The sequence below is a fragment of the Dasypus novemcinctus genome, chromosome 3, assembly GCF_030445035.2.
Source record: "Dasypus novemcinctus isolate mDasNov1 chromosome 3, mDasNov1.1.hap2, whole genome shotgun sequence".
Taxonomy (NCBI): Eukaryota; Metazoa; Chordata; class Mammalia; order Cingulata; family Dasypodidae; genus Dasypus; species Dasypus novemcinctus.
Window position 1 is genome coordinate 164,221,992 of NC_080675.1, and position 72,089 is coordinate 164,294,080.

General features: G+C 43.6%; 1 long non-coding RNA gene across 3 annotated transcripts; it reads right to left on the bottom strand.

Annotated features, from left to right (window-relative positions):
* Nucleotides 1-5,973: 5,973 nt before the first annotated feature.
* Nucleotides 5,974-38,603, bottom strand: LOC101426636 (uncharacterized). Of its 3 annotated transcripts, XR_011648477.1 has the most exons (7): nt 38,511-38,603; nt 27,968-28,238; nt 13,594-13,768; nt 10,851-12,991; nt 10,172-10,234; nt 7,570-7,727; nt 5,974-6,984 (listed from the first exon to the last, which is right to left on the bottom strand). It is a non-coding gene; the product is annotated as an uncharacterized lncRNA (long non-coding RNA). The 3 variants fall into 3 exon arrangements; XR_009185177.2 differs by lacking the exons at nt 5,974-6,984; nt 7,570-7,727; nt 27,968-28,238; nt 38,511-38,603 and adding exons at nt 14,395-14,910; nt 18,949-19,334 and having other exon boundaries at nt 8,405-12,991; XR_009185176.2 differs by lacking the exons at nt 5,974-6,984; nt 7,570-7,727; nt 27,968-28,238; nt 38,511-38,603 and adding an exon at nt 14,395-18,059 and having other exon boundaries at nt 8,405-12,991.
* Between the last annotated feature and the right edge of the window lie 33,486 nt (nt 38,604-72,089).

Sequence of the window (72,089 nt, forward strand, 5' to 3'; positions counted from 1 at the left end):
GGTTTGAACCACTGACCTCCCATGTGGTAGGCTGACACGCTATCCATTGGGCCAAGTCCACTTCTGGAAATGTTAAATTTAAATTGTTGGTTGCTGGAATTTCTTTTCTTTAAAGAGTGTGGGATTTTACTGTGGCTCACAGGTTACTTGGAATCAGTTAGATCTTTTCAAGTGTTGCTTAAAGACTGTTAGGCAAGGTTCAGAACAACCTTCATTCTAGAGCTAATTTAGCCCCATTATTAAGGTGATAGCCTTTTTAGGATTCTATCTGATGTCTCATGTATTATGCAGTCTCTTACTTCTCTGATTGGGGGAATCAAATTTTTCCTATCTCTGTTGAGACCTGGGAATTTTTCTGCAGTCTCCTTTCCAGTGGTTCTTTCTCCAGTCTGGATAATTTCTTCTTCAGCATGTATAGCCAAAATCCTCTAGGGGGATACCTCTGCAGATGTTTAGAGTTCTTTCTATAGGTTCTTTCTCTCTTGTGCTCTGCCCTATAGATGCTAACCATATTGGCCTCCTCAAAGTCTGATCTCTGTCTCCTCAACTCATTAAAACCACTAAGGATCTAAGACCCTTCTCAATCGGAAGCACACTTGGGTATCACCATCCCAAAATCCTCAAGATAGAGGAATGAACAAACATAAGGGGGGAATGCAGCTATGGACTAAAGTAGACTTATGATTATTCGAACAGTGGAAGAACTTGTAATATTGATATACAGAAAGTGGTCACAAGAAGTTCTGAGGCAAAGGAGAGGGAACAAGAGGTATAACATGAAGCGTTTTGGAGACATTGGAATCATTCTGCATGGTATTACAATGATGGATACTAGCCATTATATATTTTGTCAAAACCTATAAAATTGTGTGGTACAAAGTGTAAAACACTATGTAAACTATAGACCATGTTTAGTAGCAATGCTTCAATACGTGTTCATCAGTTGTAACACATGTACCACACTAATGAAGGATGTTGTTAATGTGGGAGAGTGTGTGTGTGGGAGGGTGGTATATGGGAATCCCCTATATTTTCAATGTAACATTTATGTAATCTAAAGCTCCTTTAAAAATAAAAAATAAATAAAATAAAAAACCACTAGGGTAGTATGAGTTCTTCCTCCTTGAGGCAAAGCCTGGAAATTTCCTCCAAGATGGAAGCTGGTACAATCATTGGCCTCACCTTGTTTTTTACCTTTGTCTCAAGGATTACTGTCTTTAGCTGCCTATTGTTGAATGTCTAAAAACTGTCATTTCATATGTTTGTCCTGGTTTTCTAATTCTAGGCAAAAGTGTAAAAATCTGGTGTCTGTTGCTCAATCTTGAGTGGAAGCAGAAATATCTAGAAACTGAGTTTTAAATTTTTATTATTTTTAATTTATAAGATATCTCTTTGGGTTTTACTTATTTTTTAAATACAGATGTGTTTGTTCGTCACTCAGATTCAGGTCGTACTCTTTATATTTTGAAACTTATTTAGCAGAAATTTTCTGTATCTGATCTCAACACCTGAAGTCTTTAAGAATCCGAGTTTTCCCTGTGTCTGTTGGTTTCCAATCAAGGTAGCTTATTTCCTTGTGTGTTTTGTAAATTTGTTTTGACTCTGAAGTGCTCATTTTTATCTGGAACTTTAATTCTTTGTAAAGTAGGATAAAGTTTTCCAGTTGGAAGTTGTGTGTGCTTCTTCCCAATATCTGGGAACCTACTTGTCCACAAGGACTGTTTAAAGAATTCTCAGACTGATATATTTTTTTTAATTCATTTTTTAAAAAATATTACATTCAAAAAATATGAAGTCCCATTCAACCCCACCACCCCCACCCCGCACTCCCCCCACAGCAACACTCTCTCCCATCATCATGACACATCCATTGCATTTGGTAAGTACATCTCTGGGCATCGCTGCACCTCATGGTCAATGGTCCACATCATAGCCCATACTCTCCCACGTTCCATCCAGTGGGCCCTGGGGGGATCTACAATGTCCCGTAATTGTCCGTGAAGCACCACCCAGGACAACTCCAAGTCCCGAAAACGCCTCCACATCTCATCTCTTCCTCCCATTCCCCGCATCCAGCAGCCACCATGGCCACTTTTCCCACACCAATGCCACATTTTCTCTGTGGACATTGGATTGGTTATGTCCACTGCACTTCTATGCCAGACTGATATTTTTGTAGACATCCATGTGTCAGGTTTGGTGGCTACAAACCAATAACAGAAAATAATTCATTACAATTTTTCAAGAGATATTCCCAACTTCTCAATTCAACCCCAAATTTTAAGCCCAGACGTTATCTTTCAAGCCCCCTGCTGGAGTGGGAATGGGTTTTATTCCTAGTTCACCCTTAAAATAATGTGGTTAAAACTTTAGAGTCCCAGATTTATGGGGTTTGTCTCCTAGGCACCTTTTCCGTATGCATAGACTTTGGGCTTTGAATATTATCCCAAGACATTGAGACCATGCTTGCAAACAAAAGTCAAAAGCCAGACAATGTATTCTACTTACTTCTCAGCGATCCCACCTTCACTTTATTTTTGCCTTAATCTTAACTTCTTGCCACATCATTATGTATTTAGGAATACTATTAAAATACATTTTATCACCTCTGGCTATTCTCATCAGGACAGTCAGCCCAGGTGTCTAGCTCATCATACTGGCAGAAACCAAAATAGCACCATGTTCTTCTTAGTTTTGACTGTAGTATGTTTGGCAAAGATAGTAATTTTTATAAAGTCAATTCTAGCACCCTTTCCCTCGCTGTCGTCTATCATTGTTTCCCATTGAGTGATCTGAAAACAACAGGAAAAAACATTCATTGATTTTTTTTCTTCTGGTATTTTACAGCTACATTATTTACACTTAACTAATCTTTTTGGAATTTATTTTGTTATATGAAAGATTCACATTTATAAGGTTTGGCAGTATATATTGAATAATCTCTTTCTGGCTTTTGTTCTTATGTTTGTATAGTTAATTCTCATACAGACTGTTATCTGTTTCTGTACTATCTACATTGCTTCACTCATCCATCTTTGGATCTTGCAGTAGTATGACATTGCACTGTTTTGGTTACTGTAAATATTTAGACTGGTTCTCTTTGGAAGGGTAAGCTACAACCTATTTATTCTTTTCAGTAATTTTTCTTTCTTAGATGAACTTTGCGATATTTTTTTTATAAGTTCACAAACCACTACTAGGATTTTGAGATGTCACTAAAATGCATACATTAATTTGGGAAGAATTGATATTGGACTCAATCACAAAGTAACTGTATTTTGTTCTCTCTCTGTCATTTAATGAGGGTGTCAAATTTTACTGTTTCAAGAATAAAAGTCAGCAGTCCCATGACTTTCCTAGTCATTTTGTCAAAAAATTATCTCTTTTGAGAAATTAAAATGTTGGCTCATGTAATAATTTAAATTTCTGTCTTCATTCATATCAACACCTGTTCCCTATCGCCTCTATCCAGGGCTTGCTATGAAGGAGAAGCAGCAGTCTAAAACCTGCTGTGTGTTCTGCTACTTCCCCCTTTTTTGTTCCTCTCTCCATCTGCATATGGAAGCAGTTCTGCTCATACTAGGGTTCTTTGGCTGGAGAGGGAGAAGTAAGGAAAGAAGGGGCGTTCTTACTTATCTGGTGCTGTCAAAAGTTGGCCTCATGTTGTGAGATGACAGAAGTTTACATCTAATGCTATATCTAATGGGGCATTTTCATGGTCCTTTTGAAAGCATCTCTGAGTCATCACTAGGGGCCTCTCATTTTCTTTGATGTATTCTGATGCATCTCTTTTCCAGATGCCCACATACTCCTCCTGCAGCCCCCAGGAGTCCAGCAATGCCTTCATCTCCTCTCCATTGTGTTCCATTTGCCTTCACAGTGGGACCTTTGGAGCAAATCCTCAGATAACCTCACATTTGGTTATACATGTAGCCCGCCTCTGACCCAGGAAAACCCTTTCTTTGCCCCAACACTCGGGGAGTGCTGTTCATGCAAAGCGGCCACTCACTTTCAGCTCGCCCATCCCCAGCTGGCCAGCTCACTTCTTACCCTTTAGATCACTCGAGTAGGAGTCAGGCACTAGCCCATTATGCCCTTACTGACAGAGACATACACAAAGCTTTCTAGGTGGTTTTGTTGACTTCAAGTGAAGGGAGAATACCCACATAGTCCTTACTCCACGTGAGGAAGTAAAGGGTTTAGGACAAAATTCCTTTCAAAGAAAATCCTCTCAAAAAAAAAAAGTTCCGCCAAAAATCTCCTCTGGTGGCCCATTTATACCCTTGCTGTAGACAAGAGGCTTAAGAGCCATCTAACCAGTCACAGATCATCCACGTCAAGCTTTTTCATGGTGTTGTCTTTGCTGTGTAGTGCTTATTGTCTTCATGCCTCAACTGGAAAAGAGGCATTCCCTTTTAAAACTGTTAGGCCAAGTCAGAAAGTCAGAGGAAGGGAAGACCCTATTCATAGTCCACTTGAGAGCAAAGTGTTTGATGCTCAGACTGAGAGAAACAGGCCACTTTTAAAAGCATAACTAGCACTACTTCCCTAGCAATGGGAGAAATTATATTACTGATGTGGAGACAGTGGCCACTGGAGTTGCTGAAGGCAGGGAGAGGGAAGAAGAGGTGTGATGTGAGGGCTTTTGGGGACTAGGAGTTGTTCTGAATGATGTTGCAGGGACAGATGCAGGACATTATATATCCTGCCATAACCCACTGAATGGACTGGGAGAGAGTGTAAATTACAATATAAACTATAATCCGTGCTGTATAGCAATGCTCTAAAATGTATTCATCAAATGCAATGAATGTACCACACTAATAAAAGAAGTTGTTGATGTGGGAAAAGTGGGGGGTGTGGGAAGTGGGGCATAAGGGAACCCCATGTATATATATATATATTTTTTTTAACTTTAAAAAACAACAACCATATATATATATGGTTGTTGTTCTTTTAGTTTTAAAAATTTCTCTCCCCTTCCTCCCCATTGTCTGCTGTGTCCATTTGCTGCGTGTTCTTCTATGCCCGCTTGCATTACCAGACGAGACCAGGAAACTGCATCTCTTTTTTGTTGCGTCATCTTGCTCTATCATTTCTCCACGTGTGTGGTGCCACTCCTGGGTGGGCGGCTCTCCTTGCGGGGTACACTCCTTGCACATGGGGCACCCCTGCATATGACACCACTTGTGCATGGCAGCACTGCGTGTGGGCCAGCTCACCACATAGGTCAGGAGGCCCTGGGGATCAAACCCTGGACCTCCATATGGTAGGTGGATGCTCTACCAGTTGAGCCACATCCACTTCCCTCCTTATATTTTTTAAAGTAACATTTTGTGTGATCTATGTGTCTATTAAAAATAAATAAAAAATATTTTTAAACACTTCTTTTTTAAAAAGTGTAACTATGCCTGTTCTGAGAAACCACAACTTCTCAATACAATGTTCCCAAGCATTCCCCATGGAAGCCTCCTTGCCACAGCTCTTGCCTTCATTCCACATTCCTGGGTCCTACTCTATTGTCTTTTCTGCTTGCCCAGTTTCCATTCACACAGACCATTTCCCCCTTGCCTCCATATTTACAAAATTGTGTAGCAACCCTACCTCCAGAACTCCCACATTCTCCATGAAAGAGGCCCTTAGGTGTTTCATGAGTCTCTCATGGTAAGAGTTGGGGTCCAGCTTCATTTCCAAATGACTTTCTTTTCAATGGGACTTCCCTCCCAGATCACCACATAAGGGGCCTCTTCCACAAACAGTATTCTTGATCACATTCATCAAAAGTGGCAGACATTGTCTGATGGTTACCTGGGCTTCCAGAGGCCCGTGACCTCACCTGTGATGGAACTCAGCTTCGCAGATCCAAGATTAACAGAGACATGGCAACACACAGTCTCAGGCCCAGTTGAGGGAATTTACCCACAAGCAAAGCAAGGACTCCAGCTATATTTTTAACTCTTCTTTATTCCATAACTTCTTTTCTGAAATACAGTGGCTTTCAAAGGTCCAGAGACTTCTGATCATAGCCCCATCCATGAAAAAAAAAGATGTTGTTCTTTGCCACAAGGCATATTTCCTACACATTTTCTTTTAAGCCAGTGTTGATCACTGTGTGTAATGAGGCTAGATAGGCCTCAGATTAGTCTGTGAAAAGCAGGTTATCATGTGAGATGATGTCAGTGATCCCTGCCCAAATGAGATCAATTGCTCTGATCCCAAAGATTTTCATTTTCCTTTTGTTTCTTTAGTTGGGTGGTGAGATATGAGTGCTGGCAAGGCACTGAAAGAGAAGGATAGGGGGACATCTAAAAGAGAGACTGTGAGCTCCAGAATCTCCTTCAGAGTTCTTTGGGGTTGGAAGCTCTATAGCTCTATACCATGTCCATCTTATCTCTCTGTTTAATCTGAATACTTGACTGGATATTCTGTAGAGATCTCTGGCCTTCAAACTTCCTTTCACTTACATGATTATGTCTTCAGAATCCTAGGTGCTGGGAGAAAGTGAATAAAATGACAAAAAAGCAAAGAAAGGAAACCTTTCTCTGGCCATGCTTAGCAGAGGTCGCTTCCCTTCCCTGTACAGCTCCAGGTGGAATTTGACTTGGGTTTTTTTTAAAAAAGTAAATAAAGCAAAACCCAAGTTAGTGCATTTCCTATCAACCACTGGATTAGAGGATTGAGAGTAAAAATTAGAAACACTAAACCAGACCGGTTCCCCTAAAACTGACAGAAAAAACCTCACTGGGTGAGGAAGTTAAAGCTGGCTTCACACTGCGTCTCTGATTAAGGCCCTGGAACAGGATTGCCTTGGTTGACAGACAGAGTCTTCTCATGTCATCCGTAGGAATGTTTCACAAATATATTTTTCTACAGAAAACACATTTTTAAAATAGCCTGAATTTTCTTCATACCCTTTGGTCAGACACCCATGAAATTCAGGGTTACTTTCCAAGTCTACATCTGTCTGGTAACTCAAGGATCCACCTAGAAATAGAGGTATATTGTCAGTTCAGTTGACTTATCCCAAATCATACAACCTTAACTTTTAACTTTACAAACCCTTGTTTAGAAAACAACAATAATTAGGCATTACGGAAATTAAGCAACCACAGCAGACTCAAGGTAAGACTCCATGCCTTAGAGTCTCAGTCTTCATCCCTGGGAAAGGCCACTCCATGAAGGGACTCACTGGACTGGACTGGAGTCGTCCTTTTCTCCAGTGAGTAGGCTGGGTTAGTGACATTCCTTGGTGCTCTCTTATCTGTCAACTGTAATGCTATAAAGAGATTGAAGTGTCCCTCTTAACCCTACCCCTTCTGGCTTCCCCCACTTTCTGCCCCCAGCAGACTCATTGACACTGACAGCCATCAGGATTCAAGAAAATAATTTTATAAGGATCCCTGGGACTTCTTTTTAAATTGGCAAAAGCACACTCTCCTGTTTTCTTACTAAATTCCCAAACAGGTAAAGTTAAACACACATACACACAAACAATGACAGATAAAGAACAACATATTGGCAAAATGAGTGGTATTTAGAAATTCTTGTTAACATAGCAAAAACCTTTACCTTCTTTAAGAAAGTAGAAGCAACTTTATCGCACATATCCTGGAGTGTCACCCAGTGAGAGGCTCAGGGTGCATCCAAACAGAACACAGGACAGCTGTCTGTCTACCCATGGTTGATGCCCTTGAAGCAACCACAGTGGTCCTCTAATTCCATCACCCCTGTGGCAAGAGACCAGGGGGGAGGGAGACCCAAGGATATTACACAAAAGTAGATTCCCCAGCGGTAAAATTCTCTAGGAGATGCAGAAGCAAACAAACAAAAACTTAAGGAGCAACTTCTGATGAAGAAGGTAGTTCTTCATTCATTCTACCTAATCAGAGCAATAGAAATGCAGGTCTGGGGGGAAGATGTTACAGCAGTACCAAAGCACCTCCTACAAACTGAGAAGTAAGCTGAGAGCTACCCCAACCTTACTTCACTTTCTCTATAGACATGAGAAAGGAATTTGAACAGCATCCAGGAAACAGTAAGTAGAATCAAGGAAAATACATACACTGTACGTTGGCAAATTCTGGTCCTAAACACAGCTGCTGGGGAAGAGGACAGGGGGAGGGCATACACACACACACACAAATATCAGATCTATGTAAACACTGCCCAATACAAGAAAGGGGACATAACCTTAAGGATTCAGAAAATGAGGACAGTCTTAAAAATGACCTGTAAGAATCAGACAAGAGCTCGAGCAAACTGTTTAGTAACCAGGAAGACAGAGATTTGTGTCTGTGACATGGGAGCTTGGAGAGAATAGGGTGGGAATGTACCCAGATTAGAAGTTCAGAATAAAATAAAAAGGGAGATGGATGAGAAGAAGAAAAAAATTACAAGTAAGCTAAAAGGCAATTGCAAATTTAATGTCTAATTTAAGAGAACACAGAACTGATTCTCCAGATAATCATCATTGAGGGAATAACTAGCTAAGTGTTCCCAGAATATGGAGGAAATATGAAAGATTGAAAGTATGTAATAAAAAAATATCATTTGCTAAGTTCTAGGCACTTTACATTCATTAACAGATTTAATTCTCATATAAATCTTATGCTTTAGATAATATTATTCCTGTTTTTCAAATGAGGCATGTGTGGCTTAGAAGGTGGCATTAAGCACAGCCTACCCATGGGCAAGGAGGGTTTGAATGCAGGAGTTTCTTGTTCTTCATCTATTAGCTCTAGAGGAGAATGATCAAAGTTCTAATTTAAGAAGCATTGGTATTTTGGAAAAAGAAACAAGAAGTTAATGGTGATTCCATCAATATAGGTTAAAAATGCTTTCAGAAATGTAAAGGCAACCACAAAAATAACAAAAACTTTCATAAATGGGAAAAAAAACTCCTAAACATACATATCAAAATTCCCAGCACATTCTAGACAAAATAAAAATTAAAAATCAAATATTAAGACTCATCCTGACATAATCTGATAGGTAATATATATTTTTGGCATCCAGCAAATATAAAAAATTGATCATACATTTGGACACAAAACTTTTGATATATTCCAAAAAGAAGACATGAAATAGGGAAATAGGTCATATTTACTTATCATAATGCCAAAGGACTTGAAATAAATGTTTATTCAAGCTTTAAAATCCAATTGCCTAGAAATTCAAAAATATTTTCCTAAATGACTTTCAGATCAAACAGGAAATAGAAACAAAAATGATAAGCTACTTTAAAAAATAGACAAATAAGCAAAGAGATGACACTTTGTATTGGACCTATAAGGGAGAGGGTTACAGTTTACTCAGTAGAAAAGTCTTAGCCTAAAAAACTTTTATTATGAAGCAGGAATAAGTAAAATAAACAATTAGCTGAAGAAATTAAAAAGAGAATAAGTACATTTCACCTATGAAAGCAAGAATTAATGAAATTCATAATAACTACAAATTAACAATTTAGAAGCAAAAACTTGTAGAACAGATAAATATATGACTCATCTCTTAAAAGGAAAAAGTAAAATAAACCTTAGAGGATTCTAAACAGGTGAAAAAAGTACAAGGGATGAAAAACAGTAACCATGGGTACAAAGATTTGCTTTAAAATCTTTGTTTTAAAACTTGAATAGGGTATTTTTTAGGAAATTACCGCTTACCTAAATGGATAAGATTTAATTTGATGATTGTGTTAAAATAAGACTAACGTAATTCATGGAGCACTGCAGCTACTGAGAAGGTAGGTCTTGGTCCACAAAGAGAACAGGTTGTTCAGAAGGTCATGAAAGAGAAGAATCTTACCAAGGGCAAGTCAGCTCCATTTTCCTTGTTCCTCCCCCCACCTCTCCAGCATACTAACTGGTAGAACTCCAAGCCTGATTAAATCCAATTCTCCCATCTAATTTATGGCTGCAGCTAAGGAACAGAACTTGGTTAGAGAAAAACACAAAACTATATTTACTAGTCTTGCTTTCTTGTTATAACCAAAAACCTGTGATAGGACCTTGGCCCTTCCCTGCAGTCCCCTCCCTTTTTTTCTGGTGTCTAGAACAAGACCTATTTACACTCTTAAAAATGATTGAGGACCCACAGAGCCTTTTTTTAAACATGGGGTGTTTACTGAATTTGAAACTAAAACAAATGGTTGAAACATAAGAATTCAAAAACTCACATTCCATCAGTTATCAGAGCAATGAACACCATCTTCAGCATCTGGCCTCTGGAAAACTCCGCTCTATACACCTGAGAGGAGAAGAGGGGAGCAGGCAGAGGGTGTCTTACTATTATTATGCAAATAAGCACACTTTGACAATTGTTGGTCTAGTCTATTCCTTCTCAGTTCTCCTCTTCTAGCTACAAACCACTAATAGATAAGCTCCTCCTCACTCTTGGTTAATGTCATTTTATCTTATTAACAAAAAGTAATGATTTTTTACTTTTTGTAAAAAAAAATCAAGCACCCCCAGTCCTCATCTAGTCCATCCTCCCTCTGAGTCTGTGCACAGGCTCTCTTCAGGAATCACTCCTGCAGCCGTCTCCTGTCTCCTACATGGTCATTTTCCCCTTATCAGGTGGATTATCCCCAACAGAAAATAAACAGGGTATAATGCATCTGATCTGAAAATGCACACTCACATTCACAACAGCCACACATCCCACCACCATCAAAACAACCCTTCTAAACTGCTCATCTCTCTCCAACTACCAATCTATGCTTCTGTTTCCTTGTATGTAAAATATCCTTGAGTCATTCATATTCTCTCTTCCCCTTTCTGCTACTCTGCTCATGAACCCACTGCAGATATACTTTCAACCCCACACTTCAGCAAAATTGTCTTTGTCAAGATTACCAAACACCACCACAGTGCCAAATCCAACAGCCATTTCTCAGTCCTCATCTCATCCACCATCCTGCAGCATTTGACACAGTAGAGTGTTCCTTCTTGAAAATACTATTTGGCCTCCAAGATCCAAGTCTCCCTTGTTGTTCTGCCTCCACCCCCAGCTGTTCCTTGTCCATCTGCTAAGCTGGCTCTGCCTCCTCTCCATCCCAGATCTCTAAACAGGTGCTCGCCAGGGCCACCATGCCCTCGTGTTTTCCCTTATCTGCCCCACTCCCCATGTCTTCTCAGCCAATTCCTTGGCTTTGATACCCGCATCTGCTAATAGTTCCTATATTTAAATCTTCAGCTGTGACCTCTCATGAAAGCCAGGCTCTTCTATCTCACTGAATTTGGTATCTGCACATGGATGACTAATACAAATGCTAAAGCCAAACTCTCAGTACCCTGCCCAAAGCCCTGCTCCTCCCCCATTCTTCTCCATCTCAGTGGACAGCAGCTTCGTTCTGGCTGTTCAAACTGAAAACCCAGAAGTCGTTCACTCTTACACTCCTCCCATCCAGTCCATCAGCAAATCCTGTTGGATCAACTGGCCGCTGGCCTCTTTTTTCTTCAGATAGGAGAAGCTGTCAGTCTCCTGTCCCAGGAAGGACATTTGTATTTACTCAGCAGTCTGCCAAGGACAAGGCAGTGAGAATAGACTGCTTGGGTCAGGGATGAAGGGTGGGCATTGTCAGCACAATTTTTAAACATTAGTCTGCTTTTTATTATCACCATATGCTGCCAATCCCAAACAATGTTATTGATATAGTTCTTCCACATGAAAAAAAAAAACTTTCGTTGGTCCATGTGCTAAGCAATTGTGAGGTTACTATTGAGTTTTAATAATATATGTAAGCTTCATATTGGTACATTTTTATTTCTTCTCTAATAAGCATTGTGTTCTTCATGGAAATTAATCCAGAGAACATTCGGTTATACAGGTGCTCCTTGAAAGGTATGGTTCTTTCAAGCGTTTAGTGCCTAATCGTTCAGAATCATCTGAGCTTGCTTTGGGTTCATTCTCATCTCCAAGTCTTGTAGCACTACATAGACCTAACTGCAACAATTTAAACAGCAGATTCAAACCCACAGGTACTTTAAAGTCAAAGCACAATGATTGTAAAGTCAGAGTCGGACCTTGAGTTACTTCAATTCTATCATTCTTTGTGACCACTTAGAGTGAATTATGCTTAAAATTTAAACAGTGTGACCTGCAAGATGTCTTTTTTAATAACTTCAAAACTATGCTGTAAGTTCATTCTGTACTGTTTTTGCTGGATTTTTTAATATCTTTAAAATTGGAACACATACCTTTTAAAAATGGCTTTAAAAGTATAAAATGAATGAAGAAAATGATTATCACCTGATTACTGAAGGTAGTTTTGCTATATATTAAATATATGAAGTGGAGATGTAGCGAATGGCCCTCCCGCTATGCATTTGCTGTGCCCATGGCCTGGAATGTTCTTCCCCCACAGCCCTTGGGCATAGACCTGTGCTTCTGCCCAAATGCCGCCTTATCCAAGAACTTGACCTTAACCATCGCCGGCACCCCCACACCCAGCAGTCTCCCGTCACCCTCGGCTGATTTGTCTTCCTTTTCCACTAGCCACCTATCAAGTTATATACCAGTTGGCTCATTGTTTATTGTGCGTTCCCTTCCCAAAGAGCTACCTGCTCCCAGAACAGTAAGGGTTCCATTTATTTTGTTCACGTGCTGAATTTTAGCACCCAGAACAGTGGTTGGCCTGCTACCAAGCCGGCACTGAAACATTATTCCCTGAAGAAGAAAAAATGATCGGGTGATTTCACTGTCAATTGTTGAGTGATTTATACTTGACTTGCAGTTTGAAACACCAGCTTTACAGGGTAAAGTCATTAATAAACCTTTACCCCTGAGTAAAGTATGTGGCGCATACTCAGGGGTAAAATGTTTACGTTCTTAATCTACAGAGTGACCATGTTGGCGGGGGAAGAAAGGATCAATTCCAGAAAACAGGAAGGCCATTCGCCTCAGATGAACGTGAAGTTGGAGACGCTGCATCTGCTTCCCCAGCGCTGCTGCACATCACGGGCTTTACAAACTCCTTTGACTTTTCTTCATGCCTCTAAAGAAAATCAACAGTAACAACAATTTAACGTGAACAGACAGATCTCAGGGTTCTAGTGATAAAGAGAAGTGTTAAACACAAAAAGGAAACTTGCTAAGCAATTGAGTACAATATGACAGGTCATGAAATGATGGGAAACATGGGAGAAGAAAGTCCATGCTTCCCTAAACTGGTGAACACCTTCATCCCAGCCTTTGCACTATGGTGGCAATTAATGGAGACACTTGTCTCGATTTTCTGACCATTGTACTCTGAACAGGGATGCAGCAGTTCAGGTACTTCAAGTTCTAAATGGAAACACTTACTGCTCTAAAAGCCCAAAAGGCAAAAATCAACCTGGATCTGGGTTTTCTTTCTTCGCCATTGACCTATTTAGCCACCAGTCTCGGACTGTTTAAATTATTTCAGACTTAAAATCGGCATTAAAATCTATCAGCACAAGCTACAATCCACTTATTTATTTTTCTTTTGTATGGGCTATTTTCACGTGTTTATTCTGTCAAACTGTGGTGTGCCTTTACAAGTTCAAATAAAATAGCCCCACTGTAATTGTGATTGGAGTTGTGTTAAATGCAGCAATTCATTTGGGGAGAACTGACCATTTCATAATAGGAGGTCTTCAAGACATCCGGTGTGTTCCCTCATCATCTCTCTCCCCCAACAGCATTTCCAGGTGAGTCGAGATACCGACCACCAACAGAGGGCAGTCCTGCAGGTGCTTCGCATTCTTGCTTTTGCCCAAAAGTGCCGTCAGGGCCTGCGTCAACGCTGAGGCTGTCCATGGGAAAGGAGAGACCTAAAAACCAGAAAATGGCTGCCCCCTCCATGTCTGGATCCCACAAACCCACAGGCATCTCCTGCCTGGCTTCCAGCCTTCACTTGACCTCTGCCCAAGGCACAGGTAAGCTCATCCATTAGTCCCTGCACTTCCTCAGAATTGCCATTTTTACCGCAAGTCATTTCAACTAATACTGAATAAACGTGCCTTCCTTCGTCATGACTTTACAAATCTGCTTCACAAGACTCTTGACCCCTCTTACTCCAACTGCTCCCCACTCTGTTCAGTGTCACTAATTCCCCGGCTCTCTTCCACACTCTCCTATCCCAAACGCCTTCTTTTGTCCTTCCTCCTCCCCTGCAGGACATGGGCGACGGGAACAATCATTCACCAAAAAAAAAATCGCCTTTTCCAAAGTTAAAGGCTCACTTAGTTGGAGAAGGTGTTGCCCACGGAGGCTTTGAAAGCGTCCTGAAACTTGGGCTCAGAGACCTCAGGGGAAGAACACTGAACTGGCCCGCCCACACCCGTTTGCTCACTCACCCATCCTACGTGAAACAGACCCTCCATCTTCCTGCCCCTTCCCTTGGTGAGGGGCGGGGGCCTTCTTTTGCCCTCTTACCTGAAAGTCACTAAAATGCTTCTTCAGTGCTTCATTCTTGTGAGAAGCAAATGCACCTAGGAAAGTGTCTTTATCAGGATGCCACCTCGCTATGTCCAGCTGGACAACTTCTTCACCAAACGACTGGCACATCTTTCTCCTTAAGTTTTCTCAAAATCACCAGGACAATAACACACAGAGAATACCATTCAGAAGCTTAAGCCACTGGCTGGTAGCCACCAGGGTTTGCAGTGACCCTATGTACATCAGCAGGCGTGGTCCGTGAGTTTTCAGATCAGAGGAAGGAAACAGCAGTGGCTGACACCCCCTTTGTCCAGCCCAGGGAAACTGGCCTTCTTCCCTGAGGATGGCAGTTCTGTGGATTCATGTTTAGCCCTTCTCTTGCTTCACTGTGCAAGTGAAATTCAGCATGCTGGAAAACCCACACAAGCGTTCATCCTGATCCCACATGCTCCTTTATTCCACAGGGATTGTCCTGCAGTGCTTCCCATAGACACCTCTCTTCTTTGGGGTATCCTTCAATTCATTAAACATGTATTAGACATCTACTGGATGGAAGTCACATTTCTGAGCATGCATAGAAAGCCTGTCTTCCTCTCTGTTTCTGCAATTTATTGGATACTTGACAAAGATTAAATAGCATTAAGACCTTTAGAAGGGTTGGTGTCTCCTGAACACACTGGTGTATACTAACTGCTCTACATTAAAATGTTCTCTGGCTTTTCAGCTACACAAAAGGCTGGAGTCTCCTTCTCATCCTCTAAGATTTGGCTTGGCCATCTCCTACCCAGTAAACACACCTTCGTCTCTCTTCAACCACTGCATCTCCTTTGTCTGGCCATGCACAACTCCAAAGTCATGTCTTATCAACATGACTTTTAGCCACTGCACCTTCCAAAGAGACATTCCTGTATTACAGTCACGTTACACATGTGATCCAAATTTAATTGGTATAAAGAGCGAGAATTATCAACAAGTCCTTTCTAATAGACTTTGTGTTTGTACATCTGTCTATGATTAACAAAATTTGTTCACATACTTCATTTTGCTTCATTGTCACATGAGTTCCATGTGGTCGTCTGGGTAGGTATGATGACCTTCATTTTACAAATGTAGAAATTGATGCTCACAGAGCTGCCTCAGATCACTAATTGGACGGGAAATGATTTTCCACCCAAAATGCTCACCCCACCAGCCATATACCCGACACCTGTTTTCGAGTGGCTAGTATGCTTGCTTTAGACCTAGCCATTGGGTCCAATGTCATCTAGTCAGAGATTTTCTTGACCTAGGGTAGGTAACTCCCACCTTCTTATTCCCACTGTTTTTTCCTTCATAGCATTAATCATTATTTGTGATTATTTTTAACTTATTTTTTTCTGCCTCCTCAGCTGCATTACGAGCTCCGTTAGTGCAGGGACCATTTCTATTCTGTTTGCCTTTGAACTCCCAGCCCCCTGCACTAGTCCCAGCATACTGAAGACACTCTAATAAATATTTGTGACCTTCTGACTACTAATTCAGTATCCCTTTCACTCAGTCCATGCATTCTTGCAAAACAGTTTTCTCCAAGCTGGCCCTAATATGTAATCCTAAAACCAAATTGTACCATCACTCTTCAGGCATTAACTTGGAAAGCCTACTTTATGAGAAGCACGGGGTTACATCAAGAGAAGATGTGGTTCATACCCACAAAGTCCAAGCACTTCATGTAAAAGGACAATGGCCCTTAAAATCTGATCGTATTAACTAGCATTTATGACGTGCCCAACTGTTCCAAGTATACTAAATTAACTCATGTAATCCTCAAAACAACCCTGTGAGCTACAGACTACTCTATTACCCCCATTTTACAAGTGGAAAAATTGAGGGCTGGAAGCACAGGGCTGGCTTTCCATCTTTGGCCAAGTCACCTCAGAATCATCCCCCCAAGATCACAGCAGCCTCCTTTGGTGCCTGAGGTGAGCTTCCTGCTTCTCGCTGAAAACCTATTTCTTTGTCCCCGCCTATGATTTGTCCTGGAAGACGTAAGGAAATCCCACCCCAAAGAGAGTCTTAAAGTGTGCATTCTGTGCCACGCCTCCACTGGTCCTTCTTCCTCCTGCAGGCCTGGCTTCTATTCCGCCCCGTTGCAGGACTGCTTCGTATCCTCGTGGTGAGGCTTTCCCACAAGTGACTCCATTTGGAGGAAGCCAAAAATTGCAGATGGGGCCAGAGCTTTGGACAGGGTCCTGCCTGCCCTGAGCTGCAGCATATTGGCCCTGGGGACAAAGGAAGGGGATCTGACAGGCTGCCTTCACCTGCTGAGGTCATCTTTGTTCGTGGCTCACACGGATCTGTCCCAGCTTCCTCAGCCCACTGACCTTTTCCTCAAAAACAATGGCTGCTCTGGGCAGCCTACAAAGGCTGAGGTTGGCAAACAGGGGGTGGCGAGGGGTGGTGGGTTGGAGGCCAGGCTCCAGAAATTCTCTCTGGGAACCATTCTCCATGGGAATAACAGTTCTGTGGACAGCCCTGACCTATTTGCTCCAGGAACATCCAGATCCTCACTGGTTTCCCTCATTCTACCCTCTCCTCCTCTGACTGTTCTCTTACCTTTACAGTGGCAAACTCATCCTGTTTCTTGAGTCTCTAAGAAACATGATGATGCCAGGAAAACGAGAACTTCTGCCTAGTCCAAGACCCAACAGATCATGGCCGTTGAGACTTTGTGCGAGAAAATGCACTGGTTCCCATGCTCCCGAGAGTTTTGGAGGGCAGTGTCAGAGCTGGCCTTGCTCTTCCCCCACTCCTCTCTTCTTTACCTTCTCTGAACCCCCATTTTTTGCCACCATTTCTTAATTTCACATATTTCCATTTCCTCTTTTCTCCCCCAAATCAGGCTTCTTATCCCCACAACATCTTCCAAGCGCTCTCCTATCTCCTGCCCCCTGCCCTCCTCTTCCCCTTTCTTTCTAACTTCCCTGACTCAAAGCCCACATACCTGTAGACAGAGAAAATATGCCACCAGGCCTCAAACCTCCATGGGCTCCCATGCCTGATCCTCAATGCTCCTCTAGCTGCCACCAAATCTAATGGCCAGAGCCTTCTTTGTCCTTCTAGTCCATGCACTATGAGGTGCCCATCCTCACCCCAGAGGACATCAGCAGTGATGTGCTGGCCATTAGGTAATTCCCTACTCCTCTCCCTACACCTATTCAGGATGAAGGAGACGTGTTTGTGATGAAATCTTCTTCTGGGGGTGGGGGAGGACTGTGGTGGAAAGAAGCAAAGATAATCTTTCTCCGTGCTTATTGTGACGCCAGACTTTCCTGGTGTCCCTCCTACTTCTCTGACCATTCCTCCTCAGTCCTCTTTGAGAGATCCCCCTCCATTCCCAAAGGGTCAGCCCTCAGGCACCCTCACTTTTCTAGCCTTTCTCCTTTGCAATCTCATCCATGCCCGTGGAGTAATTACATAAAGGAGATGATTCGACAATCTACAGATTGGATCTCCCCCATGATCTCCCTGCTTGAATAGTCAGCCCTTTCAAAGGCACTTTAACTCAACAGTCTCCAACTAAGCCTATGAGATCCATCTTCCAGGGTTTGCTTTCTCAGGGAGTGGATCCCTGACCACTCCTTAGGCCTCAGCCCCATGAGCAATCCACTCCCCCCATCCTATCACTTTTACCTCAAAACAGCTTATATTTTGAACTATTTACCACCCCCCTGCAAGGCCCTCCACTCCCAGCTCCCAGCATCACTCAATGGACTCCTGACTCATCTCTACTCTTGCCTTCTTCTAGCTTGTGTTCCAGACAGCAGCCAGTGTCTTCTCTTAAAAATCCAAATATAATTATTTATCTCCCCTGCTTAAAATCCTTCAATGCCCACCCCCCCCACCCCCCCCCCCACACACACCCAAGACTTCCAGGATAGAAACTACAATTCTTTACATAGTCTACAAGTTCTCATGGTGTCTTGCCCTCTTTTTATTGGCCTCAGCTTGCACCATTATCTCACACACCACACTCCAGTCACACACTCTCCACCAGCTTCCCCCTCCATGCCAGCCATGCCCATTAAACCATGAGCTCACTATGGGCAAGAGTACCTTTCTGTTGGCCTGACACTTCTGGTGTCCCCAATACCTAGCTAGCTATTGCCTGGCACATAGGTGTTCAAAAATTTTTAAAAATGATTAGGTAACTGAATAAGTAAATGAATGGGGAAAGAACAAATTATGCCCTGCTCTGAGAGGACCAGGTCTGGCCAGAGTGAGTTCCAGCACCCCAGGTCAGTTTTGATTGGATGGGTTGCTAACCCAGAGGTACTAAACATCAGGGCTTCATTAAACACATAAGAAAATAAAAAAAGGGTGTCCCCAACTCTCCCAGTACAGACAGAAGCCCAAAGGAGAGCAGGTTAAGACACAGACATTTTTGAGAGAATAAGTTACATAGTGCTAAACACATTCCTGACCCCAAAGGAAACCACTGTAAGCAACCCCTTTGCACTAGCTCTTTTCACTACCAGCATGGTTTGGCCTCCCCATCCAAGGCCTGGCCCCCACCTGAGAGAAGAGAGGCAGAGGCAGATGCAGTCTTGGGGAGGGAGCTGCTCTGGGGCAACTGTACCAGGGAGAAGCAGTAGCACTGAGCCAAGAATAGCCTTTGGGCAAAGCCAGGTAAGGTGGCAGGAAGTCCTTTGGTCCCAAACTTCCCTCAGCTGGACCTGCCAAAGTACCCACAAAATCTTTTCTTCTCAGCTAAGACAGGAAAGAGTCCAGTGAAATTGTGAAACCATGGCAGAAGGAGTCACATGTGCAGCCAGAATGGCCTTGGGGGCACTGTTAAGAATTAGGTTCGAAACTGAATGGCCACTCATTACTGTGTGGTGACCAAAGGCTGAGCCCACGCAGAAGATGAAGCCTGCATCCCAACCTCGGGGCCTTGTGGTCAACCTGGCTGCAGAGCCAGGGCACCAACCTCTGAGAATGTGAAGGAGGGAACATTCCGATGGCAGTTGGAGCCAACAGATGAAGCAAAGACCCAGGGCAGAGCAGAATTCACAGTCCGGAGAAGGTCATCAACACACCAAAGAGGAGCTGAGAAAAGGAAGTGGCCACCACAAGCCCTTCAGCCAAGAATGGCAGAGACAAGGCTAGAAAAGATTATCAGAGAAAGAGGGACATAGGGAAATGGCGCTTTTGGGCCTATGAGGATATGAAAGGGGCTGAGGACCCAAAGAGGCCAATGGGCCACAAGACAACTGACCACTCTGAGACTTTGCTGGGGACTGCCCTGAAAAGAAGAAGCTCTAGCCACTGAGCTAACAGACTTTTTGTTCAATATGCAGAAGCCATGGTGGCCTCTGTTCCCAGAACTGAGCTGGTTTTCCACAAAGGGTGACCCCTGGAAAGTTAGGCAGTATCAAGCCCAGACAGCATCCTCTCTAGTGACACAAACTAGCAATAAGTTTCAAATATGAAACCCATTTTTTCACTCATTCGTTCATTCAACAAATACTTATTGAGCACCTATTGTGTGCTAGACATTAGGAATATAATAGTGACCAAAAGGACAGCCCCAGTCTGATGGAGATTATAGTCGACAAATAATTCTTAACAATTACTGTGATAGATGCTTTGGAGAAGCAGCATGAGGTACTGTGAGAGCTTAAAGCTCTAATCCAGTTTAGGGCTTCTCTAAGGAACAATTGAGCTGAAATCTGAAAGATGAGTAAGAATTACCTAGTTGAAGTGGGTAAGAGGAGTGAGGGCAATGGTGTTCTAGGTAGAAGGAATTGCATGAACAACGCCTAAATGTCCAGAGAAATGTACATATTCAAGACACCGAGAGAAGATCAGGGGAGGGCAGAGCTCAGAGAGGCCTGTGAGAAAGGAAGCTGGAGGCAGGCATGAGCCAAACCTTGCCTGGTCTTTTGGAGGTCATGTTAGATGCTTATTTTTAGAGTTCATGTTAAATTGTTCTGGTCTTGATGGTAAAGGCAAAGGCACAGGTGGCCAATGGCAAGACCAAAGCAGGGGCCAGATACGGAAGATTAGAATGTATCTGATAGGCACATCATAGGAAAAGATAAGCACATGAGTATTCAGCATCAAGCCCCAAAAAGGTTATGCTATAATCCATCACTGTGAAGGAATCCACATGCTTTCCCTCAGAATCAATTACGGAAAACAAAACAGCAGGCATCTCAGGAGCAGAAACTTACCAAAAGCTAAATCAAGTCTTCACCAATGACAGACATTGGCAGTTTTGTTGCATATGTGTGCAGTTGTGTGTAATTCTCCAAACCAATTCTATATATTGAGGCAAAAAAAATGGATCATAATCCCATTTTACTAATAAAACTAAGGCTTAGGCCAATTACATGGCTTGCCAAAATCACAGACACAGAACAAAGACCAGAAGTTATCTTGTAGCTCATCCTTCTAAAAAGAACTTAGTTCTAGCAATGCTTGAAACTGCAATTTGAGAAGAAAATAAGATGAATTTACAAAAGAAATTGCATTCCTACAAAATAAATAAACATAGTTAATTCACCAACCTCCTGACTAAGTAGGTTTACCTAAACCAAAGAAATTTTCAGAATCATAACAGGAAAAATGAAAGAAGCAGGAATAATTGGAGGGATGATTAAATGATAATGATGTAAACTCATCCAAAGTCCATTACAATATGCGATGCTAATTATTATCCACAGTCGTCCATTATAGAACTTGACAGAATAATAGCAAAAGTGAAGCATCTGAAGAGAAAGTTGTCAAGTGTATAAGAGAACTGATGCCCTGCCCACTCAGGACTGCAGAACATTCAACCTGACAACCGCCATTCAAGCCATCTGGAAGTTTAAAGGGAGGGAGGGCATTATCAATAGTTTAGAAAAGACAATCAAAGAAATGCAGACGTGACTGCTCATGTGTGAGAACACAAGTTTTAGGGAACCTACTTCTTCCCCAGTGTCCTCCTGCTTGTCAATGGGCTCCAGCATCCCCCAAATTATTTCAGACTCTGTCACTGACCAGAGTTCCTAAAGACTTTGCTCAACACTTTAGCTGGGACAAGATCTCCAGTGGCTCCTCAACCCTTCTATGGCTCAAGGTTTGGCACGAGACTTGGTCCTTCCTCTAAAACTCTGACAGCCTCACCTCCTCTACCCCCAAATCCAACCAGTTGTACCTCTCTTCTATTCCTCCAGGCTCCCAGTTCTCTTCTTGCAGCCTGCGCAGATCAGAAGCTGCAAAACCCCAAAGAGACTCCATATATCATGTGAATTCCCCGTTAGGCTTTGAGTGCCCAAAAGCCCCCAGGGCATAGCCCTTCCCACCCCAGAAACTTCTTGCAGAGCCCCTCTGTAAGGCTTCTCAGAGGTCTCTTCCTTGCACAAAATATGATCAGGACAGCATTAGAGCCTGAAAGGGCTTGGTGTCATCTTGTCCATGGAGATGGAGGAGGAAGAGGATTCACTCCTTCATCCTGAGTTTGCCCTCTTGAACTTGGGTTTGCCCTCACTCTGTGCTATTCTAAAATGAGCTGCACCCAACTGTGATGCTCCAGGAAATGCAGCGTCTCCTCTAACCTTCTTTTAAGAAAGAACCTAAACTGATTCGAGATGCCCCGCTCCACCCCCCGTATCTCTCCGGGGAGGCTTGAAGGAGCCTGGCTGCCCCACGGCGTTAGGGAATTTCTGTCCCCTGGCAAAGGCTCCTGGAGGGCAGGCTGGACACAGGCATTGGCCGGGCTCAGTCCACATCCCTCTCCGTGGCTGTCTCCCTTCAATCTTGTTCCTGATCCTCCCTGCCCACCAGTGCTCTCTTCCTCTTGCTTACAAGATGCGGGAGAAGGGGGTCCGAGCTGAGCCAAGGTGGGGCACCCGCTGCAGCTCTGATGGGAAGGAGATGGTCAGGGGGCTGTAGGCACATGGGGGAGGGAGGTCCTGCTCCTGGGTGCATCAGGAAGGGTGAAGTCAGTGCTACCCCCTCCCCAGGACAATGGCTGGTTGACACAATGGCCCACACCGGCCAGGGCACCAGCCTTCGCCCACCTTCCCCCTGCCCAGGCGAGGACCCCATCTTTCAGAACCCCTTTATCCACCCTGAAAACACTTTGCATAACATCCTAGACCCTGAACTCCAACAAAGGGCAATTGTCACTCACATCCCGAATGGCTTCGGTTTTGCCCTTCCCTGCATCCTCACAGATTCTATGCACTTCTGTCCTCCAATCCGGGACTACGCAGAAGCCTTTCTATGTAGGTGCATGCTCTCTGTTCCTCATTCCTTTTTCCTGCTCGTGTCTGGATGAATCTCTTTCCTCCCCAATTCTGCCCCCTCCTCCCTTTTCCTCTCTCATGAGATGCTGTAAACTACAAAGGAGGACACTGATCCCGTTCATCATTTATGTGCTCCTATTTTTCTTTGGATATATCTATACCCACCCATGCCACACTGCCGCAAGGACATTCTGTCTTGAGCAGGGGAACATTCTAGCAGCACCATTACAGCATTTCCTGCTAAGCCAGAGCCCTGGGCCAAACTTTCCTTCCGGAAGTCTGGGGGTCCCTGTTCTTGATGTTCCTCTTTTTTGTCACCCTTCATTTAAAACCTGTTTTTGTATTTGCAACTCAGGGCATAATGAACTTTTTAGTTGTCAAATGGAGTTTGTTTTGAGTAATTTATTTTATATATCTAAATACTTCTATTCTACACATCAAATTAAGGATGCTTTAAAAATTATGTTTAATTCTTCCCACTCTTGCCCACAAATTCTAAGCACCATGCCTGGTAATTCAGAGAAGGGCCTCTTTGGGTGCACAAATTGCTCATTAAACCAACAGAGAAACTCTGGACAAGGCAGAACTCTATTCACATTTTAAGTCCACCATCAATAGTTAAGAACCTTCATGGGACTTAGCAAATAAAGCACTTGTTTCTGAGCTTACACTATGAACTCTACCACTTGGCAATTCAAAAAGTATGAGGCCTTTAACCTGGGATTGTGGATGTGTAGATGTGTGTGAGTGTGTATAAATAGTCGTAACTGTAAAAGTGAATGCACAGATATTGTGGCCTGCCATTCAGACATGCTCAGGAGGGTGTGTTTGTGGTGAAGCCTCCCCACCATGGATCAGTGTTTTCATTTCAGGACTCCAGGCTCACTATTTTGCCTTAAGAATGATGGGAATAAGGTGAAACATCTCAGTCCTTTGCGCTAATTTAGGCCTATAGAGAAAAGATCAGCGAACTCTCCTCAGAGCTAACCCACCAACTTGGTCTGCACTCAGGCTAACATCCTGGTCCCTCCCACTTGCAGGAAGCCAGTCTCCCCTCCTCCTGGCTCTCTGAGCTCTCTCCAGGCCCCTGGCTCTGAGATGGCCTTGACACAGGGTCAGCAGTAGTCCAGGAAGCCCTGACACTCGGGTCAGTGGCTGATCTGCTGTTGCAGTGATTGGAGATGGAGTAGGGAGGGCAGGGAGGTAGAGGCAGAATAAAATGACCTGAGAGAAGGTACCTTTGGGTACCCCCAAGCTGATACACCCCACCCCAGGCCTGCTCCATCATGACCTGCTTTCTCACGGCCAACTATCATGGGTGGGACCCTCGGTGTCTTTTCCCATGAACTTAATTTTGATGAGTTTTGGTCCTCCTATTAAGCCCAGGCTTCTGTGGTCTGATGCTGGGTGTCTCCTCTCTAGCATCTCCTCATAAAACACTCAGTAGCTAGAGTCTGCCTTCTAGCCCCTGGAGGCTTCGACAGAAGTGCTTCCAGGCCAAAGGTAAGGAGGTCCAGCCTGAGCAACTGAAACTGCTGATGGCTGTGAGCAGCCAATCAGAGCCCATGTCCCAGCCTGCAATTTAGGCTGCTGCTTCTCTCTCCAAACGCCCACCCCCGCCCCCACATTGCCAAGGGCCTCAAAGGATTGTCATATATCCAGATGGGCCAAAAAGAGGACTCCATTCTCTACTGATGTAGTGATACATGCATGGAGAGCCTTCTTCTCTCTCTCATCATCCTCTCAACAAAGGAAAGTGATGAAGCTATAGGGGTACAAAGTATTTGAGAAAGAAGAAATTCTCTAGTCTAGGTCTTTGCCTGATATTTAGAGCTCTGAGTGTCAGAGGTTTTATTTTTGCCAGAGTATCTAAGAAAAAAAAATTCACAGAAACTGTGAAACTGTCTGCATCCCTTTGCTTCCAATGTGAATAATTTAGGGGTCTGGGGGCTCAACGACATTCCAGTTCTTCTCTAACCATCCCAGTGCATCCCAGTGGGCTCATCCTGCCTTCACGCACTAGCCAGAGCCCAGTGGTCAGGGTCTAAAGCTGTTCTTTGTATTTGAAGATTATATTTCAAAATGAAGGCACTCTGAAGCAAGAAGATAGAGCATCAAACCAAGAGAGTACGGCATTTTCAAAACAATTTTCATTCCCCCAACATTTATTGAGTATTCATGATGGGCCAAGTGCAGGGAAAGGAAGTACACCAGACAACAGTCCCTACCCCCATGGAGTTCACAGTCTTATGTTTGAAGAGGCACAAGGATCTAAGGAATATCTATAGGCCTCCTAGGGGCTGGCCAAAGGCAGGCACGACACCCTCCTCTTCCAGTTAGCAAGTGCCTTAGAGAAGTCTAAGCAGGTTGGCTAGCAGTGAGGTTTCAGGAATCTCTTTTGTTATTTGCTATGAGTTACCTAAAAGTGGACACTTCAGTCTTGGGGTTTGAACTGATGAGAATATTGTCAGTAGAGAGAGAATTTAAATATAATTGAGACAATTGAACAGTTCGACTCAATTCTCTCTTTTTCTGGAGGACAAAACAGTATCCAATCAGAGATATATATAGTTTTTTTTAATACAAAGGATAGGAACAAACAAAGCTTGAGTTGCACAGATTTTATTGGAACCAGCTCTCTAAAGCACTGTTACTAATGAACTCTGTTGGAACAGGGCCAATATTGTTGCACAAAACTTAGAAGGAATTTGTATCTAGCTTGGAGAGCAGCGTTTAAGACAAATTCCTATGAAACCAGGGAGATGTTGGCCTCTAACGAAAGCAAAGGCTGTAATCTCAGCATTTGGAACAAAACCTTAAGCTGCTAATTACAAATGATTCTGATATATGAGTGATGGTTCCTACCCAACATGCAAGGACACGTGTCAGGGTCAGGCAGGCACCGCAGTCCCTGGAGAGTTAGACATTTCTTTAGCAGTCTTTTTGGTTTTTAAATTCAGACCTACCCAATGACACTATTGGTCAGACCTGACCATATTTCATAATTCTGAAGATAAAGCTAGAAAGTTCAAAGTCAAAAAGGATGCCCACTGAACAGAGCGTGAAAGAGAGGGAAAAACTAAAAGGCTGAGAGGAGAAATGCTCGAGCACCCTGACCCCCTGTCTGCTTCTCTTGCCTCACAGTCTCCACCTACATGCTTCCATCTTGGGAATTCTCTCTGATCTGCTCCATCTAAGCCTCCAAGAAGCTTTTGGGTGGGGCCCTCTTCACTGGGACAGAAACCTTGGTTTCTGATTCTTCCCTCAGAATTTTCCACTGATTCCCTGTGATGCCCGACCTGGTCATCTTTCCCACAGAATCCAAGGCTCTCCCCACCATGGTGTCTTCTCTCCTCTACCCTCCTCCTCAGTCGGATTTCCAGAGACCCGGCCCCCTCGCCTGCCACCTCTGATGCTGGATCTGCCTCTTACCTCTGCTCCTCCCACCTCCGTGCCCCTCTTCCCGCCACACCTGCACATGCAGCCCCCACAAGTCTCAGCTGGGAGTCCTTGGGGGGGATGCCCCTGAGCAGGGGGCGGGACCCGGGAGTCGGTCTTAAGAACACTGTAAAGTGCCTGCTTTAGGAAGCCTTCTTCTCCTTCCACCATAATCCTCTCCAAATGATCTGAAACAGCCCACCCAGGGCCCTCTTTGTCCAAGCTCCTGGCTCCCCAACTAAGCCCTGTCCCGGCTGCCCCCTCTGCTGGGCCACACCAGGCCCTCTCCCTGCCCAGCAGCACAAACTTTGGGAAATCATCTCTCTGGCCATCCAAGTGGAAGATCCCCTGGTGGCCCCACCTTCTGGAGTCCTGTGCATATGCCTCAACTTTCTAGAATGAAGCAGAAGCAGAAAGAATGTGCCCCCAGAGACCTCACTGCCTTCTCTTCACAGCATTGATGGGTTGGGCCAATGAGCCACTGGTTGATGCTGTTGCCATGAGGAAACTGCATCTCATTTGGAAAAGGCGCTCTCTCCAGGAGATCCTGGCAGTTACCAGTTAGAAGCCAAGGACCTACAAATGCCTTAGGGGTAAGCCCCAGGGTGTGGCAAAGGTCCCCAGGGATGGAATGTCTTTCTCTGGGATAAACTGCAATCAGGGGAAAAACATGGTGCCATGGGGATTGCTTTTAGTGGTGGTAAAAAAAAAAAAAAGGTCACCAGACTAGCCCATGCAAAGGAGGATCTTGGTTTATGCAGAAAGGAGCCTACCACCAAACAGAGCACAGGAGCTGGAAAGTCCGCAGCTACTCCTCCATCTCTCTCCTCAGGGCTCGCAGTCTCTGAGACCCACTCTCCCCAGAACTTCAGCGCCCTTCTGTCATTTTTGCACAGCTGCTGCTCTCCACATTTGCAGTCTTGCGGAGGTCATGGCACTATCTCTGCCTCCAGAAGACTGCAAAGCACAGCCAAGTCCAAGCACAGTCTGTATTCTCAATTCAAATTTTCCAGTGGGAGACCCCGGGCAGCTGTGGCCCCCTAGAGATCCTTTACATCTGGTTTAGATGTCTACTCCTGCCCATCAGAGGTGGACAGGCAAGCAGGATCACACATGAGGAGCCCGGCCAAAACGGGAAAACCAGGAAGGGGCTTTCCAAGCTGGGACATCACCTGAGATACAATGGAGATGAAATAGTTTGTGGATTGCCACACCCCTAGGGATGGGAGGGAAACGAGGCAAAGGCAGAGCCTCTAGAAGGAGCCACGGGACAGGCTACCTAGAAACCAAGGAGGCTGAAGACTGAGATGAGGCCTTCGGACATGGCACAAAGGAAGTCCCGGTGATCTTTGAGAGGTGCAGGAAAAGGCAGCAAAGAGAGAGAGAAGCCGTGTGGCCACATGGGCAGAAACCATGGGGACACAGAAAGGAAGGGGTGAATCAAGAGGGCAAGTTAGCATCGTCTTGAGAAAGAACCAGAAACCTAGAGGGAACTGGCCCCAAGACGAGAGGCACTGGTGTCCAGGCCCTCTCAGGGCTCCCCTGGTCAGAACCTGGGTGGGTGGGTCAGTGGCAGGGATGGCTTCCGGTTTGAACCTTGGTACTGCGATGGAATACACAGCTCCACTGCATGCCTCGGCTGCCTCTTCTGTAAAGCAACAGTGGTTCATATTCCACAGGGCTGGTCGAAGGATTATATATGCCCATTCATCATTTGGCCTCTGCCGAGCTCATGGTAAGGACTCAATAAATGAGGCCTGTTCACACTATTATCACTCTGGAAGCTTCTCCTTCGTGGGAAGAAATGCCTCCCCCCTCAGGGTGCACATCACCCGCGCTGATTTTCTCTCAGACCTTACCACGCTCTGCCTGGGACTCCAGAGACTCCTGTGCTTTCCCGCTCCCCTCCTTGCGGGGCTGCCCGGGCAGCGCAGGGGTGCAGGGCATGCGGTCAACAGTCACTGGCACAGCTGTCAGAAGGAAGCTGCCCGGGGAACGGAGGGTCCGAGGCCCAGCCTTGCCAGCCATGGGCCGCAGGTCTGCTCCAGGCAAGGGGCGCCGCACCCCCGGGCTTCACGCCCTCCTCTGTAAAACGCCAGGCAGAGTCTTCATGTCGCCCGGAGACGGCTCCTGTAAAAGACGCTGGATTTTAAAGGAGAAGCCGACTCATCTTCAGGATTTAATAAACTGAGAAGTCTGGGAAAGGTGCACCACGGCGGGGCAGGGAGGGGGAGACCCCAGAAGGGGTCTGCAAATTTGGCTCCACAGAGCTCTGTGAAGCTGTAAATTAAGAAAGGAAAAAAAAAAAAACAAAACTAAATCAAAAGCAAAACTTTTTTAAGAAGAGAAGAGTGAGAAAAAAACAGAAACAAAAAATAAACAGAACTGTAAAAAACTGCTGTCTTCCTGAAGTAGGACATGGGGCTCTACATCAAAAGGGAAGAAAATAGTAAGTGGAACTGGCTCTCCTTTCTCTCCACTCCCCACCCTTTCCTGGTGAGCCAAATCAGGCTCCTCTCCACTCTGGTCCCCCTCGGCCTTGAGGCAGCATCCGAGGCACCTGTCTCCCCAGCACCCAAACCCCTGAAAGAGGGTGCACCTCAAATTCTGTAGTGCCCATCCCAATACTGAAAACTGGGTTCACAAACTTCAACTCAAGCAACTGCCATGAAACTGCCATGAAACCGCCCGTCCACAGAAGACACTGCCCCTTCCTCAGGGGGGCCTCCCTGGCAGAGTGGAGGGCCACGCTCCTCCACTCCTCTGTGGACTTGGCCGTGGCTCCAGCCCACCGCGCAGGCCCCAGCCTCCTGCCCCCTGTGCCAGCATGTCTGCCTCCCCCACTAGACTGTGAGCTCCTTGAGGGCAGGGACGTGTCTTCCTCTCTCCCTCCAGGGAGCATGCACGTTTTCAGACAACTGACACATGGGTGCCTAACAAGTATTGGATACATATTTTAATTAAACAATTGGTTCATGATCTGGCTTTAGGGCAGAGTAGACAGTGTATAGTAGGAGCATTCACAGCAAATCTTCCGTAGTAGACCACTCACTAGCAGATCCAAAAAACGTAGATCAGCACAAGAAGATGTGAGGGGTGATGATCAGAGCACTGAGTGCCCACGGAATAGCGAGGTGAAAGGGTCCACCCACGAGGATGCCCCTGGGATGCAGGGCTGGGACTCAGGAGACCAGTTTGGAGTATGCGTGGGGTGACCAATTTATTGGGTAAGCACGATGGTCATGTGAGAGCTGAGCCGAGAAGAGAGGGGCGAGCAGAGCACTGGGCTTGTGGCTCTGGGGAAGCCCATCGCTGGGCAGAGGACGTTAAGGGGGACTTAGGAGAAGCGGAGATGCGGAGGGAGAGCCGGAAGGACCAAGGAAGAAGAGGGAGGAGGGAGTTTCAAGAAGGAAAGGTTGGAAATTGAGAAGGGGTCTTTGATAGAGTGGTTCTGAGAAAGATGTGGTAGGCAAAGGCAGAGCAAAAGACAAGTAAAAGGGCAGCCCCGCTGGTAAAATTCTATCTGTAAACTGAACAGTTTCCTTTCACAAGAAAGTTGAGGAGGCAGGGATTCCTTGTAAGAAAAAAAAAGCGCATGAGCCTTATCAAGGCCTCCCTGCCTTATTGTTTTCTTATTCTGGTTACAGTAAGATCTGTCACATCATAGTTAAATGTCAACCAGGAGACAAAAGAGTTGCACTTTTCTGAGATTTTTTTAAGCTCCTCACTCCCAGCAGTTGCCCCTTCCTGCGTGCTGCTTGTATTATGGGAGAACCGCAGGAGTGACAAATGCCACTGTGGAATGTCTCCCCAAAGGCGCAACTTTGAACGTGAGCACCCCTAGGGCTTTGGGTCCTTGCACAGGGCATAGGAAGTACGGGTTCTGCGTGGAGCTGAAGTAGAAAAGTCGCTTTCCCCAAAACAGAGGCATAAACTGCATAGGCCCTGAAAGGTGACCCCCACACGCTCAAGGCCATTTTGCTCAGAGGATTTGACAAGGGGCCGTGGAGGAAACGGGTCAGCAAAGGACCTGACTTCCAGGAGCTTGCAGCCTAGACAAAGGGAGGAGCCTGTGGTCGCTATGACTCGAGAGGAAGAAGAGGACCATACGAGACTCACAGCGTCTCTTGGCCTTGGGAATCTTCCAGCCCTGAGTGCTGGTACACTGGACTTGCCAACTGCTAACCTTGAGGAAAAAAACGTAAACTCTCCGGGCCTGTGTCTTTACCGATAAAATGGGAGGAAATCGTCACGGTTGTCGTGAGCACTGGAATAATGCATTCCAAGCACCTGGCACGGTGGCTGGTATCGGCACTGAAAAAATAATTGCTACTATCATCATTAATGTAATGCAAGGATGGAGACCACACCCAATCTGGGCCAGGCTGGGAGGGACACATATTGCTTCTTAGAGGAAGTGGAAATGAAAATTTGCCTGAAAAGGTACACAGGGTTTTCCTAAGCAAAATGCAGCCCCTGTGCCATTTCATCTATTCATTCATTCATTCATTCATTCAACAAACATTTTTGGAATGCCTAGTATGTGCCAGGCACTGTGTTAGGAGCATTCACAGCAAATCTTTCATTTCATCACCTCCATTATGCAGGTGAGAACACTAAGGCTTGAGTGACTTGGTCCAGGTAACACAGCTAAGCAATCACAATTTTCCAATATGGTTACTGGAAACTAAGCCAAGTTTCCAGCCCGGGTTATCCCTGGTCCCCTCTTCCTTACAAGTATCAGAAATGCCAGAAATGATCTCTGACATGAATCTCTGGAGCTACTTGTAGTTTTGCTTAGTGGGATTTTTCCTTTTCTTTTCAGCTGCTCTGACTTTGCAAGTATGCCATCCTTTGCAGAATGTGTGCTTAAAATAAAACTTCCCTTCTCGTGTATCACGATTTTTTAAATAATGCTTGGGAAGTCCCTTTCTTGACATTCTTCACTAGAGAACCGCTCGTGACCCCCCACAGGGAGCTTCTCTTCATAGCAGAAGGAATAGCTGATGGGACCAGGCAGGGAAATGAAGGGGAGCTAGGGTGGGGGAGAGATTTAAAGCATTTTTTTTTCTTTGCTGGCCAGTACTTCACTTACAGAAATATTTACGTACTTATGAAGTTTCTTTGATCAGATTTTTCTTTGTTAATGGGCTTAGAGGCCCCATTTTCCTAATTTCTCTGCAAAATTCAAGCCCATGCTTTCTCACCCATGACCCTTCCTACTCTAAGAGAAAACCGACAGTTAGCCTGTTCCAACCCAAACGGAAATGGCAGCTAAAACTCCTGCAAAGGAGAAAGCCAGAGCCATTCAGATGAATCTGCTGATCTCAAACCCCAGAGTTTGAAGAGCCCTCAATAGATGGTCTATCTCTTCCTGGAGCTCTTGGCACATGGAAACCTTGCCTTCTACTCAGAGAGGAAAGGTCAAGTCATGATGGGGCCTGCCTCCTGAGCTCATACAAGACCTGGAAGTGCTGTAGTGGCTTTTGTAAACCTTTCCTGGAGCTGAAACCATACCCAGCTCCTGGGGCTGAGGGTCTCAAATCCCTACTGATCTTCAATGACCCTCTCTGCAGATAGGGGTCCAGAAGGGGAGCCGAGGCAGCAAGTCATTGTCTTTCAGAGAACTTCTAGTGTATGAAGCACTTGTGAAGCAGTCATTGAGAAATACTTTGTCTTTCTTAGAGATCGAAGTACTAGCTCCCTCTCGCATGCCAGGTGCTGCTGTCAGGGCTTCTCACCTGTGCTTACCGACCTTAAAAGCCCTGCTTCTCTCCAAACACAGTTCGTGGCCCTGCGGCATCACCACCTTCCAGGAGCTTGTTAGGGATACACCATCTCAGGCTCTACCCCCTCCAGGCCAACTAAATGAGACTGCATTTTAACAAGCAGATTTGTACACATATTCCAGTTGGAGATGCACTGCTCTAAATAGCTATGGCTATTGTCCCCGTTGTGTGGATAACAAAATACAGGCCCAGGGAGGTAGTTTCCTTGTACAAGAATATGCAGACAATGAGTGGCAGAGCCAGGACTCAAAGCCAAGAAGTCAGGAGTCAGAGCCCAGGCTCTTCACCACACAACACTGTCACTTAATTTCTTCTTAAGTATTTTTCCAAAGCAATCATCCCCAGCCCCTCCCAGGAATCCAGGCCCCTCTCTCTCTGCTGCCAGTATCTCTGCAAAATATCGTTCTTGATATCCTTCACTTTATAGCATTTTCAACATCTCCCCAAGACTTGCAAGAGCACGTCTAAGTCCTTTTTCATGGAGAAGACTTCTGATGATATAATCATCCCAGACAATCATAGCAACTTCATCTTTCAGCTCTCCCTGCCTCCCCACTCATGTTGCTCAAACTCAGTATCCCCACACATATTGAGGATGCTCTCCTCCAAGAATGGCTCCCACTCTCTTCTTCATCTGGCAATAACCAGGTCCTCCTCCAAATCCAAACCCAATTGTCATTTCAAGCTTTTCCCAGCTCCCTGGCCAAATTTTATCACCTCATCCCTCCTGCTATCACAGCATTTGGATCATACCACTTTAATAAACACTTCCTGTGTTTGTGGATGCATATCTCTCCTACACCTACAAACTGTGACCTCCACTAGGCTAAGAAGACCTTTAAAATAAGTTTTAGGGAAGCCCAGACACTTTTGGATGCTGTCCCGAACATGAAACTGACTCCCATATACCAGTTCGACCTGCGTGGCATTTATCATTTTATGAAAAATTTCAGATGCCAACACTTCCTCCAAAATACTGAAAAGAAAATAAAGAAAAGCCAAAAAATAAGGCAAAGCCTGCATCAGAAGAAGAAGTCCTTCAACTGCACCTTTATCACTTAGAGAATGTGCCTACTTGGAGAGGGCTTCCATCATCAATATTTTAATTGACATTTGAATTACCTCTTGAATTTTCAAGACTTGTAATATTCTCATGTGATCTTGGAAGAAGGTGATCCTGGAAGACGTGCAGAGTCCATTGCTACTTCTGACTTCCTATTGTTTAGAGAGAGTAGGAATAGTCTCTTTGTGTTTGCATTGGAACATTGCTTTGCCTCCCACTCAGAGCCCTCCAGGCTGACTGCACCTGTTCCTTTCTACCTTTCTTGTATCTCACTAGCTCTTGGCCTTAGCTAATGCAAACTGGACAATTTGCTCCAGGGCTTTCACTATGCACTTCTGTGTACCTGTGGTGCTGCCTTAAGTCTGCCCCCTTGGCATTATTTTAAATCCAACCAGTCTCTCAAATCCAGTCTCTCAAAGTCTAGTTCCTCTGCTGGCACAGGGTAGCCCAGCTCAATGCCTGCATCATGAAATTCTGTTCCCACCATATGCACAGTGAAGCTGTCTCTGCTACCTCTCCTTCCCTCACCAGTAAAGAACTTTTGCAACTCAATCATAATTTGCCTTTAGCATATATGGCCATATGATTCAATCATCTGGGTGACAGGATCTATATTGTACTCCATTGGTTTTCTCCCTCACAGTTCCTGGTATGTAGCAAGTACTCAATAAATGTTTGCTGGATTCATTGGAGGAATAGTTCTCTGCACTTTAATGAATCTAGTTTGTGATTATACACAAACATATAAGTATGTTTATACATATAAATCTTTGCTAAGTGTAAATCTAAATAATTGCTTTATAAAAATAAGGCAAATTCAAAAATAAGGCAAATTCAAAAGAGACAGTATTGAAAGTCGTATTTGCAAAATCTTTTTCTAGTACTACAAGGAATGTAACCGTAGTTTCAAATGAAACTGTTTATTTGTGGTCCATGCAGTAGGTGTGGAAGAACAAAGCAGCAAAGCCTTGCCAGAATTTTGCTGCAGGCAGGTAGCCCTTAATCCGAACCACTTCAGATGAAAGGGGATAGGAGAAAGGAAAGGGGTTAATAGGGATATTGGGAAGTGCTGTGGAGGAAAAGGTTTTGAGGGGGAGTGGACAAATCTTTCAGGAGACCAGGGGCTTACCACTTTTCTTCTTTTTCGTTTTTTCGTAAAAGAAGACTATGTATCCTTTCTCAGTACGGCAAAGGGCACTATGGTTAGAAGGGACTTGAAAATCACCTCTTCCTCAGAGAGGGCTTTAAAGTGACAGCTCCAAAGGATACCACCCCTACTCAAACTTGCCTAGCAGCCATCAGCAATAGAAATAGCTATGAAAAAAGCAATGCCACTGTACTCATAAAACCTTAAAAACTCACCAGAGGGAAGCAGCTGTGACTCAATCAGTTGGGCTCCCATCTACCACATGGGAGACCCTGGGTTCACTTACTGGGGCCTCCCTGTAAAGGCAAGCCAGCCCGAGCCCACAGAGAGCTGCACAGCAAGATGATGCAACAAAGGGAAACAATCAGATACAGAAGAACACACAGCAAATGGACACAGAGAGCAGACAGCAAGCAAGCAGTGGGGGGAGGGGGATAAATAAATTTTTAAAAAAAACAACTCATCAGAGGCTGAGATCCCTTGCATTGAGAACATTCACCGAGTAACGAAACGCATGTAAGGGTTAAGAGCTTAATGACAGGCTCTCTGGACTGGAATCCAGGTTTCTCCATTGAGTGGCTGTGATTTTGAACAAGCCATTTAGCCTCACTCTGTCTCAGTTTCCTGTTCTGTAAATGGGGATAATGATACCTTATAAGGTTGCTTTGAGAAATAAATGGGTTAATATTGAAGAATAATGGAGTCAACATTGCCAAGTCCTCAGCGTTTACTAGGTACCGTTGTTAAAGAGCGACATCCAACAGAAGTGACCAGCATGAATCAGAACTATGACATTGATAGCTTTTGTGAAGTATCTGTTCAAATCTTTTGCCCATTTTTTTTGGATTGTTTCTTTATTATTGATTTTAAAGAGTTCTTTATATATCCTAGGTATGAGACCTTTATCAGATATATATATATGGGATATAAACATCTAAAAGATGTTTGCTGTCATTAGTCACTAGGGAAGTATAAATTAAAACCACAATGAGATGACACAGACCCACTAAAATGGCTAATATTAAAAAGGCCAACAACACCAACTGTTCAGGAGTGTGAACAACTGCAACTCTCATGCATGGCTAGTGAGAGTGTAAAATGGTAAAACCATTTCGGAAAACAGTTTGGCAGCTTTTTATAGAATTATATAATTGCCCACCATTTGAACTGGGTATGTATTTAATGAAACAAAATGAAAACATATGTTTACAAAAAGACACATACAAGAATGTTCACAGCTGCTTTGTTCATAACAGTCAAACACTGGAATCAACACCAACAACCAACAACAGGAGAATGGATAAAAAATGGTGGGAGAATGATAAAACGGAACTGATAGTCTCAACAGAAAATATGAATATCATGGACATTATGTTGAACAAAAGATGTCAGACACAAAAGAGTACACTGTGCTTTCATTTATATAAAGTTCAAGAACGGTCAAAACTAATCTAGAGAGATAGAAACCAAAGAATAGCTAACTCTGGGAAGGAAAGGCATTCATAGGAAAAGGCCACAAAGGAATATTCTATGGCAGTGGTCTTCAAACATTCGTCATCCCAAGAACATTTGGCAATGTATGGGGACATTTTGGTTATCACACTACTGGAATCTTGAGGGTAGAGGTCAAAGCCACTGTTAAGTGTTCTACAACACACAGGACAATGCTCCACAACAATGAATTATCTGTTCCACATGTCAATAGTAAGACAATATGTTTAAAAAACACTAATCTAGAGGGATGGGAATGTTCAATATTTGATTACAGGGATGTGATCAAATGTGATCAAACTTTGCATTTTACTATTTTTTTTACATGTAACCCTATCCTTTTTTTAATTAATTTTTTTATTTTTAAGCTTTAGATTACATAAATGCTACATCAAAAATATAGGGGGGAAGCAGATGTGACTCAAGCAATTGAGCTCCTGCCTACCACATGAGAGGTCCCAGATTCAGTTCCTGATGCCTCCTGGAGAAGACAAGCACAACAGTGAGCTGGCATGATAAGCAGGTGCAGCAAGCTGACACAACAAGGAGACACAAAGAGGAAAATCAATGAGAGACACAATAAAGCAGGAAGCTGAGGTGCCTCAAGCGATTGAGTGCCTCTCTGTCACATGGGAGGTCCTAGATTCGGTTGCTGGTGCCTCCTAAAGAGAAGATGAGCAGACACAGAGAGAACACAGAGAGTGGACACAGACAGCAGTCAGCAAGTACAAAAACAACGAGGTGGGGAGAAATAAATAAATCTTAAAAAATATGTGTGTATATATATATATATATATATATATATATATATAAAGTGCATTTGTTATAATTGATGAACACATATTGAAGTATCATACTAACTGTGGACTATAGTTTACATTATAGTTTAGACTTTGCCCTGCATGATTTGTAACCATCATTGCAATGTTATGCAGGACAATTAAAATGTCCGCAAAATGCCCCATGTTGCACTTGTTCTTCCCTCTCCCTCCCCATAGAACCTTCGGTGACCACTGCCTTTTTATCAATGATACACGTCCTTTCATTGTTTGAACAAGTCTACTTTAGTCCATAGATGCTTTCCTCCTTATGTTTGTTCATTCCTCAATCTTGAAGATTTGGGGATGGTGATACTCACCCTGTCTCCAACTGCTAGGGGACTTAGATCCCATGAGGCAGATGAATGGAACTGTATTGCTTGCAGTTGTAACACTCTCCGCTTACTATTTAATTTATATCCCAATTTTAAAAGGCCCTTCGCAAATGACAGAAGGAAATAGATTAAGAGAAAGGTGCTTCCTTAGCCATATATGTGGCTTCCAGTTATCCTTCTGAAGGATTGTTAGTTTTACTGCTCTCAGGCTGCACCTATACCAATATTTTGTGCATTTTACTTTAGTGTTATAAATGTATATAAATAGCACATATATATATTTCCTATATAAATGTACAGGATTCATTTAGAGTGTGAGTCCATTTGTTCTCAACTCATCCTTTCAGGTGATCTTAAAAAATCATGAGTGGGAAACGGACTTTGGCCCAGTGGCTAGGGCATCCGTCTACCATATGGGAGGTCCATGGTTCAAACCCCGGCCCTCCTTGATCCATGTGGAGCTGGCCATGAGCAGTGCTGATGCGCGCAAGGAGTGCTGTGCCACGCAAGGGTGTCCCCCGCGTGGGGGAGCCCCACGCACAAGGAGTGCGCCCGTGAGGAAAGCTGCCCAGCGTGAAAAGAAAGTGCAGCCTGCCCAGGAATGGTGCCGCCCACACTTCCTGTGCCACTGACGACAACAGAAGCGGACAAAGAAACAAGACGCAGCAAATAGACACAGAGAACAGACAACCAGGGGAGGGGGGGAATTAAATAAATAAATCTTTAAAAAAAATCATGAGTTAACCACAGTTCTCTCTGGGGTTAAGAAAAGATCTTAAATGGGAAGAGCCCATCAACATACTGGTGACAAGAAACCTTTACACTTAATGAGTAACCAACATATGGAATTCATTCCCAAAAATGGTTTGGGAGAAACTGAAATATATAGATATCGTTTTTTTAGAAAAAAATTTAGAGAATAGATTTATGGAAAAGCGTAAGAAGCTAGAAAAAGTGACCTGCCTTTTGAGAGAACATCAGGGCATGAGCAAATCCTTCCACAAACCATTTCTTGGTGCAAGAATCAGGGAAGGGTCAAAAAAAGGATAATAATCCCATCACATCTATAGCGCTAGAGTATTTTAAAAATGTTTTCATAAAAAAATAAGTCAACTCATCATCACAGAAACTCTGAAAAGGCAGATATTACTATTCTCATTAATAAGATGAATCTCAGCGTTTAAATGCCTTGCTGAAGTCATAAATGAGGAATTCAGCACATAAATCCATAACCCAGTATTTTAGTTCTGGGCTCTGTGCTTTATCTGCACCCTTCCCTGCAGAACGAAAAGTTTTGGGGACCAATGCAATATTCCCACCTGAACCCCTCATCCCACTTCTAGACCACGCTCAGAGAACCTGGGAACCCAGAACTCCTTGCCCACAAAAGCACCAAGCCCATGGCCAGTGTGTCTCTTCCCCAGTTCTGTTGTCCTAAGCACAGATCGTGCTGCCAGTGTGAACATGCTCAAGCGGCAGGCAAGGCACAGGAGAGAAGGATGTAGACAAAGCTTGGACTCAGGGTGTTTGCATGTGGGCATGTAAGCTCCTTAAAGCATACGATGAAGACTGAGGTGACCAGAAAAGGGGCAGACAGGCCTGGGGCCATTTTTCCCTGTGTCTCCTTGTTTTGACATACAACTACAACGAGTCTGAGAACTCTGGATTTGAACCTGGCCTTCCAGGTCATCAGGAAGGTATATTTGTTAAAGTAGGATAGAGCATTAATAGTTTGATAGCTTGATTTATAACAACTTACCTTTGGCCAAATGGTATATGGGGGGAGCAGATGTGGCTCAAGCAATTGGGCACCCGCCTCTGACACGAGAGGTCCCAGGTTCGGTTTCCAGTGCCTCCTAAAGAAGATGAGCACCATAATGAGCAAGATGCCACAACCAGCAGAAAGCAGAAGTGGCTCAAGCAGTTGGGCACTTGCCTCCCACATGGAAGGTCCTGGGTTTGGTTCCAGGTGCCTCCTAAAGAAGACAAGCAGATCGGGGCAGGGGAGTGGCAAGGAAATAAAAAATAAAGTAAAATAAAATGACTTAAAAAAAATTGTATGTGGGTTTTCATTTGTACTCTTGCCTTTGACCCTCAAACTTTTGATCTGAAGTCAAGGACAAATGAGAAATTCAAGAACATACAATTGAGCCATAGTGCCAGGAGCTCTGACTTCAATTGATGGTGTAAAGAGGTTAAAAAACTTCCCATTTTGCCTAGAGAGTCCTGATCCTCCTGCCTTGCTATTGTTGTTTTTTCCTACCTTCTCCATTCCTCTGGTAGAGTAAAAGGAGCCCGGATGGCTCCTTCATACAATATTTCTAAAATACTTTCTTATGCTCCTGAATTTAATGGGAATACCAGTAATGCTTCACTGTAGAGTTTGGATGCAGGAGGTTTTATGGAAAATTTCTATCATGTCAGTATCCATTCTTAATTTTCTAAAAGTTTATTAGATGTGGATGCTCAAATTTTTGAAATGAACTTTCGTTAAAATGACCATTCTTTTGTTATTGTTTGTCTTATTGGTGTCAATATTAAATCATTCATGCATTTCCTAGAATAAATGCTATTTTATCATTTCAAAATATGGATGTGGTTTTTTATTTAAGATGCTTATATCTTTATAAGTGAGTGTTGTGTAGTCTTATTTTGCCTTATTTTTGTCATATTTTAAAGTCAATAATAAGCAGAAAATGATAACATCATTGAAATTTGAAAGAATTCATTCATAAATCTATCTGATTTCGGAGATGTTTTGAAAGAAACACTGAAAAATTTAATTTTTTACCTAAATATTCATCTACTATATTGAGTTCCTTGAGATAATTTAGATCATAGATATATTTCTCTATAAATAAAACATTTTATAGAGAATTCAAAATTATCATAATTGTATATGATATTTTATAAAATTCCTTTTTCTCTCTAGTCCTTTCTATCTAATTATCAATATTAAAACATAAATGGCATCAATAGGTCTAAATTGTGAACAACAATATTTAGCTTGTCTTTTTACTTTTTCTTACTCTCTTTCATAACTTTCTATATTTAGTTTTAATAATCTGGATTTTAACTCCATATTAATACATTTTAATTCCTAAGGAAAAACTGTGAACATTAATAATTATTTTTATAAGTTTCATTGCTCACTACCAATTCTGTTAATTTCCTCATTCATGAGATGATTGTATTTCTAGGGCAGCTAGAAAGCTTATTCAAGCTGTTCAGGAAGAGTTTATAGTCTTTGAACAGGCTTTGAAATTTCTGGATCCTTGTGGCAGGTCCGAGATGCTTTGTTACTACCAGTGCCAACTCCCCCATTATGTATATTGTCAAGAGCGCAGGCATATATTTTCTTTAAAAAGAAGAGAAAAATGAATATGATACAGCCTAGGTCCATGAGTATTTATAAATATAATTTTTAATTTTTTTTATGGAGGAAGGTGCACACAAAGGATAAAGTGCTAAGGACACTAGAAGTTCTAAGGTGGCCCTGTTCTCAGGAAGGATCATCTGCTTGCTTGGATCACAATCTTCTCCCCTCAGTACTTGGTAGTCACTATGCCATTATCTTTTTTTTTTTTTTTTTTTTTTTTTTGACATACCAGAGTCCAGGGATTGAACCCAGGACCTCATATGTGGGAAGCTGGTGCTCAGCTACTAAGCCATATCAGCTTCCCTGAGTTGGTTTTTTCATTTTGTTTTTGCTTGTAATTTGCTTTTCTCAGGATGCATCGGGAGCCAAACCCGGGACTCCGATGTAGAAGGCGAGTACTCAAACCTATCTGCTCCCTGCCATTATCTTTTGATACCACTGATTTAGAAAATGAAGGATTTAGTTTGTTGATAGGTAACCTGTCCTTGTGATCCTAGATATTTATGATTATTTTATTCTATATATCCAAAATTTCACCAATATGTGTCGAAATGATTTTATTTTTTTCTAGTATGCAGAAAAGACACAAGTGTATTTCATTCAACTCAAGCAAGTTGTCTTGTGTTCATTTGATTATTGTTTTGCTGTTTTTCTCCTTTTGGAATTTTAATTTTGTGTACATTGTATCTTCTGGGTAAGTGTCCCATGACTCTTATCTACTCACTCATCTTTTTACTTTGACTCCTGGGAGAATTTCTCAGGCTAATATTTTTACTGATTGAAGTTCTTGAGTCAGCTATGTTTACTGCCTCATCCCTTTTCTTATTTCAATAGCTGAGGTTTTCATCTCTTTGCAGGATTTCCTGATCTCATCTGTGCTTTGTTCATGACAATGAATTACCATAGTGATAATTCTATCTTCAGTCTTGCTACTTATCCAGTCCATGTTTTCCAAAGTTCTTTGCTGTGTTACTTAGAACAATAGTATGGGTATTCATTCATTATAATCCTCAATGTGACCATCTTCTCTGCAATTTTCTCCTTTCTGCATCTTTATAAAAGGAGGACTTTGCTTGTCCAGGACTGGTCTTTGAGCTGAGTTCTATCAAAGAATATAAAGTTCCCTAGACATATCGTTCTGACCCAAATTAAGAAAGGGGATGTTTTGGAAAATATGGGGTTACTTTGCTCTTTTGAAAGCAAGCACTTTGGGACAGCAGTGGGACTCCAGGGCCATGAGCTATTGGAACAAGGAGCTTCATTTATGTGATCCAGAATTTCTTGTCTGCATTTTGAACAGCAACAAGGAATCACCCAGGCTGGAGAATTCACTCATTGTCTGGAAAAGTTGTCCTTCCTGGGAGTCAGCCATTCTCCACGTGGTCATCCACACCCATGCATGCCTTCAGTGCTCCCAGGCTGTGTGCCACTTTAGTGTCTTGTGAGCTTCCCATTGGTAAGGGTGGTATCTAGATAAGTCCTTTGAAGGCAATCCTAGCCTCTCCAAGAAAGGGGACCCAGATTTTCAATTCCTTTTCTGTACCCCTTGAAGCTAGCTGTGTTTCAGAATTCAGAGTTTAGAAAGGTAGAGGCAGGAGAGGGTAAGTTGTAATAGGAAAGTATCTTGTAGGGCAACCATGGAGTGTAAGTTATATCTTCAAACTTTACTACCCAAGGCAAGGAAGCTGGAGCTTTCAAATTCTCATGTCCTCAGTCATTGCTTAAGGGCAGGGGGGGAAGCAGGGCATAAATTCTCAGGCACTTTCAGCACTTTCAACTATGCAGGACAAGTAGCCCACAGTGACCTGAGGGTGGTCCTCCAAGAAAGGCACTCAGGTACTTGCCCTGGGAATCAAACGTCCACTAGTAAAACATGTAAAGACAAATCTTCAGGGTTCTGAGTGAAAGATTGGCCTTGCCCACCACATTTTTGCAGAGCATCCCAATCAGCTTTCAAGCAAGACCTTGAAATCAAACATGAATTCTGTAGCAAAACACAGGAAGGGTCACAGTTTATGAGATAAAGAGGACAAAACAATACAGATCATAGGAGTTTTTTTCCTTAATATATATTGTTATAAACTGGTTGGTAAAATAATGTGATATAGGGCATGAATACCCTAGTACTTTTGCTCAGGAAAACAGTGTAATCCAATCCTATATCAATTCAAACTCGGCTAAATACCTCTACCAATGCATGCAAGAAACATGTCGCCTGGGGGTCCTTTGTCACTACGAGGTTAGAGGTAGACATCAATGATGGGGGAGAAGCCAAATGCTCAGGTAGAGAAGCAATAGCAGAAAGATGGCTTTTTGAACCTCTTCCTTGGTCCTTGGCTTTCAGTAACCATGAGTTTCTGTCTAAATAGTCAATGACTAGACAGCTATCTCAAACTCACAGATATACATCTATGCATGGCCAAGCCAGCAATTAACCCCTCACTCATTTTCACCATTTATCTACAGGATCTTTTCCCCCAGTGTCCCCAGTAACATCACTATTTGTATGATCAGTCACAGTTCAGCTAGGATTTTATTGCCAAATCAGTTTTGATGCCAAAGAAAGAAGGAAGGAACGGAGGGAGGAAGGGAGGGAGGCAGAGAGGGAGGGAGGGAGGGAAGGAGGGAGGGAGGGAGAGAGAAAACACGCGATTTCAGAGCTACTCGCATTTTGGAATTACAGCTATGGAACTACAGGCCAGTATTAGAGTTTTATTTAAATCACTCCCACTCACCTCCCAAGCAAGCTGTTTCTTTTCACAAAGGAATCAACAGACAAAAGCTGCTCCTGGACCTAGGAACAACAATCCAGCAGAAATTCCTCAAAGTTTCCAGAACGTGGATGCCACACTATAGCCCTGAGGCAAGTTCTATTCTTATTTTCCTGGGTGAATCAGTGAAGGAGTAATGCAATATGTGTTCTCAGATCACTCTCTCTGTTCATTTCCTGTGGCTGCAGTAACAAATTACAACATACTAGGAGGCTTTATTTGTTCTCTCACACTTCTGGAGACCAGAAGTCCAAAATCAAGGTATTAGCAGGACCATGCTCCCTCCCAAGGCTCCAGAGGGGAATCCTCCCCAGCCTCTTCCAGCTTCTGGTGGTCCCAGGGACTCCTTGGCTTGTGGTAGAATCACTCCAGTCTCTGCCTCCATCTTCACCTGGCCCTTCTCCCCTGAGTCTGTGTCTTCTCAAAAGGATATCAGATATATTAGGGCCCACTCTAATCATAATGGCCTCACCTTAACTTGATGACATCTGCAAAGATCTTATTTCCAAATAAGGTCACATTCACAGGTACCAGGGTAGGATTTAAACATATCTTTTAGGGGGGATATGATTCAACCCATAACACCCTCTTACCCAAAAGTCCTGCTTATAGCCTTGGAAGTGTGGGAGGTTTTCAAGAACCATACACTTTCTGATAAGGTGCCCTATTTTACTGGTCAAGATCTCTACTACAAGTAAGACTTAAAATCTTTTTAAAGTATCAACTCAGTTCCTGCCAGTGTGTATATATGCTATTGCTATCTCATGTTTCTTCACCTCATTTCAGCTAAATCTTCCTGTCAATATTTGAAACCTTTGAAGACACTATTGTGTGATTATCATCTAGCAGGCATCTTTTATGTGTCAGGAATGTTTATCCATTATTAATGTGTACCAGCCAATTATTCAAAGGCCTAGGTATAAGCATTTGCTTTGGTAGATTGGAAATTACAAGTAACAAGTTTTTCTCTAGATTTAGGGGACAAAATGCTCTAGTCCACTGCTATGTCCATCAGATTGGAAAAAGTTCATCTATAGCAGCAAACTCAAAGAACTTTTAACAGGGAAAACAAAGGACTAGGAAAAGTTTTTTTTCTTAAGTTTCATTTTTATTACCAACCATAAAAACCAAACTCTGAATGCTTTTTGGTATGTCCAACAGAAATGTTAGTGGTTAGTTGAATGAAATCTCTTGTGGAGGAGTCAATTCTTTGTAGTCCAATATCAAAGACATGGTCAGAGAACCAGGTCAGAATAAGCTCCAACCTTTGCACAAAGCCCTAACCCAAAAATCAAACACCATGGAAAAAATCACTAGGCAACCAATGGAACTTTTGTCTTTATCTCTAGATTTACATTATTTTGAATCCAAATCATAGACAAAGAAGTCTTGAGGAGACTCAATGGAACCCAGAAGAGTGAGGACCTTTGGAGTCAGGCAGCTCTAACTTCACCACAGAGGATCTAGGTTTGGAAATTTACTTCATTTCTATAACCTGATTTCTCACCACCACCTATCCCAGGTTTGTTGTGAAAATTAGAAGATATTCTTGAAAGTGCTGAACACCATATTTAATATGGAGGAGGCATTGGAAAGAAGTTGCTATTATGGTCACAAGTGAAAAATTCTCACTGCAGGCATTGCTGCTGCCTTTACAAAGTCATCACGGTAATTTATAACTATTCTTAAAAGTATCAAGGTATATTATAGCTATTCTTTTACTCTTCGATCTCCAGCCTTTCCTATAGAAGTTGATTTACAACCTGGATCTCCACATTGATACTGACCTATCTCCTGCCACAGACATTGGCCAACAGAAGTGCATAGAGCAGTTGTAAGGCCACCCTGCTCTAGCCAAGGCCTGGCTAGAGATCATCACCCAGAGACTGGGTGGAGGCCTTTGCCTGCCACGTGCACAACAGATCAAATGGGCAAAGTTCCTGCCTTCACAACAGCTAGCAAAGGCAATGAGACAAGATGGCCAAGGAATGCCAAGAGTCATGAGAAGTACAAACGAGCAATATGTGGCATAGCATTTGAGCTGAGCCTTAAAATTGGGCAGCATTTGAAGAAGAGCAGCTGAAGGTAAGGATGCAGACCCAGGAAAAGAAGTTGCTTCCCTGTGACCAGCAGAATTACCAGGAAAAGACAGAGCTGACAAAACAGAGCATGTAGGGTGAACCTGACCTTGGCAGCCAGGCTTCCTGGTATGTAGGTCTGTCATGTTGACTTGGGGTGGGGGAGGAGCAGGTCAAACAGGAGAGGTCCTGTTTCCTGCTGGAACTACTTTGCTTTTCATTTGTCTCCTTACAATATAAACTTAACATTCAAAAAGAATGTTTCTCTGTCTGCTGAAAGCTGACAATAGAGTAGATGGAAATGACTTAAACCAATGCTTCATAGTTAGCAATTTTTATGTAATTACTATAACTCCAAAGAAGGGAAGCCCCCAGATACTTCTCAGTGAACTAAAAGAAACACAGAGCACAGATAAGTCTGACTCTTAGCCCTCTGCCTCTTAAGTTACTGACTTAGGAACAACATGAATGATCTACTCTATCCGTAGAGTCTCTGGAAGGGATCACTGCAGGAAAAAAAAATCCTCCCAAACAGAAACCTCTGTGGCTCTCAGAAATGTCAGACCTGCCTCAGCCTTCTTTTCAGTGCCAACCACCATGATTAAAAATGCATTCCAAGTAAACTTCACCAACTGAACCTCCCCCAGCAATGTGGGGAGGCTCTGGGTGTTAGAGGGTGGTCACCCCAAGTTATTGCAGACATTGCCCCCAGGTGTTCAGCAGCTGGTGGGAATGGCTTGTGAAATTCTATCCTTCTAGCTCCCTACACACTGAGAAATAACCCAGGGAAGCAAACAGCCCTGTCCCACCTGTGGAAATTAATGGTGCCAGCTCAGGGTATTGGCAGAGAAAAGAAATTTACACAGCAAACAAACCTGCTGAAAAATTGGAAATATTTGCTTAACAGAAGCACATTGATTAAAGTCACTCCAAGATCAAATTATTCTCCCAGCCCAGACATTTCACCCCCTGAAGGGAGTAGACTTACATTGGCAGAGCATTGATGAAAAATTTGTGCTGTGTCTAGATGGACCATATGAGGGGTGTTAATCTCAGAAGTGGCCCATAATTTTTCTCCTCTGCCCAGGGTCTTCATTTGAAAGGCTTTAATTCCACTGCAAATGGTAATAAGAAAATAAAATCATTCATGTATGCTTTTCCAATATCCATCTTTGGTAAGAGCTTTTCATTTCTCTGGTCAATTGAAGCTCATCTTAAATAAAAAGTTAAGCTCATTTTAATAGACTTTCTGGGTTAATTGGTTTCTTCAATCCTCTACAATTTCAATGGAAAACAATGGACAGGACCAAAGATGCTGCTTAAGTACAAAGACAAGCAATCCCAAACAAATATACTTAACATGAGCCTTAAAGGAGAGAGATTAGCAGGGCCAAGGAGGTCCCCCTCTCCTGGTACCAGAAGAGAAGAACACCTGAGGGCCAGACCAAGGTCAGCAGGATCATACAGAAGTCCTTTAGCTGTTTGAAGAGGTTGGATAAGGCTCTCGGGACCCCTGCAGCCACCCATTTCCCCATTACAGCCCTGAAAACAACCCACAGTCAATTTCATGTAGCATTTTAAACAATTCCAAGAAGGGTGACTTTTGCTTTGCACACTTTAGCTTCTTAAGGTCAGCAGTGATGAAACAAGACCCCTTTACACTCCAGCTCAGGTTGGGTTCCCTTGTGGCCCTCTCAACAACAAAGAGCCCATTCCATAAGTTGGAAAATGGGAACCCACTGGGACTCACGATAGCTGCAAAGACCAAGGCCTGAGGGTGGCACAAGGAGATGCTTGGGGGGCAGCTGACCCTGCACACCTAGACCTCCCTAGCCTCCCCAGTCCTGCCTCTTCCAAACAGGACTCTTGAGGCAAGGCATTGCTTTGCAGGGCATTGGGACAACAGCACAAGTGCAGAGCTCAGGCCTAGAGCTGCCCTCCCTTCTTCAGACCCAACAGGGACCTCATGCTACCTGGCAACTCTTTCCCCTACCCAGGCCACCTGACCCTTTCCCTAAGACAATCTTGATGGGAAGACTGGATACCGAAATTACAATAACAGTGGATCCTCCAAAGAGGACCCTCGTAGGAACAGACAACCTCCCTAGAGTGACAACAAAAGAAAAACGGGGCACAGATAAGTCTAGCTGTTAGCCCTCTGCCTCCTAAAATCATACACACTGACTCTTCTCAGGCAACCATCTGCCACTAAAGGTACAGAGCCCACCCCATGTGTGTGTGTAGGCACGTCTGCACACACAATTTAACAAAGGTGGTTTGCTTATATTAGCTCATGAGGAATGGGGCAGGGGCAAGGAGAATGGGAATGATAAGATTGAGGGGAGGTAATGGGTCAGGAATGATGGGAATGGATGGGAAGAGGTAGGGCCATCAGAGGAAGGAAGGGGAGGAAAGTCAGCATTTCTGAGCACCTGGGTTCCAGGTACATCCTGGGTATGCATTTCCTTGTTTATCTCATTCAATCCTCACCTCACCCTTCTGGGAGAGGCCAGGATTCCCACACTGGCTGCACATTAGAATGACCCCAAGAGCTTTTAAATAATACAGGTGCTGGGTTCCAAGCCAGATCAGGACTCTCCACCCATGTTTTTGAAAAGTTCCGCAGGCAATTCCGTTGTGCAGCCAAAACTGATAGCCAGCCTGCAGCCCCTCGAAGCTCCTGGTCTGCTCTTATGACATATCCCCCATAGAAGCAAGGAAGAGCAGCCAGCTCTGGCGTTCCAGGAGGGATGCGTTGTCTAGGGGCAGCCCCTAGGGGGACCAACCTCTCTCCTCACCTTCTGACTCTTCCCTGCCTTCACCCTAAGTCAGGCAATTAGGTGTCGCCTGGAGGAACTGGGAAGTTTTGCTTTTCATGACCCAGTAAAGGAGTGTATTCGAGTGAAGTTTTGCTTTCTTACACTCCTAAAGGCTTGTTTCAGTCTTAAAAATATAAGATCACACACCTTAGAGGATTTATAGCTTTTCGGATAAGAATTTTGTTTTCCTTTTTCACCAAGGCACAGAAGCACTGCCCAGTAGCTCACTTTTGATCTGATTATGTCATACAATGAATAAACAAATGTCATTTTGAAGAATCTATATTTTTTTTCCCTCAGGAGAAAAATACATGCTCTAGTTCCTGATAATTGATTTGCAGGATTCCAATTTAAGTAACAAATTGTTCCCGTTACCCAGGTATTTCATATCTTATACAAGCACTTAGATAGAAAACTCAATATTCCTTATGCTGACCAGGAAATGGTAGGAGGAATTGCCATTTAAATTTTGGATCATTTCTCCACTCTTTTTTTTTAATACGGTTCTAAGAGACTCTGGTTACAAATAGATCGGAGCAGTTAAAAAATAATGTTAACAGTGTCTCATCAATGGCCTTTAATCCTATGGAAAGGCTCAGCTTCTTCCCAGCCATGCGATTAGTCCTGAGAATACAGCACCTGAGCCAGGAACAAGCCAAGCTCGAGGACTTTATTTGCACCTGAGGAGATAGAGGGCCTGAGGTCTGCACACCTGCTAATAAGGAAACCCAGGCAACAGGTCAACATGCTCAGCACCCACACAAGGAAGGAGAGGGCAGGGGCCTGGGTCAGGACTCCACGCTCCAGTCCTCCAGCTCTGACACTCATTCCAAATGTACACTTTTGGTAAAAAGTCATGTATTTCCCTCTGCAGGCCAACGTTTTCATATTTGTAACAAAAAACAGATTGGGACAGAGAATCTCGAGTGTCTCTTCCAGCCTTGACACTTGCAATCTGAGTGCCCAGGATGCGGGGAGTGGTCAAAGGCACCGGCCTCAGGGCCAGACTGACCGGGCTTGAGGTCCAACCCTGTCACTTAGTAACTGAGTGACTTTGACCATGGCTTTCACCCTCCCTACCTCTCTGTTTCATCAAATGTAAAATTAAAACAGTAACAGTTGCTATCTCATAAAGTAGTCACGGTCATTGGCAAGCTCATTTGCAGGAAGGGCTGAGCTGATACGTGGTGACCCGTCACCAAGCCTTGCTCTTTATTAACCACCTTTTGGCAGATGGGACCAGCCTGCCATCTTCCTAAGGGAATTATCATGACTTGATTTGCCTTCTGGGATTATCCAGAAATACTCCTGATTGCTTTTAAGTACCTCCTTGGGCAGGGCATGGCACCACCCAAGCAGGACCCACACTCTGACATGTGAGGTCAGGCCTCCTAGTGCCCCTGACCCTGCTCAGATGCTCTGTTCTGAGCCTGCAACTCACCACAGCGCCTCTCTCTCTCTCTTTTTCTCTCTCTCCTGATGTCTCTCCCCTCTACCCCCTTACTCAGACTTCTCACTTTGACCCACCTTACACTCCATTTTCTTCCAGTTCTTTCATGTGACCTTGTATGTCCTTGAACTTCACCTTGCTCCTAGAACTTGAGCTATGGCCTTTAGCTGATGCTAATTCCAACTTTTTCAGGTAAATATTTTACAGAGTCTCCTCCAGTTGCATCTTGGTTCCTTCAGTAGGATCTGACCAAAACCGTCTCACAAAGACATAAATCCCTGGAGAGAGGAGCAAGCAGCCAACCAGGAGAGAAGGCATCAAGAACACCAGACACCAGAATCAAAATCCTTGCCTTTCAAAGTAATAGGAAACTTAAAAGCTTCCTGGTTCAGCCTCATGTCTATGGTTGAGACCCTCCCCATTCCAGCTATACCAGGTGGTCTGAGTGCCATCTTTGCTTCCCTCCAATAATAAGGAACTTTCTCACTATTAAGACATCCCTTCAGCTTTAGAGAGAAGGGATCATTAACAATCCCTTCCTGGGAAATGGACTTGGCCCAATGGTTAGGGTGTCCGTCTACCACATGGGAGGTCCGCGGTTCAAACCCCGGGCCTCCTTGACCCGTGTGGAGCTGGCCCACGCACAGTGCTGATGCACATAAGGAGTGCCCTGCCACGCAGGGGTGTCCCCCATGTAGGGGAGCCCCACACACAAGGAGTGCACCCTGTAAGGAGAGCCGCCCAGCGCGAAAGAAAGTGCAGCCTGCCCAGGAGTGGTGCCGCACACACGGAGAGCTGACGCAGCAAGATGACACAACAAAAAGAGACACAGATTCCCGCGCCTCTGACAACAACAGAAGCAGACAAAGAAGAACATGCAGCAAATGGACACAGAGAACAGACAACTGGGGCGGGGGGTGCGGAGAGAAATAAATAAAAAAATCTTAAAAAAAAAAACAAAACAATACCTTGCTTATACCATCTCATCTCCTTGTGGGATCTCAGTTTATTCTGAGGCCTGACTCCTTTCCCACATGTCAGTCCTGCACCCAGACACCCTGTCTTTTGCCTAGAGGTGTTGTTTCCTGTCCCTCTCCAAGGAATACACTACGATGTGTCTCGTTTCCAGAGCTGATGGTCAGCTCCCCAGTATGGAGTGAGTGGAGCATAGTAGAGGAGACCTTTCCCCGTCACCTTCCAGGGCAATGCATGGTGACACTGTCTGGGGTCACCTGGGCCTTCTGCCAGTCCCTCCCGTGGGTGCCCATTTGGGTGTGCTCTTCATCATGTTGTTGGGCTCTGCCACGTCTTCCCACTCTGGTGCTTGTTTAAATGTTTTTTTGGGCCAAGGACTAGATTTTATTCTCATCCCAAGAACTGTTCTTTGACTCCTGAAACAGTACCTTCTCCAACAGTAGGTCCTTGGAGCCCCCTGATTATCAGGGGTGTCACCCTCAGGTATGAAACAAAAAAGATCTTTAAATTTGTCCTTGAGTGATAGAAACTTAACACTGGAAGGAGCCTCAAGGCATAGAGGTCAACCCTCTTGTTTTTCCATTAAAGAAATAAAGCCCAGTCTCCTCATGGCACATTTGCTCAGGATCTGGAATTAGCAAATCCGGGTTTAAATCCTGGCTTACTTATTACTGCCTAGAGGGCCTTGGCCTGGCTATTTTGTTTTGCATCAGTGAAATGGAAATAATTTTACCCAAATCATAGTGGTATTTTTGGACCTCAATGAGGTAACAGGTGTAAAGTGCTTAGTACAACATCTGGCACATAAAAGTTTATCATTTAATACTAGCTAAATCATAAACATTATGGTGCTTGTTATAATTATCAGGTGCTCTTCTGATGTCAGATTGCCAATTTTAGGTCATTGAGATGGGCCCAGCACCCATGTCCCCTGACCCCAAACCCAGTGCTTCCCTAGCTAAGCCCCATAGCCTAATCCATATGTTCTTCATATGGTGAGCTGTCTTCATCACAACATAAAGAGCCAGCTTGAAAGATTGGAGAAACCAATGGTTTCTAGTGTGAGAAAACTGAGGTACAAACCCACTACAGTTGGCTTACGGGCAGCTTAGACATGGCACCCAGTATGATAATGCTTAATAGTGAATTCCAGTATTTAACTTCCAGACTGGCTCGGCTACCCACTTCCCTTAGCCCAGCCTTGAGGGACCTAGCCCTTTCTGACTATGGTTTCAGGAGCAACCTCATGCCACTGAAATCCACGATGGGAACCCATGCCCCTGATTTCATACCTGGTATTGCTTAAACTCTGCCTAGGGTATCCATCCGAGCTCAAGGAGTGTCCTCTCTTCCTTTCGTTACTAATGCTCCCATCTTCACTCTGCTTCCCAGGCCCCAGCCCACCGTTATTCAAATCATTTTTTCCAAACAGAACAAGTTAGCCTACACACCTCACTTTCATAGAGTTGTCACACTCAAAATCCTTATTTCCACATAGCGTTGAAAATGCCTTTGCCCTCAGAACAAAGGAAGTATATAAACAAATGGAAAGGAGGATTTATCACAAGGTCAACTACCAATTATAAGGCCATTTGCTGGAAGTGCTGGGTCAAAAGGAGCCTACTCAGTCCAACTCTTGACATCCATGATGCATAGGAGTTTTTGGCTTTATCCTTAAAATTCTATTTATCTTCACTAAGATGCCCTAAAATGTAGGGGTCATTCCATGACACTGCTCCATCTTCTCAGCATGTTTTCCCATTCCCATCCCCAGCCTCAGCTCCCACCTCCATCCTAGCAATCATGGACCAACATGGATGCATAAGATGCTCCAGTGTGCTGCTCTCCCACAGAATCTTAGAACAACTGATAAAAACTGGAAGCACTCTCTTCCTCGAAACCTCGTAAAACAGTTAAGAGTTGCAGTAACTGACCAAGGGTCGGATCAAGAAAACACAGCTTTTTATTTTTTATTTATTTATTTATTTATTCATTTACTTATTTATTTAGAACACAGCTTTTTAAATGGTCGGAGAAGCTTGTGGAGCCCTTCCTGCCTCCTCCCCAATCCCTCCCAGGTGCTGTGTGCAGCCAGCCTGAGCTCTCATTGTGGGCCCCTGGCCTTGTTCCTCAGAGAGTAGAGTAACCCATACATGCATATTAGGGTGCCTGTATGTTGCTGCCATTCAATCAGGTGGCACCATGGAAGACTGAACCGAAAACCTCCTCTCTGGCTCACCCTCCCAGATCTTGCCCTGCAGGCAAAAGCAGCTTGAGGACAGTTAAAGCAGCGTAAGAAACAATTGAGTCAAAGCAGCCAGGAACAAACTATTGCTAGCATTAAGAAATATAATAGAGAACCCAGAGAGAAAGAAAATCTATGTCATAGGGACTAGAGAGGGCATTCGAATTCCTTTAAAGGAATAAATCCCTCAAGACTCAGACTCAGAAAAGACGAGGGGAGATTGCATTTCACCTTTGTCTTGGCTGATCTTCTTGATAGGAGGGCTAAACTCTGAAGGAGAGTACCACTGAATGCAGAGCCAATTTGCAGACTCTGAAAGTTTATTTTGCTTTGGTTTGTTTTTGTTAGCTCCTGGCACTCTAGAATTTCTGCTCTGTCTTGAGTTAGATACAAAATTAAGAAACACAGAGCTCAGGGACTAAACCCCAGAGTTAACACTTTAAAATATTAAAATGCTCATTATGCAACAAAAGACTACAAGACAAAGAAACAAGAAATGACAGCTCATTCAAAGAAACAAGACAAACATCCAGAAACTTTTAATGAAGAAGACCAGACATTGAACATACCGGACGAAGACATTTTAAAAAATGAACTGATCCTCAATTTTTTAATAGATCCAATTTGGGCAACATTAATTCCTCTGTGGTATTCAACCACACTATCCATAAATATGACATGTGTTTTCATTTTTTCAGATCTTTTTTAGAGACCTAAAGAAAATTTTATATACTTTATCTGCAAAGGTTTTGTACAACTATTTTTAAATTTATCCCCTAGGAACTTGATATTTGTTTATTTTAAATGTTATCTTTTCAAAATCATATATCCTAATGTCTTCATAGAAATGCAATTTTATTTTATATATTCATTTTATATCAATATAAACTATTAATAATTTTAATGATTTGCCAGTAGATCTTTGGGGTTTTCTGTTTTATATTCATCTCCAAATAATGATAATAAGTTATACCTTTTTTACCTTCGTTTTTAATTGTTTTGGCTAGGATTGCAGTGTAGTGTTTAAAAGATGCAGCACTTGCAGGCATACTTGTCTCTTATTTTAAGGTATTTCTAATGGTTCTTCAAGTATGAGATTTGCTGTAGATTGTTTTGGGAATGCCTTTATCAGATTTCAAAACCGTCTCTTCAACTCTTAGTTTGCTAAGAATATTTATTATGCAAAAATGTTAATTTTTATTGAATGACTTTTCTACATCTATTGCAGTGACCATGCTTTTGTCCTTTCATCTATTTATTATAATGAACAGCATTAACCAGTTTTTAATTTGAATTGACCTTACATGCTGGGTTTATCCTGGTAAATCCTTTTTGCCGTAGAGCAAATTTTTCTTGATATTAATATAGCTACATGAATGAGCATTTTTGGAGTATTTGCTAGTTAATCCTTTTATATCCATATATTTTCCAATTTTCTGTGTCCTAATGTTTCTGGAAAAAAGCATGTATATTTCTTTTTCAATCCATTCTGACACTCTCTGTCTCAACTGACAAGTTTTTATCATATACCTTTATTATGAATACTGATATATTTGAATTATTTTCTTCTTTGTTCTTTATGCTTTCTATAAGTTTTTTTCTATGAAACTTTTTCTCCTATATTGCCTTTTTTCTCAATGATTGTAATTTGTCTTATTCCATTTTTCCCTCTAGTCATGTGAAAATTGTGTATTCTATTTTCTATTTGAGGAACTTTATCTATGGAAGTTCTCTTAGGCTTGTGTCAAGAGTTTTTCTTCCAAAGAAGATTTTTTTTTTAATTTAAGCCAAACAGCAGGAGGCACTACCAAAACATTACTACTTTAAACTCAACTAATTCTCTCGTTAGGGCTTTTTAAAAGGAACTTTCAGGTAGTGTAAATCCTAACTCTGAACCCTTCTGAAGAACAGATTGTGGTTCAGGATTCATCTTGCTCATTTTTTTCTTAGTTTATTGTTGTTTTACTGAATCTGGAATCAAGACCGACAGAGGAAAGCATCCTTTTGCAGATGTGGGTGTATGTGTACAATCCTTTTGAGTTCTGTCATAGCCCACCGCATTTGCTTATGTATGCTCTGCTTTCCAGGCCCATTTATGCCACTTCCCATTCCCATTTCCTTCTCTACAGAGCCAGCCATTCTTATATGTATGATTTGCCCCCTTCCATTTGTGTTCTTGTGAAGCATGAGCTGCTTTGTATACTTGTATTTTTAATTTACATGAATGAGTTTGTGCTGTGGGTGCCTCTTCAGGTTCTTTCTCATTTCTTGCATCATTTTGTGATCTGCCCACATCCTATGTCCATCCAGGGCACAGGGTCCATCCACATGTCCTCAATCAACTTGTCCCCAATCCATGTGCTCCAATCCACATGTCAACAATGGGCATCTACACTGCCTCCCACCACCTGCCGCCACAAGCAGCTGGGATCAACATCCACCCATGTCAAATGACTTATGTGACAATCTCTTTTGTTCATATATCTCCAAGTGGGATTGCTGGGTCATAAGAACCTGTGCATAGGTAATTGAAATAACTATGACTAAATTGCCTCCCAGAATGGCTGTGTTTTTCTCCCTCAGCAGCAATTCATGAGGGTTTTTGTGAATTTACAGGCCCACTAACCCTTGTCATTATTCAGCTTTCTAGATTTTACCAATCTAATATAAAGTTTGTTCCATTTTATTTGCATATCTCTGATTAATAATGAGTTTAAGCAACTCTTCTATAAATTACCTGTTTCCATCCTTTGCCCATTTTTAGGTTGGGATCCTGTCTTATTCTTGTTGATTTGTAAGAGTTCTTTGTATATTCTAGTTCAGTCATTGACAAATTTTGGGTAGGGAGTCCTTTAGACTCTTAAAAATAATTTAGGACCCCAAAGTGCTTTTGTTTCTTACCTCCATCAACAGTTACCATTTTAGAAAATAAAACTGAGGAAAGTAGTCAAAGATTTCTTAAGTCATTTAAAAATAACAACAATAAACTCATATATTAACATAAATAGAATAGTTTTATGGAAAACATATTTTCCAAAACAAATAATTTTGTGAGAAAAGATGTTTTTCATTTTTCAATCTCTTTTTTAATTTTTATGTCTGACTTAATAGAAGACAATTGAATCCTCACATCTGCTTCTGCATTTAATCACTATGATGTGTTGTTTTGGTTGAAGTATATGAAGAAAATCAAACCTTATGTAGATATTTTGCTGGGGAAGGGAGAAGAATTTTAATAGCTTTTGTAGATCATTTTGGACATTCTTTATGATAATACACCAAAACTCAGTAAATGGGAGTTTCTTAAAGGTTGTTTGCAATGTGAAATCTGAAACTATATCAGAGTTTTTTGTTCACATTGGTACACATCGGTGCATCTTGCATTAGAGCTTTTATCATGAATGATTTTGTAGCATCAGTCATTGGTCATTTGGAAAATATTAGTCCACGAAGTTATCTAGATCTTCCAAATGTTCACATATTCCATTAGACAATATTAAAACAATTGCATTGGTTAATATCACTACCAATCTCATCAGAAAAGTAATTAAGTATGAGGACACTCTCAAACTCACAATGGTGGATAAAGCTTATAAAAGTTCTAATTTTTACTTGAAAGCTTGAATGTTACTGTTGCCAACAAATATTATCAGTTGTTTTCCTTGAAGTGGCAAGCTCACTTTTTTTTTTTTTTTTTTTTTTTTTTAGAAATCAAGATGGGAGGTGCTGGGAGGAGATGAAGGGGGCCTGCTTCCAGCTTCACAAACCCTATCCTGAAAAGGCAACCAAACCCAGCAGCCTTAGCCTGGAACGCAGCCGAGAGAGGCAGGTGGCGCTGCTGGAGCTGCCGAGAGGTCTGCCCGGGTTGATTCTTCAGGCCCCACCCTGCTCAGCCAGACCTGAGACTGCCCAGGTGACGGAGGGGCCGTCAGTCCCCAGACCCAGGAACCTCCTGCAATAGCCACCCTCCTGCTAGATGAGCCTCTTGCGACCCAACTGTCCTAGCCATAAAATAGAGATAATAGCAACAACCTCGTTCCTTTCACCACAGTACTGAGCACCTGTTATCTTCCAGCCTCTCACCGCTCAGCAGTGAACCAGACGGAGAAGTCTCCGTCTGAAGGAGCTTCCATTCTGGGGGTGAGTATGCAGTGCACCCTGACGTGAGGAGAAGGGGTGGAAAACGAGGTAATACTTGCAAAACCTGGCTCCAAGGGGGTGAATTCTTATTACTAAAGAGACTTAGGGGCATCATAGTCCCTAAACTGTTTGATTAGTCTTGGCCCCCAGAATCCCAGCTCATCATCAAATGACAATCACATGGACTTGATATCCAACATTTTCATTAGCTCGTACAGAATTATTATAGCTAAATAAAATACTGAAAATAGTTCCTACACAACACCTCGCCTTGAGTATGCTGAGGGTCTGAGCATCTCATATAGGGATCCGTTTACAAAATCCTCACCCTTCAAAAGACCAGGGGCAGATTTAAGATCTGAGGAGTTATAAATGAATCTCTTTCTCTCTCTCTCTCTCACACATATCCTTTATGCCATCATTAAGGCTCCATTCTTTCAGGATCTTCAAGGAATTTTGGTTGCCAAGGAGTACATAATAAAATGCAAATAACCCTAGGAGGAGGTCACACCTAAAGCCATCAACAGTTTACACTACACAATTAACTCTTTAGGAGAGGTTTACAGCTTATAGAGCTTTAAAGCAGATCTCAGAGATCAACAACCCACTGGCTCACTCAGTTAATGAGGCAGAACTAAATGAAGGAACTGCCAGAAAGGGGAAACGCCTTCCCTCCTGCTCCTTTGGGCACAATCAAAGGCTCCCAAAGCAGACCCAGGGTAGCTCTGTTCCAGAGGGGCTCTCTCTCCAGGCTGCAGAAGACTTGCGTAAAGTCCCTGCCATCCAGGGACTTGTTCTGGAATGCGACTCAAGGCCATTCGCCCACTGCTGGGTCTCCAGAGTTCATGCCCTGGCCTGCGCCCTAGCTGCTGCCGCCCTTAGCCAGCTCCCACTGGGCACCTGCCAGGCTCTACATCTGGCTTCACTTCGGGTGTTGCTTTTCTGCTGTCCCTTTGCCTGCGCTGCGCAGGCCACAGTTGGCCTGGGCTGAGATCCTCGGCGCAGACCCAGCTTCAGGGGCCCTTTTCGTTTTGTCCAGTAAGGGAAATGGGACAGCTATTGTGATAACAGAGCACCGGAAGTACCCAGTTAAGGGCTTGGATAGAAGAAAGAAAAGATGAGAAGAGACATCTAGAAAACAAGGAAGGGGATGTGATGGTGCCTGCCCTACTGGAGAGAATTCCCACCCAGAGCAAGGCTGAACCAGGACCTGTCTGGAGGGCAGCTCTCTTCCGGCCTCTTCAATCCCAAATCACCTCTTCCTGCATCATGCTCTTCCGAGTCTCTCCCAGTGGCTTTGGGGGAGGACCAGCTAAGCCCGTGGGGGAGACATACAAGGAGTCACACTGAAAGTCAGGCCTTCGGTTGTCCCTAGCCACAGGAAAACCCTTCATTCAGACTTCAGTCATTCAAAATCCCAATAACTTCCCCCTGCTAGCTATGATATTTTGAATTATCCATTTTAAATAGTCACTGAGGCCAAACTAAAGGGTATGGAAAGTAAACATCCATCTACTTTGGAAGCATTTAGATCAATACTCAATTCTTAGCTGAACTAGCACTTTATCATTACAGCCACGGATGGGGCCCTCTCCTGCTATTGTTTTGTTAAGTCTCCAGATGCCTATACTCGGTAAATGTGCCTGTCAAAGAGAACCCATCAGCAGGCGGGCTTGGCCCACTGGCCACCTGCAAAAGGACCATGAAAGTGCAGAAAATTAATGCAACATAAAGAATGGAAGTCCTAAAATTGTTAGGTTTAGGACAGACCATTGAGATCAACTAATCCAAAGCACTTTTTTCAGATGTGGAACCAGCAGCTGTTGAGAAGGGATGGTGTGTCTAGGATCACGTGAGCTGGTTGAGGCAGAGCTGGCGCTGGAGCCTACCTTCCACCCACCCAGAAGACTGGGGCGCCCCAGGTTTTGTCCACTTGGACAATGCCACTGGCAGCTCAGGAATGCTCAACACACCTCGAAGGTACCTGTTCTTAATTTGGGGAGGGGAAGGGGGCATGTCACAGATTTGCTTAAGGGTCCCATTAATGCCAAGATGCCCCTCAACAGCAAACGTATATGCATATCCTCAAACACTATTTCAGAGGGTCCCTCAGGGTGTCCCTGGGCCCTTACAGATCCTCACTCATGGACTACAGACCAACACACAGGACACGCTTTCCTATTTGTTTACCCTATAGCATGATGGGGGACTCTACCACTGCCTGCAACTTCAAAAGCTCCACCCTTGCTCCACTTTTTCTTCCCAACCCCTCCACTAGCATTCAGGATTCTACAGTCTCCTCTCACTATTTAGTAAACTCCTTGCTGCACTCTGAGAAAATCAGGGAACAACTATATCATGATGCATGGCTTTGCTGCTTGGTTTAGCTCACTCTACCCTGATCCCCAGTCCTGTGGGCTGATCAATCAACTCCGTCTCCTAAAAATCTGCATCTGCATCCTATTTTCCCTTATATATCTTTTACCTATTATTTGTCTTCCAGGAATCAGGGGCACATGCTCCAAACATACAAAAATTCTAGGGGAAAAGAGAGGTCATCACCTAAGCTTGTCACTTAAGCAATTCCAGCAGATGGGATGATCCCTTATCTTGAAGGTTGTCACAAGACATTATAAGGACTGCTGTTAGCTGCCTCCCCATCACCACTCTCTCAATGTAGAAGCCCTTGGAGTGGGCCCTGATTGGGCTAAGCCAATCAACATAACCTCAGCCCTTTGACACAGTAGAATTATATGAAGTCTGTCTAATCATAGCGACTATATGGTTATGGTTGGGAGAAAGAAAAAGTTCTTCTGTCCTGCTGGACACAAATGAGACTGTCTCCTCCACTGGTTCCAGGCAACCATCTTGAGACCATGTGCGGAGCCACCTTAGGATGTAACTGACACCATGGAAAGTGGAGGAGAGAGAAGGAACGATGCCCAGTCCTTGGTGTCAGCCTGAGCTTCTAGATTAAACCTTGCTAAGCGTCAACTCTACCTCTGGACTTTTCAAGTGTATGAAAATTCCTGTTATCTTTCAGTCAGCTTGATTTGGATTGTCTGTGACTTATAACCAAAAGCATCTTAACTATACAGGACTTCATGAATCCAGGAGGGTTCTGGGATGATGTTAGGTGACGTCTAAGAATGCCACAGATCCTGACACTCAAAGCATGTTTCTAGACAGATGAGGTGAGATGTGGGGAGTTGAAAACACCTGAGCCCTCTGTGTCCCTGGAATTTGGCATTGTTCGCACTACTTATAGTTCCTCTTACCAGGACATTCATGGTCAACTGGCATCAGGAACAGCTTCACACTTTGCGGCTATTTATAACAAAGCAGGTTGAGAAAACCCTAATTTTTCAGCCAGGCTAATCATCTCTCAGGTTTAGCTTCCAGACAAGGATGCCAGACCTCCCTCTGACCTGGAAGCATTAACATACAAATGTGCAAATTTGCAAGTACTCTCCACCCTCAATTTCACCCCTGTAGGCCTTCAAAGAGTTAAATGCTAGAGAAGTGGCTTTTAAGAACTGCAGGAAACAAAGTGCTGCCCCAGGCTGACATCAGCCAAGAAAAGGTCAGGAGGTTGAGGGAATCATTTTCCATGGGAATAATTTTCTAAGGGAAACGGGAAAGTTATTCAAGCCACCAGGTGGGACACATAAAGGACAATCTTTTCCGGCTCCCCAGAAATGGATGATGCTTGACCTCATGGATTTCACCTGTCTCTGATTTGCATAATGAACTCAAGACCTTGGCGACATTATACATTTCAAGCCTGATGCGTTATATATATATTGCCGTGCATTTTTTTAATTTTGTAAAATAGTGTCACCTCTTTAGAAATAAACATGGGGGAAGGGAAAGGGACATAAAATGTCCATACTCTTTGGCCCTGTAATCTCACCCTTGGGAATGCAGCCCAAAGAAATACAAAGAAATATGGTCAACAGGGGAAATACGCTTTATGTGCATGGAAGTTCACTGCAACATTATTTACGATAGGAAAAAACTTAATGATTCAGCAAAAAGAGGTGGTTCAGTAAATTATTGCACATCGCTGTGAGAGAATATTATGGGCCATTAAAAATGTAAAGTAACAACATGGAAAATGTCAACTTTAAAAAGCAAGCATAAAACAATATGCACAGGGTTGATAATTAGGTAACTCGGTATCCTCTGTAAATAGGACTAGAAAGCGTGGGTCCATAATGAAAAGAGCTAAATTAGACAGTGCAATCATGAGAAGGGATTCACTTCCTTTTCTCAATTTTATTTCAAGTTAATTTATTTTCTCTGTTTAAAACTGTAATTTCGTTAGGAAGATGAAATTGTGGTGACAGTTGCACACTTCTGCTAACCGACTAAGGACTACTGAATTGTATACTTTAAATGGATGAATTGTATGGTGTGTGAATTATATCTCAATAAAGCTGCTATTAGAAATGTAATTTTGTTTTTTTGAAAAAAGAAGTGAGCCACTTTCAATAAGGAGAGAAAATTCTCTGTTTCCAATTTAAGTAACTATGCCATTTAACTGTTGGATCACACAGAGCTTCTAAATAAATTCTCCACACAATTTATTAAGTTGATGCCAAGTACAACCTTGGGCCCTGTTTAACCAGGGCCCACCAAATTTGCTTAAGGGGGCAGGATTCTCCCTCTGGAGATGGAGCAGACACTAGTGGGAAGAACATCAGACAGCTGGAGTCCAAACCCCATTCAACAACTTAGTGCAATGCTTATTGAGCTTTTGATTCTTCCTACATAAGATGGAACTAATTCCACCTTCCCACTAGATTTGTTGGGAAAATTAATATACATAAAATTAAAATACAAAGCCTCTGTGACATAGAAGATACTCAGTTGCTGCTATATTTTTATTGAGCTATAACAGAGAGAGACAAGTGAACCAAGCTTTTAAAATCCTTTTGGGTTCTGTTGGAGGAAAAGGATCCCCCCACAACGAATGCCAAGTGATTCTCCTTGCAATGACAAGCCTGGGAGACAGTCCTCTCACTTTTTTTTTTCCCCCCACAAAATTAGTTTATTACAGATGAACAACCATCTGTAATAAACTACAACAGGGATAAAATAGTTTAATTGTGGCGATTTAACACTCAAAATAACACTAATAACTTTTACAGAATGAGGTTTAAAAAAATTTGAGTATTAAAATAGCAATGTGATTTACTACCATGATTTTCTGTGACACATTAATTCACATGAAATAAAGGCATTCCTATAGAGAAATTCCACACAAATTTATAGATTCTCTTTTGTGACCATAAAATTAAACTGTAATTTTCACTGTAAGGTGATGAATAAAAAATATTATAATAGCAATAGTTTCAATAAATATTGTTATATTCACTGAGCCAAACCCTATTTTACTAATGAACTTGAAAACTGGCTGCCATTTTTTTTAACATAATTATTTACCTTAAAAAACATCTTCCTAACTGACATACCAACCTCTTCATAATGCAAACAGTTTTAACTTTTAGGTGTAACTCATGACCTTACTGACAAAAAACTCATAGATATAGACTTTAGCACCTTAAGGAAAAAATTACTGTCCAAAGCAGGGGTTGGCAAACTAAAGCCAAGTCCACCATAACCATTTGTTGAAGTACTATGTGTGATTGCTTTTGTATTACAGTGGCAGAGTTGAGAAGATGTCACAGAAATCAGTTGGCCTGTAAAGCAGAAAATATTTTTGCAGAAATGCTTTCTGACTTCTGACCTAATATATCTTTAATCCAGGAGACTTTTCAAAGAAAAGCAGAATAAATAATAGCTCTTTGAAGAGTCTGAATTGAACCACTAAAGATCTGCTTGGATACAGACTAGAATCTCACTTCTGTAAGAACTACCCTCTGAGGAGCTGACGGTGTCATCTCCGAGGCTGACCACTGATTCTGGGTTCCTGGTTACTCATCCCCGACCATCTGGACACAAGAGCAAACATGTTTGTTCCTATGGCCAACTGCAGATCACCAGAGCCTGGACAGGTAAGGGGAAAGCTTTACTCAAGGGCTCCTAAAACCACTGCTCAATTCAGTTGAACAAAACCACTAAACCACTTTCCCCAAACCTCCACAGCCACATGAAGTCCAATTGGATATTTTCACTTGCAACAAAACTAAGTTCCCCCTAAAGTGGAAATCCTGTAACATAAGGACAATGACCCCAGCTTTGTGGTCAGAAAAACCTGGAGTTGGAGATCACCTCCACCCTCCTGCAGGCTCCAATCAAGTTGCTTCCTTGAGACACAGTTCCCCCATTGGAAATGGGGCGTCTAATGCCCAACCCATATTGTAAAGAGGATTAAATGGGGCAAAACATAAAAATTATCTGGCACATGGTAGATGCCCAACAAATGGTAGCATCCCCCTCCCCTGTTTCACCCTAGTTGATGGGTCTCTTTTCTAAGACAGTCTCAGACACTGTCATCCTCATTCTTTCTCCTACTGCATAGCCATGCTCCACCTTCTCGTGCCTTCTCCTTCCCAAACCAGGCCTCGAATGTCAGTCAGCACCAGCTCGGCCCCCAGCATGTGGTCCTGCACGTTCCCCCCATGATCTCATCCCGTTGGACTGCTGTGTTCACAGACTGGTATTAAGAAGCATAAGTCAGGAACTTTCTATACACTGTCACGCTAGGTAGTCTCAGGCCTGCAGGGCAGATGGGGTGTTGCAAAAATTTTATGGTACATCACATGGGCCTCTACCCTCCTCTTCAAACCTCCAGCTCTCCATCAAAGGGCTCCATGCGCCCTTCCGCCCTCTCTCTTCATTGTTTGCCAACCAAGCACTCCCTGCTCTGGTCACAGTCAGCAGCAGCCACGCAGAGTCTGAGATCTGCTGGAGGAAGAGGGAAATTCTCAGGCATGCTGAGCGTCCACCCACCTGGGAAGAGCCTGGGTTAGGCAGCAGAGAAACGAGTGAGCTGAGAAGCCTGTTTCTGGCAAGAATTCTGTTGCTCCCTGCCCAGGAACCAAAGCATGCCATGCAGCAGGGCCAGGGAGGGCAAATGCCCCCCACCCCCCACTTCCCATTACAAAACAAGAAGTTGACAACTGTTGGACATGCAATAGACTTGCCAAAACCACAATAAATTACCTGCGTAAATTATGAAACATAAGCCATGGATCTTTTGGATCTGTGATCGCATAAAAAGAGAGCTTCCACTGCTCTCCAAAATTGGAAGAGAAAAGCAAAGAAAAGTCTCAAGAACTTTGGTATACCATGAACACCTGAACAAAGCCACACCTCCTGACTGGTGTCCCCTCACACACAGACTTGCCCTTGTGCTACTTTTCTTTGCACACTCGTTTCTGACTCTCACTTGCACAATGATTTGTTGTCATTGGTTGTGGTTTCTTTCCTGGTAAATGCAATTATTTGAAAACAATGTCAACATGACAGTCCTACTCCCTGGCGACCTCTCAGGGCTTCGCCTCTCACGTACTCTGTCTTGAGGCCTTCTACTCCTTTGCTTCTCTCTCTCCTCTGTTTGCCTCCGTCCTCCCCTGGTTCACAGTGATCCTGGGGAAGAAGGGACCCCCGTATCTGTACATGCGGATCAACAACTGTGCCTCTAACACACAACAGATGGATTCAAGGCCAAGGACCAGCAACCACATTAACCATTCCTCCAAGACATCTGTGGTACCGCCCCCATGGGAAGTGCGGCCCCACCATGGCCAGTCCAAATGGGAGGCACAGGTGTCTTGTCCATTCATTTCTGTTTCCCTCGCTCAGACCACACAGCAGAACGACTTCAGAAAAATAAAGAGCTCATTGCCAACCTGAGGTCCTCAGGCCTCAGACATCCTCAGAGAGAAGATGAGGTCCACAACTACTTTCAGCATTTCAAAATATCTGGGAAATAAAACATATGCATTGGCCAACAGGAAGACGAAACAGGCTGGCTAAACAGCCAATTTCGCTGCTTTGGCCCAGTGCAGTATGAATGCAATCAGAGATAACTGGCAAACTCACATGGTCCAGAGCCCTGGAGAGGAAAACTGTATCTCTTATTAACATAAAAAGTGAAGAAAATAATGATTGCTTAGCAAAATGGCTTGTTGGTGGATGAAAATTTTTCCAAACAAGACTGGTGGGTAAAGAATCTTGAGTGAAATGGTCCTTCATAGAGAAATGTTGGCAATGTCTAATTTCAGCCTCAAGCCAATGGAAAGACCCACTGGCAGCTCTCTAGGTCAAGAACACTGTGAAAGTGACCCCAAAATGATGGGTGACAGCTGCTATGAGCCTGAAACTCCTGCACAGCCCCACCTGGAAATGGTGCCATGTGAAAATCCTCATGACCCACTCCCCAAAGCACTGAGAAATGGAAGAGTGACAATTTCTGCCTTCTCGGCCCAAACCCTCAAAGGCCACAGGCAGACACAGTATTTCCTGGTATGGGACGTATCATCTGCAAGGTGCTCAGAAATGAACAACACAGAGAATACCAAGTTCTGGATCAGCACATACTTTCGGACTAGAGAGAATCACTTGTATAAACAGTTTTGATCCTCACCCTCAAATACACTAACCTTTGAAAGCCCATTGGCTAAAAATGGTGCTAGGAAGAAAATTCAGAGGGTGGGGCCATTGTGTGAGCCAGCTTAGTCAATTCCAGCGGCTCCATGTCTATCCCCCCTTCTCTTGATAATAGATCATCATCATCCTCACCCTGCTCTCTCTCCCCACCTCCCTCTCCTCCCTCATGCCTGGGATCATGCCAAACAAACGGCTTACCATTCCACTGTAGAGTTTAGCTTAGTAAGTGGTAGACTGCTCACCTGCGTCCCACCATCCCAGAGAGTGGAATTAGCCAGTCATATAGAAACCACACAATGACGAACATAGATGCATTGTCCTTCCCAGATAAACAGCCAAAACCCAGACTAACTTCCAGCTTGGAAAACTACAAAAATGGCCTGCACATTTTATAATCACATCATCTACCAGCCTGCTTCATCTTAAGCAGGGTCATTCCTCCGTGAGAAGGCAAAGCACACAAAAATGCCTGAATCATTCAGGAGACTTTTCTTAGTAGCTTCCAAATCCTTATTGAGTAAATGGATAGAAAATGAATGAGACAATTTCTGTGGCCTGTTCTGCCTTTTGGAACCAATAACAGTTTGAGTTTATTGGACCTCACTGAAACAAACACTGCTGGTCACATGGATCTTGTCGAGAGAGGGTAAAAGAAGGCAGCTGGAACGGTGCCACTGTCCCAGCTGCCCCCCAGTGGTTTCTGCATTTCAGACACCTTCGCATTTCTGCACTGGACACTCTTAGTTCACCAAATTTATTCACCAAAATTATTTGTTTCCTTTGACACTTTTCCTCAGGCACCCAGAATTCTTTGTATTTTTTTAATTAGAGAAACTGTAGTTCACAAAAAAAATCCTGCAGAGAACACAGAGTTTCCATTCACCACCTATTATCAGCAAACCCAGAATGTAAATTAGCTTACTTGTTGCAATTATTTACAGCCTGTGCTGATTTATTTCATGTTTCCGTTGTTGATAAATCTGGCTCTCTTCCTTGATAAATTATTTATCAAAATCAAGCATTTTGAGTGGAGTAACTTTTTTTTCATTCCTCTTCCTCTAATATGTAGCTAACATTTCTCCAGGGTCTCCTACGCCACACCAATGCCAGGCAATTTCCCTTCCTTTACTTCACTTAGTCCTCATGGTAAGCCTAATGAACTATCAGTCCTGTTTCTCAGATAAGGAAACTGAAGAACACAGGGGCAAAGGGAATTCTTTAAGGCCCCACAGTTGGCAAGTGACAATGATGAACTAAGTCTAGCTCCAAATCCTCAGGCCCTTTCATAGTACCACACAGCCACTCTAGATCCTTCTTTAGAAAGAGACATCATTTTGGAGACAATGCATGAATAAAATTACTAAATAGTTGCTGTTGTTTCATTACGGCAGGGACCTTATCACTTTCTGTGTAGCTCCTTTAGGCTAGAGCCTCATAGAGCAATGTATGACCAAGCTCTGAGAGCAAATTTTCGGCTAGAAGATTCTCCTTTCCAGCCTACAGTCCCAACAGACTACAGCCTCTCTTTTTTGGAGCCAGTAGCATGTTTTCACATTCTCTATGCTTTAAAATCATCTGTTTATCTGCCTTATCCACTTCCCTTTGAGGGAACTAAATTCTTTTCATGACCACCCTGCTCCAAGTTCCTTGCATTCAGTAGGCATTCAATAAGTGACAAAAAAAAAAAGAATTAAATAATCAATTAGCTAATAGAAATAACATGACTGTGTTTCTTTTTTTTTAAAGATTTATTTTTTATTTCTTTCTCTTCCCTTCCCCCACTCCATTGTCTGTTCTCTGTGTCCATTTGTTGTGTGTAATTTTTTGTGTGTCCACTTGTATTCTTGTCAGTGTCACCAGGAATCTGTCTCTTTTTGTTGCATCATTTTGCTGTGTCAGCTCTCCGTGTATGCAACGCCATTCCTGGGCAGTCCGCGCTTTTTTTTTTTTGCACAGGGCAGCTCTCCTTACAGGGCACACTCCTTGCATGTGGGGCTCTCTTACGTAGGGGACACCCGTGCAAGAGACAGCACTCCTTGCAAGCATCAGCACTGTGCATGGGCCAGCTCGTCACACCAGTCAGCATGCCCTGGGTTTGAACCATGACCTCCCATATGGTAGGCGGATGCCCTATCAGTTTAGCCAAATCCATGTCCCATGACTGTGTTTCTAATGACAAAGCAAAGTATCTCAATTTCCTACACCAGATTGCCGCTCAAATGTATCAAGGTCAGCCTTTCTGGATCCTTCCTTTTAGCACTGAAATTTGGGGCCAAGCCACCAGCATTAACGTCTCAAAGAAAATAAAGCACAGGAATGTTCTGATTGTAGAGTATCTTATGCCAACAGACATGGGGGAAAATGTCCAAGAGATCTCCTACAAGCAAGAAGCCCATCCTTTTCTCCCCAACTCTGAAGGAAAAGCTGGCTGCAGACTGTGAGTTCCTGTTGGACTGGTTCCTATTTCCACCTTAGGGCCATTAAGGCTCTTTGTAGTGGCCCAACCTGGCAGGTGGCATGAATATTATGCTCTCCTTTCTGTGGGTTTTGGATCTTCCATGTCACTGATGTGACAAGGATGGTGTCAGAAAAGCAGATTGCTAAACAGAACCGGAAAGAGAAATGGCAAAACAGGAGAGCAGCAAGGTCCAGAAATGGAAAAGAGGTACAGGGAGGGGAAGGGAAGGGGGAACAGGAGGACAGGGATGGAACAGGGAGCAGAGTGAAGGGAGAGCCTACTGAGGCATCGAGGAAGATTCTGTGATCGTGGTATTGAAAGCCAGGACTCAAGGCCTTTGTGGAAAGGAAGTTTATTATGGAGGCTAGGCCGGGCAGACTTGATTCCAAAAACCGAGCCCCAAGCCAGTCTTTTTTTTTTTTTAAAGATTTATTTATTTATTTATTTCTCTCCCCTCCCCACCCCCACCCTGGTTGTTTGTTCTCTGTGCCTATTTGCTGCGTCTTGTTTCTTTGTCCGCTTCTGTTGTTGTCAGCGGCACAGGAATCTGTGTCTCTTTTTGTTGCTTCATATTGTTGTGTCAGCTCTCCATGTGGGTGGCGCCATTCTTAGGCAGGCTGCACTTTCTTTCATGCTGGGCGGCTCTCCTTACAGGGCTCACTCCTTGTGCATGGGGCTCCCCTATGCGGGGGACACCCCTGCGTGGCAGGGCACTCCTTGTGCGCATCAGCACTGCGCATGGGCCAGCTCCACACGGGTCAAGGAGGCCCAGAGGTTTGAGCTGCGGACCTCCCATGTGGTAGATGGATGCCCTAACCACTGGGTCAAGTCCATTTCCCCCAAGCCAGTCTTTTAGGCTGCTTTTATATAGACAGCATGGGAGGGATGGGTTAAGAAACATTTAGTGTGAAAATTTAAGTTTTGGTTTCTCAGGGCTTGGGGGCTTTCCAGGAACTAGGTAAGCTTGAATACACATACAGCCCATATCATGCCCAGAGAAAACCAGGAAAGTATTCTAAGTGCTAGGGACATCCAGGCATCCAGGATGTACTCCGGCCAGAGTGGTTTCATTCAAAGTGTGGTATTAATATGGCCTGTATGTATATGTGTGTGTATTCAACTTATCTAATTCTGTATTCAAACTTGCCCAGACTTCTAAAAGCCAATTAAGTGTTATAGACTCCATAGGCTCTGTGTATTCAGGAAGGATGTAGACTCTATGTATATTCAAGCTTACATTCAGGTGAAATGTGGACAGTGTGTTTATTCAAGCCTACCTGGTGTCCAAACAAACCCCTAGACCTTAAGAAACTGAAACCTAATCTAACAAAGAAAGTTCTTTTCATGCCAAAAGAGCCATTTGGCCCCCAATCCTAAATCCTCTGCATAAAAGGGACCTGGAAATCTTACTTGGAGCTCAGTTTTTGGGCAGAAGTCCACTGGGCCTGGCTGGTCATAGTAAAATTCCTTGTCAGAAGAGTCTCACATCCTGGTCCTCAATACCATGATCACTGACTTCTCTCTTTTGCCACAACATTTCTGGGTGCTTATTTGGAATTGCTGCAAGGGCCAGAGACAGCAACAGTTGGTTGTCCCTTTCAGACGCCTCCAAGAAGGCCAGGAGGGCCCAGGTGAACCCTGGCCCAGGGTGCCCCTGGACCCCCTTAGTCCAGAAAAGAGGTTGTGGATTCCACCAGAGCCCTCCCAGAGGAAACCAGAGGCACCAAAGAGTTTGAAGGAGACCCTGAGAATGAAGCAGAGGCAGTCTGCATGCCAGACAAGTAAGATCCCCTGGGGCATAATGTAGGGAAAGCCTAACTCTGAAAGTTAGAGGGGGAGCCTGATCACCTCCCAAGAAGACCCTAGTACTCCTGAAGAGAAGGGAAGAAGTCATCTTCTCTAGGTCAAGAAAGGAAAGGAAGGAGAGTGGTTGTGTGCATGTGATTGTGGAGACCGAGGGAGACACAGAGACAAACTTCTGCAGAGCAAATGCAGAGTCCCAATCCATGGTCCCATGGTTACCTCATCTGGTTAAGCGCAGCCTGGGGTCCTCCCTGAAAACAGACCTTCTTCTGAGTCCGGTGTTTATACTGACCCACCCGGGCTAAGAGGCACGGTAAGTCCCCATGAAGGGCACAGCCTGAGACAGATGAAGCAAAAAGCTGAGTGAATGTTGCGCAGCGCCGATACAGGGTGGATACATGGGGAACACACAAAGTAGGACCCCTTTATGTTGTATGCTGAAAAACTTTCCCCAGGCATTTCATGGAGATGTGTACAGCATAAAGTTCCATCCAGGGAAGCTTAGAACATTTCGTGAATTAGAATGGCTGACTTTCAGGGTGGGCTGGTCCCAGCAGGGCACCTTTGACCCCCAGGTCATCTGTAAAGTCTATGACATGATAACCAGAAAACCAGGATACCCTGACCAGTTCCCATACATTGATGCCTGGCAATACCCTGTGAGTCAAAGTCTACTCTGGTTAAGAAAATGTATGAGTAAAGAAGCCAGGATTTGCCTGATACAAAAGCCCAGAGGTTCTGTCCAGGGGACTGGATTAAACAAGCACCTTGCGAAGCAGTCAAGAAAAAAGTAAGCTAAAAATCAAGTCCCAACCCACCCATTCTGAAGGAGCCAGATGAAAATGACCTCCCACCACCTTATACAGTTGCTCCTACCATGCCAGTACCGAGGAGCGGGGATGAGTTACTTTTCCCAAGCAGCTCAGTCTCACCTCTAAACAGCACAGCCTCACTGCTCCTGCAGTCACCTCACCCAAGCAGCACAGCCTCTTCACCCCCCCCACAGCCACTGTCTCTGCCAACCTCAGCCCCTGGCAACATAGTGCCATACTCCCAGTCACAAGTGCCAACAGTCAGTCAGGAAGGAGCCCCTGAAAGATGACAGCTCAAGCCACAGGGAGTCCCGGAGACAGGTGGAGCAAGGAGAAGGGACACCCTACAGCTACCTTTCCATGAGGCCTGGGCTCCAATTTATCATGATGCCAATGGCCAGGTCCAAGGAGGAAACCGAACGTTGGTGTACTAACCCTTCACTACTACCGACACTTTTAACAGGAAAAGTTACACCCCATCATACTCAGAGAAGCCTCAGGCCATGACAGACCTCTTCCAGTCCATCATACAAATTTACAAACCCACCTGGGCTGACTGCAAACAACTCCTCTTAACCTTACTCAACTTCAAGGAGAGAATGTGAGTAACACAAGGAATCCTAGCCTGGTTCAAAGAGCACCCACTGAATAGTGACCAATATGCCTACATACAATTTCCAGATGAGGACCCCCAATGGGTCAACCGGGCTCAACTAACTAGGAATCTTCCACAGGGCCTTAGTTGAAGGGTTCAAAGCTGGAGGTCGAAAGGCAGTAAACATGGTTCTGGTCTTGCAGACTCTCAATGAAAGTCCTGCTCAGTTCTACAAGCGACTGTGCAAGGCGTTTTGTATATACACACCCTTTAACCTGGACATTCATGAAAGCCAAACAATGGTCAATGCAGCGTTTGTGGCTCGATCACAGGCTGACATCCAAAGAAAGCTACAGAAGTTAGACAGGTTCGCTGGAACAAACATTTCCCAGTCATGGAGGTAGCCACCAAGGTTTGTGTCAACCGTGATGTAGAAACCAAGAGAGAGGAAAACCAGAAAATGAAAAGAAAGCAGACCTTCTCACAGCAGCAATAGTCAAAAAAAGCAGCCCCGTGTCAAGGAATGTGAACTGGGACACGTCTGCCCCAAGGAGAGGCTGCCTACCCCTAGGATGAAATAAGTGTGTGTACTGCAAGGAGAAGGGCACCAGAAGCAGGAGTGCCTCAACAGACCACTCAACCCCATCACCTCAAAGGAGGTAGCCAAAACATTAGCCAGGAGAGCAACCAAGGCACTGCAAACTAAACCCTGGGTTCACAGAAATTCAGAAAGAAAACATGCAAATCAGCTCATAGGACTTGCAGGAATAGAGGACTCTGATGAAGATTATTAGGACAGACCAGGATCCTATTCTCTCAGCCCTGAAGAGCCTATGGTCAGAGTCCAAGTTTGGGGCTGAATCATCATATGATGGTTGACACTGGGGCTCAAACTCTGTGATGACCAGGCCAGTTGAACCATTATCAAAAAGACAAGCCACTATCATAGGGGCAACTGGTAAAAGTATCCAACAGCCCTTCTTCTGTAACATTGGGGGTAAAGAAGGCATCATGAGTTCCTGTATCACGTGGCATTAACCCTCCCTCTGCAGGAAGGATGGAAACTGTTCTGCCTCACCAAAGCCAGCCAATCCACCCGGTATTGTTCCCCTTTCAAGATGTGCCTGAAGTATGGGCAGAAGACAACCCAATGGGGATGGCACATGCCATTCTCCCAATTGTTGTTGAAATAAAGCCCAGGGAAGTGAATTTGTCTCAACGGATAGAACATCT